At 30.4% G+C, this 66,184-nt stretch overlaps 1 protein-coding gene across 1 annotated transcript; it reads left to right on the forward strand.

The window, feature by feature from the left end:
* Nucleotides 1-4,307: 4,307 nt before the first annotated feature.
* Nucleotides 4,308-58,841, forward strand: LOC122525737 (the record flags this gene model as incomplete). The annotated part of the gene is given in 3 exon segments (XM_043648664.1): nt 4,308-4,311; nt 7,422-7,555; nt 58,580-58,841. Coding segments are annotated over 3 exon segments (400 nt in total), but the record flags the coding sequence as incomplete, so codon positions are not given.
* Between the last annotated feature and the right edge of the window lie 7,343 nt (nt 58,842-66,184).

Consider the following 66,184-nt stretch of genomic DNA (forward strand, 5'->3'; position numbering starts at 1 on the left):
GTCGAGTGAATTTTCTTTTACATAATTTCCGAACGTGCGACAAGAAGTTGGGGGACACTTTTCGAGAATGTAATCAGACTTTTGAATAAATAAAAGTTCTATATATATATACATACAGAATAACGCAAAGTAGATAATACAATGAAAATGATAAATATTCATGAATTTCGCATAAAAAGGAAGAAAAAAAAACAAAAAACCAATGAAATTTCATGATTATTTTCATCCAATGCGAAATAATACATTTACGTTTTCATATAATAAACGTTGATAATTGTTAATAGAATTGAATGAATAAAAATTAGTCATTAGATGAGTGAACAAAAAGTCATAGTCGTTCGAATGTTGCATAAGCAAAACTAGGAATTATTTCAATTAAAAATAGAATTGATCGAAGAGATGCTGCGGATTGACTGGTTACGGATCGAACAATAAAATCATTGAAATAACCCTGGAAAATTTTCACGCGAGTGGTGATGGGTGGTGGGTGGTGGTGGGGGGTGACTTTTGCATGTATGTGTTGGTTCGGTGCCTATTTAAATTTGCGGATAGAGTTGGGTGGGTCACGCTCTTGCATCCGACCAATAATACGTCGTTCAACAAGAACGAATTTGTTCGGGCTGAAAATACTTTTAAAGCGGTGCAAATTAGCTGTGCCGTAAAAACGTCGCAATCGAATCGTACGTAAAATTCGGGTAAATTCGTTTATGCGAGTTAAAGCGAATTGCCATTCTAAAACGCGCGTTTCCCCCATTGGTTAAAATACATTCACGTACTATCGACGATCTATAAATATTTTTTTGCCGACCTATTATCTATTTCAAATGTTACCAAATGTCACGGTATTAGTGAAATACTGATAAAACGATATTTATATATATATATATATTTATTATACTAATGATTGTTAGCTTGAAATATTTTCGTATCAATGCACACACGTATTTTATTATCCCTCCAATTCCTTTTTTTTTTATTATTATTATTTTATAAATATAGATTTGTATATATATTTTCGTACACATTGTTTCGGGTTAAAAAACAGGTCACCTAAATATTTGCGTTAATACGAATAATGTTTTTTCTCTCTGTTTCGTTTCATTTGAAAATTATTTTCAAACACGAGGAATCCTCCGATGATATCGATATTTATTTTATAAATTAAAAAGTATTTTTTTTAATATATTTTATCTAAATTATAATATTAAGTTGTTTCGGAAAGTAATTCTCTTTTTTCTTTCTTTTTCTTTTTAAATGGCAAATAAAAGAATATTTTTGTTATAATTAGTATCCAGATTTTTCTCTCAGCTATTTCTCGCATTGTTATACGACGATTAACATTCATCAGTGTTCTTTTCTTTTTCTTTTTTTTTGTCGTTATCGTTTCAACTGTACGATCTGATCCTGGTGCATCTTTTAAATTGAAATTATCAGAATGAGATATCGAAAACCAATTTCGACACCGGTTTTCACTTAACGTATCCTCCCCATAAACGGCACATAATTTTCTTCTATCTGCATTATATTACCCATACGGTAATAAAAAAAAAGAAAAAAAAAGTAAAAATACGACGAAAATGCTGATTTTGATTTTCCCCATTTCTGATGTTATGACAAAAAAAGAAAGAAGAAACATCATTAGGTTTAAAATCACGTAGAAAATATCTATTACTTAAAACGTAAAATGATTTTCTAAAATTTTTAACAGAAATAATTAGGTGATATCGATAAATGTGATTAAACTTTGCTGAAAAATAAAATGTGAAATAAAATCTTCCAACGAAAAATTGGAATTACTTTTCACTATAACGTAAACAATAATAATAAATGATATTTTTATATAAGAATGAAAACATTCCGATGTATTTTTAATGAAAATATTCGACCCTCGTATATAAAAAAAGCAATCGAACGGATAAAATTGCATTGATGAATTTCGAATAACATAAATAGAAAAAATTTTCAATGAATGGCAGGAATCGTAGTATATCCATTTGGATGATTTTTTTATTAGCGTTTTTGAATTGAAGCGAAAAGAATCTTTCGTGGCACGGTCTCTGAAACGTTCTTCTACGCTAGCTGGAGATATGAATTTCATATTTTACGATAATACCGTCGAATGTTCTCAAGGTAAACGAATCTCTTCTCGGAGAAGTTTTCTCAGAGTTACGAGAAAAATCGTAGCTGCATGTCAATTTTCTTCGAATACTGTCCTTCTCCTCTCTCTCTCCCTCTCTCTTTCTCTCTTTTTCTTTTTCTCTTTTTCTCTGTGATATCGACTTTCCAACGATCCCAATGGATAAAGGATACCCGAGAGATACGAAAGAACGAGTGTGCATGGGTGCGAAATCAAATTTTTAATCAAATTGGAATCCCGATTAACAGGGGCGTGAACTAAAAGGAGAGAAAAAGTGAATGAAAAAGAGACAAAGAATCCGTTCGATTTCTTAGAAAAAAAAGAAGAAAGAAAAAAGATGAAATGAAAGAAAAGGAAAGCAAATTATTGTATAAAAGAAACAAGAACAAATTTGATACAAGGATAGATCAATACTGTTTCATTTCCTGACAGTGTTTATATTATTGAAGTTATATTGAAGTTATACTTCTTTTGGCGCATTGGGGAAAATGTAATGGGGAGTGATTTTGTTCCGAGCGTCTGAAAAAACGACACCATGAAGTTTGTCGGTATTTACAACGCGCGGCAAAGAGATTTCAAGTATACGGCATAAAGTTGTCTTCTCTTCTTTTCCCCTTTTTCTCAAGCGGGTCACCCATCCAAATACTAATCGTACTCAGCGCTGCTTTACTTAAATGATCGAGCGAAAACTAATGCTGTAACCGCGCCATGGCTGTTGACGCGTGAAGTAATTCGATATATCTCTCTTATATTTAGTGTGGACTGATATCTATATTTTGATATTTTCTTTTTCTTTTTTTATTCTTTTATATATATAAAATAATAATTATTTTTTTTTTAAGTTATTTTTTTTCTTTGAAGTTTTTTTTGAAGTTATTTTTGAGGTTATTGAGGTTATATTCGTTTTGGTACGGCAAAGAAGTATAACTTCTTACGTGCGTACATAAGTATTATTATTATTTATTTAATTAATTTAATTAATTTGTCATTATTCATCCTTTCGATTACATTGAAATCAATATTTTTTGATTCGCATATATAGTTCAATTAGAACAAACATAATTGAAATTATATATTTTATATTAATATTAAAACAATAGTTATTAATTATAAGAATTAATTTTATTCGACAGTCAAGGTATAACTCGTTACATTTTCATTTCGTCATATAATCATTGTTTCATTTATTTTTCATTAAACAATTTATTTGATATTATCATTAAATATTTCATTATTCATTAAACAAAAATTATGCAACAATTTAAAATCTTGGAAACGTATATTATAATTTGTCTTCAATATTTCTTACGATTTTAATATAAAGATGAATAATAGAAAATAATAGAATAAATAAGTAAAATAAATTAAATAATATAATCAAAAATATACACAAAATATATGTGACATCTTAATAGAAATATTTACTTTTAATGAAATAGTACAAGGTATCATCATTTTCACTTTAGACGATTTTTTTCCCCATTAGAAAAAAGTTTCTCTATTCGATTGTACGGGAGACTTAAATTTTCCAGAAAAAATAATAGAACATTGATGTTCTCTTGTACTCGAATCTGCAATAAAAAAAAAAAAAGAAAAGTACTCTCAAACTTTCCAACAATTCGTTCTCGATAATAAAACCTTTCGAGAAACGTGGGTGGACCGTTACCAAATCGAACGACCGATTATCTTTGCTGCGAATCAATTTTTATTCGCACTTTATCTATTCTTTTTTTACGTAGGACTTATTCATTCGTGTTGTAATAATAAAAAATAAAGTACAGTAGAAAAAAGAAAAAGAAAAAACTTGTTAAAATAGAATTTTTTTCTAAAAATAAGATAAGATAGATATAAATAGAGAAAAAATAGATAGATAGAAAGAAAGATAGATAGAATAAACGAATGAATAGAAAGGAAGAAAGAGAAAAAGTGAGAAAAGTGCATAACGTTTGTTGAACCGACTTTAAAACGATTTCACTTGGTATATTTCGATGCATGTGAAAATAGTAGATGTACGATGGGGTTAGGTGGGGAGGGTGGGGTGGGAGAGGTAGGGAGAGAGGAGGGGTGGTGGGGGGGGAAGGGTTTCCATTAGCTCGGCGAATCGCACGCTATTCTTTGATATCGAAAAATGTATGGGCATCGGGTCCTTTCTGGCATATGAAGGGGGAAGATGGGTGAGTAGAGTGAGAGAGGAGAGGGGGAAGGAAAGTAGGGGAGAAAAAAAAATTCCATTTCCATCGTTCGAAATGGATCGTCGTCGTAGTCGTCGTCGTTGTCCGTGTGCTCTTTCGTGCGAGAAGTAGCATATCGTAGATACGATCGATCCTAAGCTCGACTCAAACTCGATTCCGATGGAACCTATCCGATGTAACTGGTATTCGATTAATCGTACTATCGTAAAGCGAATCAGCTCTTTATCGTATCCCTAGGCCAAATCTATGGGAGTTTGCAATCATATCCTTTAGTTTGCATATCTTCTAATATCGTATCTAATAGCAAGTAGAGAGAGAGGGGGGCGGAGAGAGAGAGAGAGAGAGAGAAAGGCGTAATACGAAATGATCGTTAGGGTAATTAATGATAATATAGATAGCAATAATGTTTCATTAAACTCTAATAGAACTTGGTTTATTATAGATACTTTATATTAACAATAAATTTATTCACAACGTGTCCTCTTTCTATTTTTATTGTATAATAATAATAATGTGTAATATATTCAATACATATTTTATATTATATAATATTATTATAGATACTTTTATATTAACAATAAATTTATTCAATGTGTTCTCTTTCTATTTTTATTGTATAATAATATATGTGTAATATATATCAATACATATTTTATATAATATTATATAATATTATTGTAGATACTTTATATTTAAAGAAAATTTATTCAACGTTTTCTCTCTCTATTTTTATTGTATAATATAATAATATATATATAATATATATAATAGATATATATAGATATATATATATATATATATATATATATATATATATATATATTCAATACATATATTTTATATAATATTAGATAATATTATTATAGATATTTTTATATTTAAAAAAAATTTATTCAACGTATTCTTTTTCTATTTTCATTGTATAATAATATAATATATAATAGTATTTTAGAAAATAATGAATTTTGATTGTTGTCATTATTACTTTTCATTTTATCGATTCAAATCAATTTTCTATGAAAAGTTTTTCACTCATAGCTCACATTTTTTAAGAGATCGGCGTTGCACGACTTTGATGATCTGATTGAAATTACTTTTTCTAACGTGACTTTGTCATTGATTAATTAGTTTTTAATGTATTTTAATTGAAAAGAAATTTAGGAAAAATAATAATTAAATTAATTGTTAAATAAAACAAGGTCATGGTATTCCCCTCTTTGTCTCTCTTCAGGATTCTCTTTCTTTCAGAATTTATTTTCATTCTTACATGTCAACAGAGAACATATTAAATTGAAAAATCTTTCTCATAAAATATAAACATTTAATTTATTATAAAAAAAATAAATAAGAAAAATAAAACGCGTATTGATTAATGCACTTTGATTATTTCTCGATATAATATTCATATAATTCTGAATAGATCGTTTAAATTTCCAAATAAATCGCTTTGCATGACTTTAATAATCTGATTGGAATTAGTTTTTTCAACGTGACTTTGTCATTGACTAATTATTAACTGTTGGAATTAATTCGTATCGTTTTACGAGAAATGACGTGGGTGTTACAGTATTCTTTTTTTATCTTCAAAAACAAATTTATCGTAAATCTTTTATTATTAGGTGTTACTTTTACGACACATCTTATTCTTCAATTGTTAATAACAAGTTTCAATTATTTAAATATGTCAAAATTTGTGCCTTATAAAGTGTCTTTACGTGGAATTTTACTCCATCATTTTAATATGGATTTAATGTATTTTAATTAAAAAGAAATTTAAGAAAAATAATAATTAAATTAATTGTTAAATAAAACAAGGTCATGGTATTCCCCTCTTTGTCTATTTCTAGGATTCTTTTTCTTTCAGAATTTATTTTCATCCTTACATGTCAACAGAGAACATATTAAATAGAAAAATCTTTCTCACAAAATATAAATATTTAATTTATTATAAAAAAAATAAATAAGAAAAATAAAACGCGTATTGATTATTGCAATTTGATTATTTCTCAATATAATATTCATATAATTCTGAATAGATCGTTGTATCATAGAGAGAAGAGGATCCACTTAACATTGTTTGCCTATTACATTCGAGTACACACACACTTAAACCTTCACATATACATATACATCTAGATAGATATATACATGTAGGTAATTCACGTGCCACCGCAAACGAGAAGAGGTAGAAGTGATGTTAGGTGGGACTTGCTTTTTCCATCATCTTCTAAGAGTGCCGATGGTGCTACGTACGCATAAGTTAGCACACGGTAGGGGTACCTTATACGAAACAGCTAACCTAACAGGTTTCTTAGTGCCACCCGAATATTGGATAAGTTCTCCTAGCAAGGTGGAAAGTGCCATGGGGATTACAGTGTTTGCTACCCTAACCGAGAAGACTCTCTGCAACCGGCGGGATATTCTAAGCGACAATAAGTGCGAGATTTAAGAGCACGTGTGCCTGAGAATGAAACAGACAAAATGATACAGATATTTAATAGTATAATAACATACTACAACGATTTTACTATGGAAAATTTTAAATCTTAAATATTTAATTTGCATTTCTTTCCAATATTGTTTCTAATATTTAATTAAACAGTTATATATAATGTAACAGTATATATAATGTAACTTTATAATATATATATTTTAAATATATAATAATTATATTATAAAGTTAATAAAAATAACATTAATGCTTAATACAGTCTAATGAAAATAAATTTATTATTATTAATAATAAATATATCGAAGATTTATTATAAACGTTTCATACTTCTTGTAATATAATAATACAATTTTAAGAATATATGTGTACATGAAAGAGGAAAATACAAACACAGAGAGAAAGAAAGAAATAAAGATATTAAATTTATGTACCGATGAAACGTACAAATAATTTGGAACATGAATGCAATTGATAATAATTTTGAGCATGAATGTGATGAGATAATAATTTTGAGCATGAATGTGATTAGATAATAATTTTGAGCATGAATGTGATTAGATAATAATTTTGAGCATGAATGTGATTGGATAATAATTTTGAGCATGAATGTGATTGATAATAATTTTGATTATCATTTCAGCTTTACCAGAAGGCAAACCCTTTATCGTATCCGATCGTGAACGTTACGATCCTGGTGATACTCTACGAGCAAATTGTACTTTACCAGCATCAAGACCAACGGCACTTCTGTCATTCACTCTTAATAACAGTCCGGTGAGTAATAACTTATTTTCCATGATCTACATAAGAAAAAGTTTCTTCTTGCTTGATTTAAGTTACATGATTATATAAGTTATCGGTGTAGCTTTGGAAAAGTATGATTGGTTTTATCTTTCTGATGAAAGTTTTTCTACTTGTTCAGAGGTTCAAGTAGAACGGGAAACTATATATAAGAAAATAATATAACGATGTTGTGTCATAATTTATAAGACATTTAATAAAAGATACCTTAATATAAGTTAAGAAAATTACAAACGGAAAACAAAACTTTCCTTTTTGCTAAAATAACAGTTGAATGTGTACACAGTGTGTCCTAAAAAAATTCGGACAACGCGATATATGATTTAACTTATGATTTCATATTTCGGTTGTTTGCAAAGAAATCATTCTGGTTATTGTTTTTACCGATGGATCTTTTATTAATTTTGATAACCGTAAAAAAAAGAATATATTTTAAACATTTATTTTCTATATTGCATATTTAAAATTATTCAATGAAATAATGTCATAAATTATTTGTCATCAAAATATTCGAATTACGTTTCATTTGTCAGAGATATTTAATGTAATTTAATAAACAATAATATTAATATTTTGTTTTTAAAACAAAATAAAATTCTAAAAATCTTTACATCCCATTTACATTTATTTATATAATCTTTCTTTTTTTTTAATTTTATTTCGTCACACATAGTCTCCAAATATTTTCATTACCCTAAAATTAACAATTATATTTTAAATTTCATTAAACAATCAAAAAACAAACAAAATAACTAATAAATAACAAACTTTTTTTTCGCATGACGAGTTATACTCGTATAATCACAGCTGACTGATTATATAAAATTTAATATATTTATACCTAAAATTTTTAAATAAATTATAAGATTACTATAAATAAATTATATTAATCTTTATACCAAGATTAATAAATAACCTAATTCTAAAAGAAATATAACTAGCAATAGTTGCATCATAAACAAACAAAATACGAAACTAAAAAATTCATCATATTTTAGTATTGAAATATTTTTAGAAGTTACACACAGTATAAACCCAAGTGGTTCGAGGGGAAAAAATGTAGTTCATATATTTCGTTCTCTATTGGCTGAAATGAAGTATGAAAATCATCTCTTTCCTTTTTTTCTTTTTTTTTTCGAAATTCGGTTAATAGGGCAAACGAATATGGAAGGGAGGCGGGGAAGGGGTAGAGGAATGGGTAGAAGAAGGGATAGGGCAGGGGGTGGGGGAGGGGGAATAGGAAAAAAAAATAGATGGAGGAAATTCCACGGAGATTGATTCGTTCGCAGATGAATGCTTTCGCGTGAGTCTCTCGTTCTATCTGCTTCGAACGGAAACGTTGAGATCTTCTTCTTCTTCTTCTTCTTCTTCTTCTTCTTCTTCGTTACCATTCGATTATCGATTTTCGATAAGCGAGAGTGTAATATTTCGAAAGCGAAAGAACATTAATCTTGATCGTTCTTGTATGAAACGTCCAGTTTACGTTTTACTTAAATTTCGAACTTTTTCACGAAAATACTATTTTCCTATGTAGAAATAATAATAATGATAATAAAAAAAAACGACATTTTCTTAAGTTTTACGTTACGAAAAATTAGTGAAACTTAAAATTGAAGTTGATTTTATCGTGAAAATGATATCTAATCAAATTAATTGTAACATTGATGTTATTGAAGTTTTGATATTGTTTATCTAAATGATGAAGCTTTTAATTATGTGTAACACACACAAAGTGTCTTTTTTTAAATGATATGATTTAATATCTACGATCGTATTGATATTTTATAATAATTGTTTCAAATATAAATTTCTATGTTTTTTGAGAAGAAAAGTTAATTTTAATTGCAATTATTGGAGATGCTATTGTGAAAGATTAACTGAACATTTAATTTAATGTGTGTAATATGTGATTAATAATAAATTGATCAATCAATTTTTTGTAGAATACTCGTTTATAGTTTGTACATCTTTAAAATTGCACACACAATCATTCCTATTTTTAATTTTATTAATTAAAGATTTTGTTCATAGATATACAACATTGTATTGTAATATTGTTTAGCTTCGAGCTACTAAAAAAAAAAAGTTTATTAAATATTAATACAAAGTTAGATTGTAAATACTCGTTAGATTCGAATAAATAAAATTAAACTTAAAATATCGATTCCCATATAAAAAAAAAAGTTATATAATTTTTATATCTTAATAATTGAGCATTTATTAAAATTATAATACAAATTAAATTACCCTCTTCTCGAAAGCTAGCAAATTCATTTTGAACAATATTATTTGCGAAATTAATAGGATGAAAAATGTCGGACCGTATTATTTAAAATGAGTTACTCTTTATTTTTTTTTTTCCTTTGCATAATGAACCTATAAAAATTCTGCTTTATGACGTAACAATGTTCATAAAGGGAAAAGTCTTCGAAGAAAGTAGAATGACATCCGCTCAAAAACACTCTTACGTAAGTTTTACTGTTTCCTGAGTGGGATGAGGATGTGTTGCCGGTGGCAATGCATTATCCATAATCCTATAGGATGATGCCATAGGATCTCATTATCCGATACGACCAAACGGCGAGCGTAATTCCCCTCCAGTGTTTGCTCGTTCTCGCGAAACCGAAATCCTTTTTTTATCCTCTTCCTTCTCCCCCTCCTCCTTTTCCTTCTCCTCCTCTTGCTTTTCCTCTTCCTCTTCCTTTTCCTCCTCCTCCTCCTCCTTTCCTCCTCCTCCTCCTTTCCTCCTCCTCCTCCTTTCCTCCTCCTCCTCCTCCTCCTCCTCCTCCTCCTGCTTCTTCTTTATCTTCGTCGATGTTGGGAAGTTCGTTTAATAGGAATTACATCGAAATTTACTTTCCGAAGACGATTGAACGGGAAATCGTTGCTGACATTCGACAAAACTTTTTAATGATTCTCAATAAAATCAGGTATCATTGAGAAAATTTTACTTACGATACAAAACTAATAACAACAACAATAATAATAATAAATATTAAAAAATAGAAATAAAAGAGAGATGACAGGAAACATTTTTGATCTTTTCTTGTGATAAGAAAAAAAGAATGACAATGAAAGAAGATAAAAAGGAAGAGAAAAAATGTATTGAAGGGATCATTTTTATAATTGAGAAATTAAGAAAAAGAAAACAAAAAAGAAGAGGGAAGAAAACGGAGATAAAAAATAAAGGGGGGGAGACATCGGGCAGATCTTTCTTTCCTTTTTTGTGTGATAAAAAAAAATAATGAAAAAAAGAGAAGAAATTGAAAAAAAAGAAAAAAAAAGAAGGAAAAAAAAAACGTTCTTCGTTGCAGTTTCATTATACTTCTTTGACCGAATGCTGGAAAATGAGGGCGTACCTACCACGCGTCTCACGTTATAGAGAACTCAAGAGGGAATTGAGAAAAAAGTACGAAATGCTGGCAACTGGGATTGGGGGATGGGTATGGGGAAGGGGGATGGGAAAGAGAAAGGGGGAGAAAAAAGGAGGAAGGGGTAAAAAGATCCACCCTAGATCCACCCCTGACATTCTTTCGTGGTTTGCCGACGGCTGACGGAGAAAATTAGAGCCCCGTCTCTCGTTTTCTGTTCCTGTTCCTGTTCGTGTGTTCGTGTTTGTGTTTGTGTTTGTGTTCGTGTTCGTGTTCATACTTTGCGCTTGCGCATGTTTCTCTCTCTCTCTCTCTCTGTTTCTGTCTATCTATCCGTCTCTCTTACTCTTATTCTTTTCCGTAAGGTTTATGTAGGACGAAAGAGAGTAGTAGGGAAAATTGTGGGGTTGGAAAACGTCTGAAAAGTCCCTAAGCGAAATCCGTCGAATTTGTAACGTACCTTTTTCTCGTTGGAAAACGAAACGATGAGTATGTGTGTGTCTGTGTGTGTGTCCTATCTATCGGTCGCATCGCGTTTTCTTACGCCTTCAAAACGATTCGAAATCAAATTTCTTTCCTTCTTCTTCTTCTTTTTCTTCTTCTTTTTTTCTTTTTCATTTTCTTATTCTTTTTCTATTTTCTCTTTTTTTTTTTCTTGTTTTTTTTCTGTTCCATCCCTCCTTAGTTTTGCTGTTCCTTTCCCAATCCCACGGGTCGAATTCACTTCGAAGATGTTCACTTATCTTTCGTGTATTCGAACATTATCATGTCGAACTAAGTTTTTGTATTTTCCTCACGATTTTCGAATATTTACATAATTATTGAGTACATAGATAATCCTTGTTTTCTCGTGTTTGTTTTTTTTTTCTTATTTTTATCAAGTGAATTTTATCAAAAATATAATATTGATAGATATAGATATATTTATTTATTATATTGAATCGAGGATAAAATTTTTTTGGATTTTTAAGGTAAAAGAGTTTTTCTTTTTTTTTATTATTATTTTATTCGTTTTCTGCTTAACAATTTGTCCGTGACATTAGGTAAATTTTGTTGTTGTTGTTGTTCAGTTTAAATAACATGTTGGTGGTAATTTATTACCTTTAGGGTTATCGTTTTCTTTTTATATTATTATATTATATTTATATATATCATATTTCTATTATCATATATTATTATATTATCATATTTATTTATTATTTATTTATCATTTTATCATTATTTATGTATCAAAACAGATGTTTACTTTTAAATATTTTTCTAATGTGAGTAGTTGTACGCTAATTGTTAATTGGTTGATGCATACTGCAGTTTTCACTTTATATTTTGTCGTGAAATTTTGTATCTCGTCAATTACTATGGTTATTCTTAAATTCTTTCGTATATCTTCATCCATGGTATAAATTATGGTGCATCGATATGAATTATGGTTCTTACAAGGATCGATTAAACGATACTCTTCTCTTGTTTTCGTAATAAAATCTAAAAATGTATCGAATTTCATCTTGACTCGACCCTCGTTTTCTCGACACAATAACTTTCGACTGATTATATAAATATCAAAATTCTTTTTTAATTATTCTACGATATTTTAGATTTCAAACTCGGCCAAGTTTTTGCCAGATCCAATTAATGTTACCAAAGTTATACGATCCTAAAGTTATCTATCAGAAAAATTCTAAAAATTCTTCTTCTATTTTTACAGTTATACAGTTATATATAATGTATTTATTTCTGCAATTTTCTTCATCCTGAATACACACTATTTCAATAATTTGTAAGAAAAAAATTAATAATCGTAACGTTGTACGATTTTGGAGGAAATTTTCTGTATGTACGAATAAATTCATTATTTTTCACGTGATAATAGAAGATTCACTTCTATCACGTATGAAAACACACTACACACTTTTTTTTATATTATTGCAACCCAATTAAATTTGTTGTCAAGTTATTGCCAGATCCAATTAATGTTACCAAAGTTATACGATCCTAAAGTTATCTATCAGAAAAATTCTAAAAATTCTTCTTCTATTTTTACAGTTATACAGTTACATTATTATTTCTACTTCTATTCTACTTCTATTCTACTATTTCTAATATTACAGTATTTATTTCTCCAATTTTCTTCATCCTGAATACACACTATTTCAATAATTTGTAAGAAAAAAATTAATAATCGTAACGTTGTACGATTTTTGGAGGAAATTTTCTGTATGTACGAATAAATTCATTATTTTTCACGTGATAATAGAAGATTCACTTCTATCACGTATGAAAACACACTACACACTTTTTTTTATATTATTGCAACCCAATTAAATTTGTTGTCAAGTTATTGCCAGATCCAATTAATGTTACCAAAGTTATACGATCCTAAAGTTATCTATCAGAAAAATTCTAAAAATTCTTCTTCTATTTTTACAGTTATACAGTTACATTATTATTTCTACTTCTATTCTACTTCTATTCTACTATTTCTAATATTACAGTATTTATTTCTCCAATTTTCTTCATCCTGAATACACACTATTTCAATAATTTGTAAGAAAAAATTAATAATCGTAACGTTGTACGATTTTGGAGGAAATTTTCTGTATGTACGAATAAATTCATTATTTTTCACGTGATAATAGAAGATTCACTTCTATCACGTATGAAAACACACTACACACTTTTTTTTTATATTATTGCAACCCAATTAAATTTGTTGTCAAGTTATTGCCAGATCCAATTAATGTTACCAAAGTTATACGATCCTAAAGTTATCTATCAGAAAAATTCTAAAAATTCTTCTTCTATTTTTACAGTTATACAGTTACATTATTATTTCTACTTCTATTCTACTTCTATTCTACTATTTCTAATATTACAGTATTTATTTCTCCAATTTTCTTCATCCTGAATACACACTATTTCAATAATTTGTAAGAAAAAATTAGTAATCGTAACGTTGTACGATTTTTTGGGGAAATTTTTGTATGTACGAATCAATTCATTATTTTTCACGTGATAATAGAAGATACACTTCTATCACGTATGAAAACACACTACACACTTTTTTTATATTATTGCAACCCAATTAAATGTGTTGTCAAGTTGTCAGATCCAATTAATGTTACCAAAGTTATACGATCCTAAAGTTATCTATCAGAAAAATTCTAAAAATTCTTCTTCTATTTTACAGTTATACAGTTACATATAAATGTATTTATTTCTCCAATTTTCTTCATCCTGAATACACACTATTTCAATAATTTGTAAGAAAAAAATTAGTAATCGTAACATTGTATGATTTTTGGAGGAAATTTTCTGTATGTACGAATCAATTCATTATTTTTCACATAATAATAGAGGATTCACTTCTATCACGTATGAAAACACACTACACACATTTTTTTTTATATTATAGCAACCCAATTAAATGTGTTGTACGTGTGTTCGTAGTATAGACATAAATATCAGTTTTAAATAAAAGTAAACGATTGTATCAAATTTTCTATTCAAATGAACCCATCTCATGAATAAAAACATATAAACATTGAGAAATAAATACATTAATATAGAATTTAGTAAATTACGTAACTGTAATTAATGATTACTTTCTATCGACGTTAAAATAGCATCATCGACATGTTTATTCTCATATTTGTAATCTTATTATTTTGAATTATAAAATATATATGATAAACAAATAAAAGTATTATATTATTTAGGAAATACACGAAAGATTCAAAATACGATTAAACATGATTAAATTAATTCTATTATATATAAATATTTAATAACAATTAAATAGAATATAATCGATGAACAAAGAGGAATATTCAGATATACATTTATATATACAGATCATGCTTGTTAAAATGAAAATTCATTGGAGATGTGTTAACGATAGAGGAAGAGTATGCTTTTCGGTTGCAGTGGTTTACTGTTTGATCAGCTATACACGTACACTTAATTGAGAAACAATACTGATCCCAAATTCTACATGAATTACGTGAACACAGGGGTATATCGTTTAATTGCATTTAACAATAACAATTACCACGTTGGATAACCGAACCCATTTGTTATCCATTAATATAACTTATAAAATAATAAACATTTGTTTATACGGAATTTAATTGACAAAATATTATCCTCGAGTATTTATTATACCTGGTGTACTTTTTTTCTTCTTTCTTTCTTTTGTCTTCTTCTTTAAACGTACCAAAGAGAAGAGAAAAGATTTCCTTTTTATCCTTCACGTGGAAACATCTGAAAATGTTCTTTGTTTCTTCGAGTCTTCTTTCTCTTCTTTCTTCTTCTCATAAAAAGATTTGGAATAAAAAGTACGAAAGGATCAAATCCAAAGGTAAAATTTGAGAGAATGGAGAATCATTTCATGCTAGAATAAATGTCAAACGAGGCGTGATGAGATCTTCAAGTCGAATCGAATTGACATATTTACGATACGTTAATAAATTTCGAGCTGATCTGATCGATGCTTTTTATATTTATGTTTGTGTGTACAGTTTGTTTGTACAGATATTGCACGAATGTTTGAAAAAAAAAACAAAAACAGAAGGGGGTTCTTCAGCTTTCATCGTTATTACATCATCGTACGAAAATCGAACGGTGGGGGGAGAGGGAAGACGTATGTGTAACTACACAAACACACAACTATGTGCACAAGACGTCATTTTTCTTGTCTTGATGTGTAAAACTCGTGGAAAGTATCGGACGACGATAGGAAAGAAGAATGAAAAGAAGAAAGAAAAACGACGTTTCTTTTTGAAAAAGAAAACGAGTTATAGTATTTCGATACGATAGACGACATCTTCTACTTGCCAGTAGCGTTTCTTATTTTCTATTGGTAACCACTTGAATCATACTTTTATATATATGTGTGTGTGTGTATGTGTGTTTATGTAATGTTTATGTACAGTAGGATTCTTTATAACAGGAGATATACGTACAGCGTTATACGAATGAAAGATAATACAAGAAACTATAACTAAATAAATAATTAATAACCAAAAAATAGTGTAGACTAAAGAAATTCATGATTTCCTAATTGAACGAATTGTTGATTTATTTTTTAATTTATTTTTTTTTTTAATTTCTTGTAAAGAGATGTTAAATTTGTCAGATTTCAATCGAACAATAATTTTCTAATTTTTCTTCTAATGATAGAAATAATTAATAAGCAAAATGTTGTAGACTAAAGAAATTAATGATTTCCTGATTGTGTACGAATTGTTGATTTATTTTATATTTAATTTCTTACAAAGAGATATTAAATTTATCAGATTTCAATCGAACAAGAATTCTCTAATTTTTCTTCTAATAATAGAAATAATTTTTTAGGAACATGTTACAGCCTAAAAAAAAATCATATTTTCCTAATTGTATAAATTATTGATTTATTTAATATTAAAATTCTTGCAAAGGAATGTTAAATTTATCAGATATCAATCGAACAATAATTTTCTAATTTTTCATTTAATGATAGAAATAATTTTTAAGGAACATGTTACAGCCTAAGAAAAATCATGTCTTCCTAATTGTATAAATTATTGATTATTTTATATTTAATTTCTTACAAATAGATGTTAAATTTATCAGATATCAATCGAACAATAATTTTCTAATTTTTCTTTTACTGATATAAATATTCTTTTTATTGTAAGTTTATCTTTTCTAAAAATCTTTGGAGTCATAACTGGAAAATATTATTTCTTATTTTTGACATTAAATATGGTGAAAAAGAATTATCTTATCTTATAATCGATCATTATATATCATATTAATATCTATTAATTATGTATTAATATACATGAAACAATAATATACATAATACATATATATATATAAATTTCTTTTTTAAAATAATACAACTAATTCTGCAGGGAAATAACTGTTCCATAACACGAACACAACCCTTCCTTATCACAAGAGAATTAACAACCCAACCCTGACGCACGTATTTTCAAGTCAGAAATGAGAATGAATATTTGTCAGTAACTTTTGAATCGCATTACACGAAATCAGGGACGCAATTTTTATTCCGTATTATAAATAATCCTACTGTATATGTATATAAATACATATATGTGTGTGAGCGTGTATGTGTTTTTCATAAACAAAAAAACTATAAGGCAAACAAAATAGATAATACGAAATACGGTAGATGAAATTTCTTGATCTTTTATTTCCGTACTCTCTCAAAACCAGTCAAAAAAAAGAAAACCCCTTTCCCTCAACCCCCTTCTTCAATCCACTGTTCTCTCTTTCCTTCGATCATCTATATTCTCAGTCCATCCATCTGTGTCTTGCATAAAGTATTGTACTAGAAGAGTGCTTCTTCTGCTGGTGAAGAAGGTACGGAAATATGTGCGTTTTTCAATAATGGACGGAAGAAAGGGATTTATTGTCCAGCATGAGAAGATTTATTGCGGTTAACGTTCTTCCGCCTTTTCCGAAATCCATTCCGCGAGTATATCTAACTTATATATTTTTTTTTTTGGGCTGATACTCTCTTTCGACAGTATCTAAAAAATAATCTAAACTTTTCCTTCTCTTACATTCGTAGTTTTTTTTTTTTTCACCTTTTCTCAGTTGGTCATCATTCTTTTTTATTCTATCATATTATTATAAAAGTGAAGTTAAATTTGTGACTATATTTTGATCGTTCAAATTTTTCTATCCAAGTATTCCTATCTTATTTTATATAAATGTGGGTTGCGAGCGCCTCCAAGCCAAACTTAAATAGGCGTTCGTGAGGAGATTGGACGGTGGGCCCTGGATAGCTCAATGGTTAAAGAGCAGTCGCCCGGAAAGCGGAAAATGAAGATCCGGGTTCGAGTCCCGGTCCAGTCAGTCCAACGGCCCAATTTTTTCACGAATCCTAAGTTAACGATATAAAATGTCGAATGTCTTGTAAAGTAACTTTCATTCTTACGACTTTTGGATTACTATAAAAAAGAAGTAGTATAAAAAATAATAAAAGGAAGAATAATAAAAAAGATCAATTGGTTAAAATAAAAATTTATGATTGCATTAAGGAAAATGTGCAATTTCATTTGACAGAAGTATCAATGTGCATCCCTACACACACACATACACACAGACACAAAAATATGATTTCAAGAAGTTAAAACACATTATGCTATATGATTTGTTTATTTATTTGTATTTAAAAAGTAACACTAAACGCCCCCCCCCCTTTGCCAGTTTACAAAATCAGTTTTTAAGTAACACCGTTATTATTCTTACAAGTTATTCTCCTATAATTTTCGAGTTTACGATTAGACGTTAAAAAAGTTTGCGTTTTTAAGGGACAAATACGATAAAGGAAAAGGAAAAAGGGGATTGGGAATAGAAAACGGTGAGAAAGTTATAACGCGCGAGGTTGTAACTTCGTTCGCTCGATTAACTCGCGAATTCTTGATTCGACTTCAAACGTGAAAGCCAAATCGAAATTGCATAAGCGAAAAGGAAAAACGTAAAAAGTTTATTGGATCGTAAGGTGGTCCCGCAGTCTTTTCGTTTTTGTAAGCTGCAGCTGGGTAATGTAATGTTGTAACTGACCGTAGTGTCGATGATGTTGGTGTTAGTTGTTCTTCTATACGTACTTGCAACTTTCCTTCTAGTATTACTGTCGACCCTCGCGTATTATTTTCTTTCCTTTGTTGGCCGTGTGGACCACCGTGTGCTTGCACCTTTGGTATTGTTCTTGGACTCCTGTGAAATATTGCACTCGTTCCGTAACCGTAGAAGCAAAATTCACGAGAGAGGAAGAGGGAGGAACAGGGAGGGGCTGTGGGAAGGGGAAGGAAAACGTATACGATACTACGTTTCAACACAATCGTTTTACACACTCGTTTAAAACGACTTTCTTACCACATTACATACTTTCTTGAAGGGTTGTGATATGTGTTACCAAGAAAAAACATTGAATTTAAACGCTAAGAAATAGGCTAGTTCATAAAGTTCATTTGATTTTATTTACAGTAAGAATTATACGTGCAATTTTATATACGAATCCATTTGCAGAAAGATTATAATAGAATTTCTTGTAACTTTTAATTCTATTTTTAAACGATTCAATGAATATATTTCTAACTAAAACAAAAAAATTACACTTTTATTAATAATAATAATAATAGTAATAATATATTTAATCCCTTATTATTCCAATTAGCAATAATGCTGTATTATTCGAGCAAAATATTTTTATTAATAAATAACTATTTATAATAATATTTATATACAACACCTTCCATATATTCGTGCAGTTTAAATTTATTCAATTTATTCAGAGTCGGCTTGCAAACATGGTATTATATTCCTAGCGTGATAAAGGTTAAGCTGGTCTAATTAGATGGGACATTTGTATACAGTGTTATACAAGACCCTTTTTTTTTTCAACCAATTTAAACGAAAACAGGAGTCAAGAGTTGTTCCTGTTGTTTGAAATTAGAATTACTGTATATTATAGCGAAGAATATAATAATATACTAAATCACTAGATGTAAAATCTTCACTTGGTGGTGGTAATTGGCGAAAATAATTGAAAATTTGCAAGCAATAGAAGAAAGAGAGAATGAGATAGATAGATTCAACAAACGTTTGCACTTGTGCAAGTATTGAACCGATGAGATTCGAAAAGAGGAGGAGGGGAAATCCGGAAGGAGGAAGGATAATGATTCAATTCGGGTTGCTATTCACATTGAATAGCGAACGGGTTACAAACGCATGTTTATCTCTCGCAAAGTACAATGACGATACGTTGCGAAACGTTTCTGCAAATCAATTGCCGCATCACAACGGGGTGCACGATTTGTTGCAACGTGCTCTGCACCCCGTTGATGAAGCGATTTTCTAATTAATAATACACAAGACACTACCCAGTGTAATATTAGTACTTGTCATTATTTATTCATTTTATTTTTCACGACAATGAATACGTTTTTTTTTTATAAAGTTTTACTTCTTTTAGCGCGTTGGGAAAAATGTAATGGGGAGTGATTTTGTTCCGAGCGTCTGGAAAAACGACACCATGAAGTTGTCTTCTCTTCTTTTTCCCCTTTTTTTTCTCAAGCGGGTCACCCATCCAAATAATAATCGTACTCAGCGCTGCTTTACTTAAATGATCGAACGAGAACTAATGCTGTAACCGCGCCATGGCTGTTGACGCGTGAAGTAATTCGATATATCTCTCTTATACTTAGTGTGGACTGATATCTATATTTTGATATTTTCTTTTCCTCTTTTTTATTCTTTCTTATATATATATAATAATAATAATAATTTTTTTTTTAAGTTATTTTTTCTTTGAAGTTTTTTTTGAAGTTATTTTTGAGGTTATTGAGGTTATATTCGTTTTGGTACGGTAAAGAAGTATAACTTCTTATGTGCGTACATAAGTACACACACCAGTTTTTTTCGTACTTTGAATAATATTGTTAGACGAATAAATGTTGTTTTACAAAGTCGTATATTTAATTTTCTTTTATTTTTTTTTTTTCTCTCTCTTTTTGTTTCATTTGAAATAGGAACTTTGAGAATGTTAGTATTCGTAACTAGCGTAAAAAGCTTTTATGCTTACAATTTCGTATTACGAATAATTATTCAAAAAATAGTTTGCGTTTATATTTATTTGAATATCAACGAATATCGGATTTGAAAAGGTAATAAAATGATGGTGTGTTCGAATTAATACGTGGAATTTGTAATAAGTATTTGACTTATTCTAGGAAAATAAATAATATACTAGTTTGGATAGTACATCTACGAGAATAATAACTTTTGTTAAAGTCATTTATTCTCTCATTCTCTATTCTCTCGCTTTCTTTGTTTCATTAGAAGTAGGAATTTGGAGAATGTGTTAGTTAGCATATGTATAAAATGCTTTTCTGCATCCAATTCCGTTTGTAGGAATAAATTACTTAGAAACAACTAGAGCGAATCACAATTTACGTGTTAATGATATCGATTTGTTATAAATTAATTGTAATAATTATAAATAATATTAAAAACACTCTGTGTGTGTGTGTGTTTGTGTATATGTGTGCACGTGAAGTCTAATGAATATTTTTCATTGCTAATTCCTTTTAATAACGCGATCAAATATTTTCACTTTTGTTTCATGAAAGTGTGATTCATACGATCTGTACATTTCAAAGCTTTCCATTCTGAATAACTCCTCCTCAATTAAGGCAATATTAAAAACGTGGATTCAAGCGAATTTTTATTACTTTTACTATGATGTATTATATACACAGTGAATGGCATTTAAAAAAAAAAAAATTTCCAAACAGATATAACTGTAGGATCTGACAAAGAGTGAAATACAAAATTTTATTAGCTTTCAAACTACCTCTTTTAATGTCTAAATTGACGCCAAATTTTTCTTCTATTTTTTAAATCAGTTATTATTATTATTATTATTCTTTTAATATCGATACTCTCATAAAGCGTTTGCAATATTTTTTTTCTTATTATAAAAAGAACGTATTGTAAAAGTTTAACGCGTGTCAAAAAAATTCTCAGTTTAACGAGAAGAAACTTCGCGAAGAATGCATTTCACAAATAAGGCAACGTATAATTTTTTGCTTCTTCTTTTTTTTTTTTTTTTACAGACATTTCCACAAGTTAAAGTTAATAAAGTCAATAGATTTTCTTTTTTAATATTATATCGAAAGCGTATGGTTATTTTTATTATGTCTACCAAAGTTTTATAATGATTTTTTTTCTCCAATGTCTGCATAATACGTAAATAATAACTTTCGAGTCTCGAAAACTCGAGTTAAACGTTCGAAAATATTCGAGAATACTTTTTTTTTTCTTCTTTATCTGTTTGACTTGAAATTATACGTATACGTGCTGTTTACTTTGAAAGTATTAATGAAAGTAAGAAAGTTAGTTTTCTGCTTTCAATTACGTTTATACGAATAATAGCATATAATTCGAAGTATTAAATTCCAAGTCGAGTAATCAAATCGTATAGGAATCAACGATATGTGATTTATAATACGATTATATGATGTTTCAATTCAAATCAAACGCGATTGAAATATAATTGAAATATATATTTATAATAAATAGAATTAAGGATTATAGAACGTTCTGATTTTCGAATATTTTAATTTTTACGTAATTGTTTAAACGAATATATATTTGTTTTTATGTTCCTGCGCAGTGATGACTTCGGGTTGTAAACTTTTTATTTAATAGAATATTATATCAAAATTCTATCAAAATTATTTATTATTTAAAGTACGTTAATAAGTATGTAGTGTATAAATCAATTCATACATGTTTAATAAACCTAAAATATAAAGAGAATTCATTAGAGTATAAAAATAATTGTTACTTAATCGAAGGAAATGAATACATTTTAATATATTTTTCACTATATAGATTTTCAATAATTTTTATTTGTTTATTATTTAATAAAATAAAAATCAATTGTTTTTACAAATTAAATAACATATCAATAATAAATATAAAATGAATAATTCCATCAATTATATTTAATTTATTAATTAATATATTAATTAAATTAATATATAATATAATAATAATTATTAAATTAATTAAATAATTAATTAGGTTGGTGCAAAATAATAATCGTTTGCAAAACGGATTTCATATTTGGAAACGGCCATTATTTTTGTACCAACCTAATATTTATTAAATACCCTTTCTTTATAAATTATTAATATAAGTGTTGGATTTATGAACTGTATCCATCCTTAAAAATTATTAGAAGTTGTATATTGATCAGTTGTAATTTTTTTTATTTCCTAATTTGTCAAACAATAAGAACAAATAAAAAGAGATTAATAAATATAGGAATGAAAGTATACTAATTGATCATAATCTTAATTACTTCTTATGCGGGAAAAATCAAAATTATTTACACAAATATTTACAACATAGCACTTCCACAAATAGTGTTTACCAGACGCACGCTAATTTGAAAAACGTTGAATTCTTAATTATGCAATCAGTATATTAAGCTTAAAACGGAAATGACTTCTAGCTTTTATTTTTATTTCATCTTCCCTTTTTTCCTAGTTTACTTATTTATTTAAAGAAACCCACTGAGACTCTGTTAATTATAAAAAACAGCTACCGAGAAAAAATTATAAGAAGTTGGAAGTGAAAATGTAGAATTTAATTTATTTTTTTTATTCATTTCTTTATATTACCAACAGGATTATATTTTTTCAAATTTATTTATAACGCTTGCTTCAACGAAATATATATATATAAGAAAACAATTTTTAATTATATTTTTGCATCAAAAATTATTTATTATTAATATTTCAATTACAACGACGTATAACACCAATTAAATTTCAAACTTTCAAATTATACTGATTTATGAAACAAAAAAATAAAAAAAATATTAATATTTAATCATACTTTGTAAGAAACTTATCGTTTTATAAAAATGTTTGATAAAAAAACGTGTCCAATGTGTGTGTGTGTGTATGTGTGAAAAATAATGACAGCCATTTTACAAAGTAATTTATAGATAAAACTTTTCATTAGATCGTATCTGTGTGTGTGTGTATATGTGTATGTATGTATGTGCATTCATTATCGATATTGGAGTGCAGTATTTAGAATGTAAATAGGTGTGTCCCTGAATTAGGATAACCTGGTGCCCATAATTGGCAACTTTCCTCAACGTGACAAATAACTTTTGTTACGAGTTTCTCATTCCTCTAATATTATTGCACCCATCTCCCTTCAACCAATCCTCTTTTTTTTTTAGGGGTGGGATGGGGTGAGTTTCTTCTTTTTTTAATAGAAGAAGTGCCTTTGAGAGTGTTAATGAAATCGAAAAGCTTTTCTGCTTACAATTTCGTCCTAGAAACATCAACTGCCGTTCTGACGTGAAGGAGGAAACAGGATGAGAATGGTGGTGGATGGGGAGGGGTGGAAATGTTTGAAAGGGGGTGAGTGTGGGGGGTGGGAAGAGGAAGCAGTGAACGTAGTTTATCGCGCGGCTTCGACGTAACGAGATGCATCGTCCTTTGATGGTATAATCCGATGCAGATTAAAATCCCCGTTCACTCGGTGCTCTCGACGTTACTTTGCCTTATTATAATAAAAAATGACGACGGGTTTGTTGAAGCATTGAAAAGAGAAAGAGAGAGAGAGAAGAATGAGTGGCCCGAGGATAAATGAATGAATGGATGGATGGATGGATAGATGGGTTGAGTGGGTGGGTAGGTGTTTGGATGGATAGATAGATGGATGGATGGAAAGGATGCTGGACAAAAGAAAAAGATGGAACAAAAAGAGAAAGAAAGAAAACAAGAGAGTGAGAGAGTGAGAGGAAAAAGTTAGGGGATTTTGTTTGCTGCGAAATCACCCGATCGTAATTACCTTAATCAATATCTCGAACAGCTCTCGAGTTCAACGCGTTAAGAGTGTTCCGGAGTAGCCGTTGTATTCGGTTAATTGAACGAAAAACAAAATTAAAAAAAAAGGAAAAAGAAATGATATAAAAGATGAAGTAGAAAATGTGACGACCATATATTTTTTTGTGAGAAGACGGACCTATTTTTTTCTTTTTTTTTTTTTTTTTTTAAATTACAGATTTAATCTGTGATATTCGTACTTTGACATTTTTTTTTTTTAAATTACCAATTTAATTTGTGATATTCGTACTTTGACATTTTTTTTGCTTTTTTTTTTTTTTTTCTCTTCAAATATTCCTCTCATTGATTTGGTACTACCCCATTACTTCTGACTTTTTCTATTGTTTCATTTTTTTTTTCTTTTTCTTTTTTATTTTCTATTTTTCAATAGCCACTTTGAAAAACGGAAATTCAATTGAACGAATATATTTTATGTATTATTAGTCAAATATATTCCGATTTGCGATACGAATTTCAAGTTCAATTTATCCGGCCATTTAAACGGCAAAGTGTATTTCACATACGCAAATACACACACAGACACACACATATACACATTTATATTTTAATACGAAGCGTAAAAGATACGTAAAGAAGAAACTTCTTCCTCTAGTGGTATTTAAAGAAGGGTAAAACAAACCCAGAAAAAGAAAAGAGAGAAAGAGGAAAATAAGATCGTTAAAGTAGAGATAACAATTAAAAAGAAAAAGAAAATAAAACCTAAATAAGCAAAGAAAGAGAGAGAGAGAGAGAAAGCTACGTAAAGATTCGAATCTGTCCGACGTTTTAACGACCCTTAAACACCACAGTTTGGTCAGTCGCGAAAGGTTTACATCTTTGAAACTAGACTCGTCACGAGAAACGTTTTAGCTTGAAAATGAGAGAGACAGAGATAGAAACAGAGAAAGAGAGAGAGGGGAATAGAAAAGGAATCCAGGTCAACCGTGGTTGCTTTTTAAAGTCCAAGACGGAGGCCAGTTACGTACGTGCCTTTGCGGTGTCATCGAATCTCGCGAGATGGTTCCTAGAATACCGACGAAGTAAGAGGAAATCGAATAACGAGTCAACCCAACCAACCAACCAACCAACCAACCAACCAACCAGCCAGCCAGTCAGCCAGTCTTTGAGTTCTGCCCATTGGATTCTCTCTTTCTCATTCTATATTTCTATCTTCTCATCTCTTTCTCTCTTTCTCTATTCACTCTCCTTGTTCCTCTTTAGCTCTGGTATCCTCCACCAACTCTATACCAACCCTATCCCATTCATTAACTCTCAAGAACCGACTTGCAGTTTCTATAGGGTTGTCAGTAGACGTGTACACGACGTGCCGTTTGTTCTACTCTCTGAAACTTGAGATGTCCTCCTCGGATAACACGCTATGGGATGAGGGAAAGTCCCGTTTACATTTACGCGCGCATCTTACCTAAACGATCTTTCTAAGATTCCCACTGCAAAACCATCAGTCCCCTCGTGTTCTTCTTCTTCTACTTCTTCTTCTTCTTCTTCCTCGTGTCTCATTGCATTGCCATTGCATTGCATTGCATCGTATCGCATAGTGACGCTTTCTGCTTTATAACATCGAAACGCACAGTTACTTACTTACTTACTTACTTACTTACTTACTTACTTACTTACTTATTTACTTACTTACTTACTTTCTTCTTGATATATATCTATATATTTGATGACTAAACCTACCGAGCAAGCAACTAACGTTGATGCACACCAATGCACGACGTATTAGATCAGAGTAAAGACGGTGGGATGTGCCGAACGTGCTGAACATAGTCATTAGCTGCTCTTATTGGAAGATGGATTTGTGGTTAGATCATCGTTCCTTTTCTATCTATCTGGGAAGTGAGTGAGTGAGTGAGTGAGTGAGGGAGAGGGAGAGGGAGAGATTGAGTCCAGTCACAAGTCCTTCTGGATTTCGGATGACGTAATCATCTTGTCCTTTCTAACTGTGGATAAATGTGTCCGGGTAACGAAGATTTATCGACTAAAGTATGTCAGTTTTGTTTTCTTCTTCTTCTTCTTTTTCTTTTTCTTCTTCTTCTTCTCGTTTTTTGTACATTTAGGGATTTTGATCTACATTTGTTAGGAGGTAGTCATGTACGGATATATTTTACGAGTATATATTTAGTTATATGTAGGAAATTTGACGGGTAAATCGTACAATAATTTATTGGGTGAGTTATCTACGATTGGATGTCTGAATATCTCGGCTATTTTTATTTGGTTTAATTGAATAGAAAATTATTATCGAGTTTTATTTAAAAAGTATGTTTGTTTCTAAAAATACTAGTATTAAAAGAATCAATATTCCTAATTTCATTCTAATCTTATGTGATACATATATAAAATAATAAATACATAAAATGAATATTTTTTATGAATAAATATATTACAAATATTTCTGTATTTTTTACTTCTGTATTTTTTAAATACTAATATTAAAAGAATTAATATTCTTATTTTTCATTCTAATCTTATCTCATACATATATAAAATAATAAATACATAAAATGAATATTTTGTAAATAAATATATTACAAATATTTCTGTATTTTTTATTTCTGTATTTTTTAAATACTAATATTAAAAGAATTAATATTCTTATTTTTCATTCTAATCTTATCTCATACATATATAAAATAATAAATACATAAAATGAATATTTTGTGAATAAATATATTACAAATATTTCTGTATTTTTTATTTCTGTATTTTTTAAATACTAATATTAAAAGAATCAATATTCTTATTTTTCATTCTAATCTTATATCATACGTATAAAATAATAAATATATAAAATGAATATTTTATGAATATTACAAATATTTCTGTATTTTTTAAATACTAGTATTAAAAGAATCAATATATTCGTATTTTTAATTCTAATCTTATCTCATACGTATATAAAATAATAAATATATAAAATGAATACTTTGTGAATAAATATATATTACAAATATTAATTCTGTATTTTTTAATGCTGCATTACTTTGTTCTTTTTCTTTTGTTGTTTTTTATTATTTTAAATGCAAGCCAAGCACAAAAGACGATAATCTAATAAATGATGAAAATAAAAGGATTTCAGTCGCAGTCTATGCGCCGGCATAGCACTTATCCGGATAATCTTTGAATGAACAGAAACATTTTCTATTTCATTATTCGACGTTATTTAATTGTTCGCTTTTTACTGATCGTCGTTATTTGAAACGTCGGGTATAAAACAATATGAGCCAGGGGGGGGATTGCAATTAATATTCGGTGAAAATCTACGAAATACGTATGCGCGGGTAGGGGGTTGGAGGGGGTGGGGTGGGGGTGGGTTTGACGTAACACACACCCGCGGATATCGCGCAGAAGTTATTGCCTTGGATTTTGGATAACACGGCGGAAATTGGATATCCGATGGATATACTAATACTCGTGCTAGCTCGAAAGTCGTAAATATTTCACGGATTCTCTGCTCTTAGGGAAATTTTGAATATCCTATAAATATCTAGGTGTTACTAGTAAAAAAAAAAAACTGGTGTGTGTACTTATGTACGCACGTAAGAAGTTATACTTCTTTGCCGTACCAAAACGAATATAACCTCAATAACCTCAAAAATAACTTCAAAAAAACTTCAAAAAAAAAATAACCTAAAGAAAAAAATAATTATTATATATATATATAAGAAAGAATAAAAAAAACTGGTGTTTGTACTTATATACGCACGTAAGAAGTTATACTTCTTTGCCGTACCAAAACGAATATAACCTCAATAACCTCAAAAATAACTTAAAAAAAAAACTTCAAAGAAAAAGAATAACTTAAAAAAAAGAATAATTATTATTATATATATAAGAAAGAATAAAAAAAAGAAAAGAAAATATCAAAATATAGATATCAGTCCACACTAAATATAAGAGATATATATCGAATTACTTCACACGTCAACAGCCATGGCGCGGTTACAGCATTAGTTCTCGTTCGATCATTTAAGTAAAGCAGCGCTGAGTACGATTAGTATTTGGATGGGTGACCCGCTTGAGAAAAAAAGGGGAAGAAGAAGAGAAGACAACTTCATGCCGTATACTTGAAATCGCTTTGCCGCGCGTCGTAAATACTGACAAACTTCATGGTGTCGTTTTTCCAGACGCTCGGAACAAAATCACTCCCCATTACATTTTCCCCAACGCGCCAAAAGAAGTATAACTTCAAAAATATACTTAAATAAGATAACGCGCGATTTAAGATTTTTTTCCTTGTTGATCGAAGATCAACTGATTGAGAAAGAACAAAAATTCAGGTCGACCTGAATCGAGGACGAACGTTATTATTAGTAGCCTAGGGGTACAAAAAATAAGAAGGAAACAAAAAGAAAAAATAGATAGATAGAGTCTAGTTTCGTTTCGAGTCTGATAATACTCGATCGTGTTGGAGCATCAACGAATTGGCTTCTTCTCATTACGCGACACACCACTCTAATCTCTTCAAGCTAACGCCGTTCCTACTTGTTGTCATCATCGTCGTTGGACATTATTAAAAAGAGTTCTGATAACCAACCAAGCCGAACCAGTTCTCCAAGCTATCTCATCATCATCATCATCCCAGTTGACTCTTTTTGTACACTCATCGTAGCTAGTTGCATTGCACACAGGCCATTTTGATGAACGGCTTTCACTTCAGGGTGAACCCCAATGACCGTGCAAAATCGATCGGATCGCAATCATCTGATCTTGTATTCAACGTTCGCGATCGGATAGACATACATTCTCTCTCTCTCTCTCTCTCTCTCTCTCTATCTATCTCTTTCTCTCTCATATGGAAACATAGCATCGATCTCATCGTGCTTATATAAACTGGAGTTGCTGTTTCACCTATATACATACGTGTATATCTACACAAAATCATATATATATAATAAAATATATTTAATTATTATTATTTATTAATATTAATTTATTATAAAATTATTTATTAATATTAATTTATTATAATAATTATATAAAATTATTTTTATAATATTATTTATTTAATATATATAAAATATATAATAAAATATATAATATATATTATATAAGGTATATTTTATAGAGTTTTTATAAGGATTATATCTTGGAAATATAACTGCCTTGAGTTTCTGCAAATAAGAGTCTCTCTCGATTATTTTATTAATATTATTTACACTAAACTACATTATCTGCATTGCTTTACATTGTACAAATACAAATTACACTTAAAACTACACTATGTACATTAGTTGCATTACCTGCAAATAAGAGAAACAACATTTACAGCTAATATTCACTCTTATTTTATTGTCTTATTACTGGCTTCGCAATTTGAACTCTAATCGTCTCTGTTTAACAAACTCCTAAACGTTTCTATATCTTTTGTCCCGTTATTAGCGTTCCCGAATCTTTCTAAGCCTAATACGCCTGCGCGTCATAACTGTAAGACAGCAGCCAATTTAAATCATTAGTAAAGGTGACGAAATATAAATAGTAATATTTCGTTACATATATATATGTTCCCGTATGTTATATTAAAAAAAAAAAAAAAAAAATGATATATAAAGATAATAAACCAAAGTCAGGGAAGAGAAAGGATGCTGTGACAAACGTCGTTGTTCGTCGAGTGTCCATTGCAATTTGGAGACAGTTGCGTATTGGTTAGACGAATACTGCGAGCTAGCTAGCCAGCTAGCTCGCCAATTGTGGTTAAGTTTAATTGGCGTCGACGTGTCTGAGTGAGGTACCACCAGGTATTTCTCGTAGGGAACGCGACCGAAATGTTTCGTTTGACGTTACGCAGTCACGGTAAGAGAGACAGAGAAAGAGAGAACGAGAGAGAGCGAGAGAGAGAGAGATGGTACTGGACACTGATGTCGACGTCAACGTAACTGTTATATACGTGTACACGTATGTACACAGAGGATAGATAGACACCACGTAGAGAATACCATGTATGTTCTCCGATACCACAGGATTATCGGCCATTAACACGAAGGAGATGCAACGAAGTATAGCCAAAATGTCCGTAAGCCGTTAGTATGCCTCTACCGACTTACACATTCATTATTCTCCTGAGAATAATACCAAGTAGAGTGAAACTACTCGTATAAACGGATGTGTGTAAAAAAGAAAGATTAGAAAGATACCACCAATGATAGCAAAATGTTTCTATATCCCCCCTCCTCTCTCCTCTTCATCTTTCTCATTCTCTCTCTCCTTCATCTTTTTCTTTCTCTCTCTCAGCTTCATCTTTCTCCTTCTCTTTCTATTTCTCTCTCTCTCTTCTTCATCTTTCTCCTTCTCTTTCTCTTTTCTCTCTCTCTCTCTTCTTCATCTTTCTCCTTCTCTTTCTCTTTTCTCTCTCTCTCTCTTCTTCATCTTTCTCCTTCTCTTTCTATTTCTCTCTCTCTCTTCTTCATTTTTCTCTTTCTCTTTCTATTTCTCTCTCTCTTCTTCATCTTTCTCTTTCTCTCTCTCTCTCTCTTTTCTTTCTCCTTTTCTTTCTCTCTTATTCTTTATCTTTCTCTTTCTGGTACCCATCGAATCATTCGAGACGATAAACGAGCACGATTTCTCAGCGTCAAGTCCTTCCAACCGGCATGGTTAGCTACCGTTGGGAGTGGAGGGTTGGGCAGGGGGAGGGCTCATCGTCGTAATGGAAACCCATGGATGCAGATGGATCCCATTGTTTTCTCAGGTAAGGTCCTTTTTAAGCGACATCTCGCACCAACTAAAGAGAACGGACGTTTCTCGATGTCGTAGTTTCTACAGGCTCTCCTCGAAAACCACCACCACTCTCTTTTCCCTATGTCCTCAGCTTCATCAATTCCACTCTGCCTCCCCTTCCCCCCCTCAAGCTCTCCAACCTGCTCCTACAAACCTTCCTCATTCCCTCTTTCCTCTCTTCTTCTTCTTTCCTTTTCTATCTATCCTATTCCTACTTCTTCTTTTCCACTTGCTTTCGTTCCACCTTTTCAATTTCTCTCTCTCTCTCTCTCTCTCTCTCTTTTTTCCTCTTTCATTGAATTATTTCTCTATTCTTCCCTTACGTGTGTTTTCACGTCCACTTCTTGTCGTTCGTCCTCAACCTCGTATACCCAACTACTATGGGGATCTCGAAGGTAATAAAGCATTTCTCTCTCTCACTCTCTCTCTCTCTCTCTTACTATCACACTTGTTCTCAGTCTACCTAAACTTTGTGTATAGGAATGAGGGTATAGCGTCGAACACGTTTCCTACCTACGTGTCCTTCGTTATACAGAAAGCTAGCAAGCAAGCAAGCTTGCTAGCTTGCTAGGTTGCTAGGTAGATAGTAAGCTTGCTAGCAAGCTAGAAAGCAAGCAAGCGGATATAGAACTGGGACTAGTCAATACGTAGTCCACCTTTGCTAGTGAAAGAGAGGAAACGTAGAACCGTGGATAGTGGTAAATTGAAGCTGATACCACTAGCAGTTGATTCAAACGCTTGATGAGTTTATCGAAAAGCTTAGTCGATCCACTTATCTTTCTCTCTCTCTCTCTCTCTCTCTCTCTCTCTCTCTCTCTGTCCATCTATCTATCTATCTATCTCTCTGTTTCTGTTTCTGAATATTTCTCTAACTCGCATCAGCTGAAATGTAGGAAATATGCTACATGAACTTTGAGAAACTCCTAGTTGTACCGTGTACCAAATTCTACTCGTATTGGTCATTAAAATCTTGGCAACGAAATCAAATTCGATTGAATTTCTTTCGTAAATCAATTGGAATTGGTCATTATACGAGAATAATGTATTTTAATTTCTATCTTTTTATTTATTTGTTTTTTATTATTTTAATTAACAGGAATAATTTTCTTTGTTTTTTTTGGGGGGTTTTTTTTTCGTCTCCCTCTAATGTTATCCAAGAAAAGGCAGAGGAGTAACAACGTGAAATGCACAATACGATTAACACGTCTCTTGGAGTTATGTAAGTAAGCTCATGCTGCGAATATGCGAAACGCGTTAGCCGAGTAATTATGGAATGTCACAGTTTCGGAGATACAGTAGGCTCGCCAGAAGCAGAGAGAGGGTTTGGATATACAGAGGGTTAGAAACGCGAGACTAATACCATAGCGTTAGCCTTGCTATAACGCAATCGCAGTATACTATCCGTAGTAAACAAGGAATTCTGTTAACTGTTACTCGCGAAATATGCGATGCGATGCGATGCTGTGTCTGCGTTATCATTATAATGCCAACAACTTGGCTCGAATTAATATTAAAATCATTCGTACAAATGTAATTTTACGTTATTATCTTTGGTATTGCGATTAATTATTCACAAGAACATCTTATATATATAATATATAATTATTAAATTATTATTATTATTCATCTCACGATACCTCTTACGTGTGTAAGTTTACATCGATGATTCGAAATCCAATTTATATTTGATATAAACTATTTAATTGTTAATAATTCGCATTTATTTAGAAAACAATTAATCAATTTCTAATAAACTCCACAAAAAAATCAGATATTATATTAAAAAGAAATACTGATAGAGAGAAAAATGATGCATAGATTTAATTATTTATTCCAAACAACTATTCTTCTAGCAAGAGAAAAAGTTTATTAATCGTACGAAAATATGAATACAACCCCCCCTTGTTAGAGTATGATTGATATAATAAGAAAATAACATAACATATATGGTGTTAGGAAAGGTTTATAAAGGTATTTCGAACGGTCAAGCTCATCTCGTTCGATCATGAAACTTAATCTGACAGTAGGCACATAGAGTAATTTTGGAAGCCACCGATTATCGTACTCTGCTCTCGGATCGGTTAACGCGGTACGGTGTATTCATCTCCATTAACTACAGACTGCGCCATTTGATGTAGTTCTGCTTCCACCCAAAATAGTCTATTACAATATACTGATATTACCGTAGTACACGTAGTGCATGCAAATTGCACCAAGTAGCACATGTGCTGCGGTCACATGGCTTGCTTAACTTTGGGATAACATTTTACTTCATTTTAACGCGTCGTACATCGTAAAACATTATATGTGTATTCCGTGAGATAATAAAATCTTTAGAGAGAGAAAGATAAATGGATCAAAATAAATAGAAAAAGATAAGATATAAAAGATTTCTCGTTGTATTATTTTTTTATTATTTAGTGGACGCATCCCTGACGCATTTGTTCGTTCGAAGAACTCTCCCAATAAATTCGAGCTTCAGTTGCTTAAAAACAAATCGAGAGACCCGGGGGGATTCGAACCCAGGATCTTTCGCATACCGAAAGAACGCTCTACCACTTGAGCCACGAAGACATGTCGTTGTATTATACTGTACCATTTCATAAAAGCATTCCCATTAGTATACGATCGAACTATCGAATCAACGCTTGGTAAGAATTCGTATACAGAGAGAAAGAGAGAGAGAGAGAGAGTAAGATAGATAAATAGATAGATAGATAGAGTGAGAGAGAGAGAGAGAGAGAAGCATTAATTACTACCATAAATCCTAGGCGTTAATGCACGACCGCGTTGCTAATTGCGCGAAAGACCGAACTCCAGTGGGATCGCGTTGCTTTAGACTGCGTTTCTCGAGCAACCCTGGAATTCGACCTCATCCTGTGCTGCTGCTGTTCTATACACAAGAATCTAGGATAGAGAGTAGACGTGCGAGAAAGAGGAAGGAAGGATGAGAGAGTGAGTGAGAGAGAGAGAGAGAGAAAGGTAGAGTTAGAGGAATGGCAAAAGCTCGTCTATGTTAGACAAGCTATACTAGCTTCTCTCTCTCTCTGTCTCTCTGTCTTTCTGTCTCTCTTTCACTCACTCTCTTTCAGTCCGTTAGCAGCCGGAGGGTGAGCGTCCTCGGTGCTTTTCGAAACGACTGGCTTGTCCTTCCTTCCTTCCTTCCTTCCTTCCTTCACTCGCAAACATCAACACCTTGACACTGTCGAGGAGCATCGAATTGGAGAAAGAAAGAGAGAAGTAAATATATGTGTGTGTGTGTGTGTATTTATATATAGTGGGAACATCGAAACGTAGAAAGAGAAAGACGGTGTATATATATGTGTTTGTGCATATGTGTGTGTAGGTATATATATATGGATGTATGTGTTTGGTATATATATATGGGTGTATGTGTGTTTGGGTATATATATATATATATATATATATATCTATATATGGGTGTATGTGTGTTTGCGTATATATATGGGTGTGTGTGTGTATTTGTATATAGTAAGAACATCGAAACGTAGAAAGAGAAAGACAGAGAAAGTCGTCTTTGTTGCAGAGAACCTTCCGCAAACAGACGACGTCTTATTGCGAGGAAGAGAGGAAAAGAGTGAGTGAGAGAGAGAGAGAGAGAAAGAGAGAGAGAGAGTGTTGAAGAAGCTTTGAAGTCACGTCTAAAGTGAGAATGACGGAGAAAGAAAATCATAAAAAGAGAGAGAGAGATAGAGTAAGAACGATAATGAGCGTGAATCGATAGTTAGAGAAAGAGAAATAGAAATAGAAATAGAAGTAGAAGTAGAAAAAGGGAAATAGGAATCGAGCAATAAAGAGAAGTGTAGAGGAAAGAGAGAAAGAGAGAAAGTTTCTACGGAAACTGTGGAGGTTCTTCCAACGACGACTGGAAGAAAGGGATGATACAACGAGAAAGGGTCGAGTATGAGAGAGAATCTAGTGGGAGGGGGGAGGAATGGGGAAGAAAAGAGAAGAGAAGAGCCTGCAGGGTTCACTCGCATTCTAAGAAGCATAAAGCCCCTCTCGACGAAAGATAGAATGTCGCTTAAGCGCTACTGTAACCAATGGCCCGGAATCCTTTTCCGGTATCGGAGCAACGACGCGTTATACTTCGTCGACTAGGAAGTTACACATACTCGTAATTTTTCTAAGGACACGGTAAAGGGCATATAAGGATAGTAGAAAAGTAGGGAATAAAATAGAAGAAGAAGAAGAAGAAAGAAGCAAAGAGAAAGGTTTACTACTTTCTTTTATCTATCTTCTTCTTTTCATTCTCTTTCTCATTCTCATTCTCATTCACCCCTTCACCCCTTCGTTCGTAAATGTTCTTACCATTATCACAAAAGGATTCCTGTTTCCATTTGCTTTTCTGGATCAACGTCGTTCTATCACGCATCGAGAAGACGTTCTTACGCCTCGTTGGTTAATGCCTTCGCGAACATTTCCCGTTCCCTTCCGCCTGTCCCCTCTCCCTGTCCCAACCCAGCTCTCCTCATGCTCACCCTTTTCCCTCAACGTTTTCTTCAATTCCACTCTCTTACCTCAGAATGATATATCGGTGCTAATGTAAGTCCTATCTTTGTCACGAGACGAATTGTTTCTCTCACTCTCTTCTCCTCCTCTTTCCCCCTCCCTCCTCCTTACGCATTCTACATGCCATCGAAAGTTACCTTTGGAATTTGTTACTTAAAACCCCGTATGTGTAACCTGAGTTCACGTTTAATGAGTTTGAAGGATGTTTTAGGACATAACTCTTGTCAAGAATTTGGTGACATTATTAATATTTTATCATCATCGTCTTATGTTCATTCATATGTCACTAACTATACTTTTGGAACATAGTGACTTATGACTTATTACACAAATAATTTGAATTTTCTAACAATTATTCCATAGAAAGGATCATTAATAATGTGTGAAAGTAATTAACGATGATTATACTTTTCTCAAACCTAATTTTTTCCTTCCAAAATTTGCCCGACGAGCCAAATATGATCATTCAAATCAGCATAAATATTAATTAATGATTTTTAATTGAATATAAACGATATTAAATATTGTTTATTAAGTTTTTAGTATTATTTTCTATCGAATGGCATATTTGGAATTTGTTCTTTTAATCGTGTGTGTATGTGTGTGTGTGAGTGTAATCTGAAATAAAGTAAATCTAGGTGTAATAAATTGGAAGGATGTTAGAATATAACTCAAACCAAAAGTTATGTTATAATTTGTCATAGGGAAACGTATTACATATTATCAATGAATATTTTGAGTAATATTTGCATATCATAAAAGTTAGGCTTGGAATTGGTCATTCATCGTATTTGTTTAAAGAAATTAGTAGGATTTTAAAGCATAGATCAAATATGAATGTATACAACATATGTTTAATATCCTCGAGAGAAGTGAACATGTTTAATATTAACGGTTAATATTTACGTAGAATTTAGCATGGAAAGTTATATTTGGGATATATACCCTAAACCCGTTTGTATAACCCAAAACGAACTTTGTAATTTAGTGATTATGGTTTTATACGTGTACTTAAGATACAGATCAATATATGTGTGTTTTAGTATTATTCGTGCAATATTGTATTAAAAATTATAGGAATTTAAATGTAAATATAAATAAACGTGAATAAATCTATTTCGGTATTCGTTGACTGATAATTACGCTGATTTAAAATCAGATATATTAAATACAGTAATAGTAATCTCTTATTTTGTGTATAAACGTATAAAAAAATTAATATCTACGATTATTTAAAACATATCTGATAATTTATAATAAACACGTTAAATATTGTTTATTAATATTAAAACAAAATGAGGAGGCAAGTTTTATTCTAAATCATCCAACTTTAAAATGAAACGACGATGATTAAATAAACACGTAAACGTTATGTTAAAAACAACATGAATACATAAAATACGCTTATATAATGGATATATCTTGTTTCCCGTAAATGTATTAAAACGATACAAGGCATGGAACTACATAAAACATATTTGGTACGTTATAATAAACATGTTAAATATTATCGATTAATATTTAAAGAGAATTTGCACGGTCGAGTGAATATCATTCACCTCTAAAATTTGACGACGATGATTAAAATAATGTTCATTCGTGTATTAATATCTACACGAGCTAAAATTCAAATATATATTAAATACACACATCTAATTGTAATATTTAATTTTATATCTATAAACGTGTTACACACAACACACACAAAAATACAAATCAATGGATTAAACATTTGTAACACTATAAAAATAAAAAAAAACTGGTGTGTGTACTTATGTACGCACGTAAGAAGTTATACTTCTTTGCCGTACTAAAACGAATATAACCTCAATAACCTCAAAAATAACTTCAAAAAAAACTTCAAAGAAAAAAAATCATGAAAAAAAAATAATTATTTTTATATATAAGAAAGAATAAAAAAAAGAAAAAGAAAATATCAAAATATAGATATCAGTCCACACTAAATATAAGAGAGATATATTGAATTACTTTACGCGTCAACAGCCATGGCGCGGTTACAGCATTAGTTCTCGCTTCGATCATTTAAGTAAAGCAGCGCTGAGTACGATTAGTATTTGGATGGGTGACCCGCTTGAGAAAAAAAGGGGAAGAAGAAGAGAAGACAACTTCATGCCGTATACTTGAAATCGCTTTGCCGCGCGTCGTAAATACTGATCAACTTCATGGTGTCGTTTTTCCAGACGCTCGGAACAAAATCACTCCCCATTACATTTTCCCCAACGCGCCAAAAGAAGTATAACTTCAAAAAAAAAAAAATGTTAAATACCATCGATCAAAACTCTATAATAAAATGTGTGTAACATTTAATCCTATTTCATTGTACTTCTAAATTAATAATTACAAGAACCCACATTCTACCCAACACACGTTGTAATAATATAAATTTCTATATTCCATATAAACATTTCATAGAAAAATAGAAATCAATAGGCACGAATATTTGTAACCTAATAATAAACATGTTAAATAATATCGATTGAATATATAATATTTAAACAGAATTTGTACGCGTTTGACTGTATGCTATTCACATTCGAAATTTGATGTGTCGTTCCAATCGATGATCCATACGAATGCTCGACACGGATGCTTTGCTACCAGGTTGAGTAATCTGCCTGCCCATGGTGCATCACACGTGCATACGTATGCACCTTGCGTATGAATTGCGTGCTCTGACGTTTGCTATTCCTACGCAAATACATGCATCCTCACATCTACGAGTTAAAGAGAGAGAGAGATAGAAATAGATGGATGGATAGAGAAATAGAGAGAGAAAGAAAGAGAGAGAAACACAGAGTGAGAGAGAGAGAGAGAGAAATAGAGAGGGAAACAAAGAGAGAAAGAGAGAGAGAAAAAGAGAGAAAAAAACAAAGAGAGAGAGAAAAAACAAAGAGAGAGAGAGTTAAAAAACAAAGAGAGAAATAAAAAGAGAAAGAGAGAAATGGGGGGAAGGGAGAGAGAGAGAGAGAGAGAAACCTATGAAGAAGAACCGAAACGATTCACGACGTAAAACGATCAGATCACTCGGGACACATACGGTCTCGCAATCAGCAACGGATTCTCTGATTTTGCTGGCGACGAGCTATCTGTGGAAAACGTTCGTCCCTGGAAATGGCTCCGAGTCTATAAACTTTAATCGTTGCTATATCACCATCGTAAAATCACCATCGTGTACTATGCTATGTATTGTACATAACTTCTACCCACAGGTGTGGTTTGACATAAAAATATAAGCAAAATCGTATATTAAAATAAAATGAGATTAAGGATACAATTATTGTTATTTGTTGATGTTAACGTGAGTTTTAGAAATATTCAGGAATAAATGAATTTGTTTAAGAATATGATAAATAATTTAGGAATTTAGAGAAGTGGTTTTCAGAATTATTTGATACAAATTGATGTGTTTGAGATTTAGCAATTAATTGTTTAGTATTAATGAATACATTCTTTTTTTGTTTATTTTAATTATTAAATGAAATTTAAAAATAAATAAAGAAAATATTTGAATTTTCAATACATGATGCATCATCTGCAAATACATAAAAGTTATCAAAAAACATTATAAAGTAATTAGTTTCTGTATATTAGATGGATAAATGGGACCAAGGAAAGGGGAAGTAAAGGAATATGATATTAATTAAGGCTTTAAAAGAAACTAATTACAATTATAATGTTTATGGTAAGCGGTCTTTGGCTAGATTTTACTTGCAATGGAATGTATAACATATAAAATATGTTAAACATTATACTGAAAGTAAAATACCATTGCCCAGGTCTAACCACGAGGAGGTAACCGCTTCTGAAGACCCGGGATGTGCATCCTGAAGATGTCCCCATCCGAATTGAATTGAAACCATAGAATATGAAAGTCCTGAGAAAAAAATCCTTGAAATTATTAACGAGGATGAAAAGAAAAGTAGAAAACCAAATAACAAAATGATAAAAGAGGAGTAAATCATGAATGGAATCGAAGTAACATGGAACCTGTGAACAAGTAAAATACATTAAATATAAATGTCACACGCGTGTAATGTGCTAAGGGGAGAAGAATAAATAGAGTAAAATTATACATGTAATTATTAATTTAATTATACATTTAATTATACAAATAATTATCTTACACTATCCTTTATTATAACTAAGTCCTCGTGCTGTCCTGGTGTGGTCCTCCTCCTATGTAACCTGCAACAAAAAAAAGAAAGGGATAGGGAAGAAGTTGAAAAGTAGGCTTTTTAAAGTGAAACTTTTTAAGTTTTTTTTTTAAGTGGTATCCCACCGGTTGGACTAATCCACTGACTCTAATCTATATTACGAGGAACTTACGCTGCACGTACAGTTTGCCCACCAGCACTATATTTACTGCAAGCTTGAGGAACTGAATCCCTGGGCCCGTCTTACTAATAGCGGTGGTAGACATCCCTTCTAATGCAGTTTCAGTTCCTATGCTACGTGCACATCTATGCTTGCAAAATCGCGAGTTAAAAAAAGCAAAGTAAAATAAAAAAAAATAAAAAAAAAGGATAGGGCGTTTCACTTTAAAAAGCTGAGGGAAGGACATGATTCTATCCTTGGGAGAAAGATAGAATCAAGGCTCGCGTGGGCAGGGTCGCATCCCTGAAGTAAATTCCTTCTTAACAAATGGCGCCCTTTGCGAAGAAGAAATCCACCCGCTACCCATTGAATTGTTTCTAAAAAAAATAATAAAATTTTAATAAACGTTTGATATTAAATTTTATGTAACAATGATTGAAAAACAATCTAAGTAATTGGAGAAGTTTATAATTATGTTACAATCCAAGAACGCAACCAAACTGAAGACACAGTCATCTAAAATCATAAAAATAAATTCATATTAAAATTATTTTCTATATTCAAAATACGTTAATAGGAGAGTATGTAATATTTAAAATAATGTATGTATATGTTTAAGCAATTATATATATAAGTATTAGTAGAGAATAATACTATAGGATTCGTGAAAAAATTGGGCCGTTGGACCGACTGGACCGGGACTCGAACCCGGATCTTCCGCTTTCCGGGCGACTGCTCTTTAACCAATTGAGCTATCCAGGGCCCACCGTCCAATCTCCTCACGAATGCCTATTTAAGTGCCTGGCTTGGAGGTGCTCGCATCCCACAATACTTTGTTCAATACACCTTAAATAATTGTTAATTAAACGATAGAAATGTATATTGTAATCTAAAAATAAAGATGTACCTTTTGATGAACCTTCCTCTTCGAAATCTACTGTAAGACTGAAACATTGTCATATAAAAAAGTTTTTTTTCTAATGAATGTTATATACATGGCTTTCCGAAAGTATCTTATGTATGTAACGAGAAAATTAATTGTAATAAATAGAAATAAAAATTATATAAAGTTCTGATTTTAACATTTTTTCAATTTTTATGTAATTGTTTAAACAAATGTACATTTGTTGTAATGTTCTTGCGCAGTGATGACTTCGGAAGGGAGGGGTAAAATTTTCATCTATTATAACATAAAATAGAAATTAATTAATATTCAAAGTACGTCAAAAGTTAGGTAATATTTAAATAAATATATATGCGTTTAAACAATCTTAATTATAATAAGAATTCATTAAAATATTAAAATAATTATTAATTATTCAATGCAAGTGTCTATTGTTGTCTAAAAGTTCGGTGTATATGTTCTGTGATCCCTCCTCCTCGAAATCTACCGTTGATCTGAGTCATTGTCCTCTGTTAAAGTTCTTTTGGTGAAAGTTGTTTACAGGACCTTCCGAACGTTAAGCATGCGTATAAAAGAAAATAATCTACTTATTAAATAAAATTTAATATTATAACGTTCCTATTTTAATATTCTTTTAATTTGTATGTAATTGTTTAAACTTATGTACATTTTTTGTAACGTTCCTGCGTAGTGGTGACTTCAGAGGGGGAAATTTTTATCGAAAAGAATATCACATCGAAATTATTTAATATTTAAAATATGTTAATAAATATGTAATGTTTAAACTAATACATATATGTTTAAATAATCTGAAACATTAAGAGAGTGTATTAAAATATTAAAATAATTGTTTATTAATCGATAGAAATTTATAATGTTGTTAAAAAGCTCGGAGTAAATGTTCTGTCAACCGTTTTCCTCGAAATTCACCTTGAAACTGGCACTTTCTCTTTTATGAAAATTCTTTTATTAAAAGTTGTTTATATGACTTTCCGAACGTTACGCATGTGTATAAAAGGAATAATCCACCTAATCAATAAAATTTAAGATTATAACGTTCTCATTTTAGTATTCAATTAATTTTTATGCAATTTTTTAAATTAATGTACATTTTTTTTAACGTTCCTGCGTAGTGATTACTTCGGAGGGGTAAATTTTCATTGAAATTATTTAATATTCGAAGTATGTTAATAAGAGTGTAATACTTATACTAGTACATATATGTTTAAACAATCTAAAATATAAAGAGAATTCATTAGAGTATAAGAATAACTGTTACTTAATCGATGGAAATGTATTTTGTTGGTTGCAAAATAATGGCAGTTTCCAAAACGGATTCCATATTTGAAAACGGTCATTACTTTTGCTCCAATCCAATATATACAATAATTATCCTAATAATACTAAAATATAATAATAATAATGATTATAATAAAAGTATCAAATTTTTTAATTGTATGAAATAAAATGATCTGATATATCGTCAACGAAATCATTAATTAGTACGAAAAATCGAAATATAACTTAATCAAAAATATATTATCATTATTATTATTATTTATAGATAACATACGAAGATTGGATTTATTTTACTTTAGGAGTATCCTTCGCAACGTTCGTATACTTCCGTTATCTGAAAGTATTATATATCTATGTACGTTAGAAAATAAAGAAGAAGAAAAAGAAGAAGAAGAAGAGAAAAGATCGTTCGAGTTTTTAATAGTAGCCAATATATTGTGGAAAGTCGTAAACAAAATCGATGGCCGGTAGTAGGAGAAAAATATTCGTTATTTCCGGCTAACACTTTTATTCCGTATATACATACATTCAGTCAGCCCCCTCTACTTTTCTGGATACCAGTATGAGAAGAGGTTTTTCAAAGTGTGTATTATTTATCACAACTGTACTATGCCATAACCGTCCCCCATGTTATAAACGACTGTATGTAACGTGAGAGTTCCATGACGTATCGGGAGATATATTTACCGAGGTGATTCGCATTCGGACTATTTACCTTCCGACTCATGACAAAGACAGAGATACCAGTAATGTTGGTATACGTACATATATTATACACATATATATAAAAAGAGAGAGAGAGGGTATAAAATCATCTTTACAAATGTTTGAGCATACACTGCAATGGAAAGGAATATTAATTAGAAATCTTTATTCAGTCAACTGCGTGCTTATATTTACTTACCCCTTTGCAAAACCTTTCCCTATTTTGCATTTATTTCTATTTTAATTCGAAAGCTGCTTAATCGCGATCTTGTCGTAAATAAATGCAATATACGTGTGTATATATGTATGTATATGTAAGATGGATATATGTGCCTATAATTATGAAAGTGGTCTAAGTCAAAATAAAAAAAAAAAACTGGTGTGTGTACTTATGTACGCACGTAAGAACTTATACTTCTTTGCCGTACCAAAATGAATATAACCTCAATAACCTCAAAAATAACTTCAAAAAAAATCAAAGAAAAAATAACTTAAAAAAAAAATATTATTATTATTATTATATATATATAAGAAAGAATAAAAAAAAGAAAAAGAAAATATCAAAATACAGATATCAGTCCACACTAAATATAAGAGAGATACATATCGAATTACTTCACGCGTCAACAGCCATGGCGCGGTTACAGCATTAGTTCTCGTTCGATCATTTAAGTAAAGCAGCGCTGAGTACGAGTAGTATTTGGATGGGTGACCCGCTTGAGAAAAAAAGGGGAAGAAGAAGAGAAGACAATTTCATGCCGTATACTTGAAATCGCTTTGCCGCGCGTCGTAAATACTGACCAACTTCATGGTGTCGCTCGGAACAAAATCACTCCCCATTACATTTTCCCCAACGCGCCAAAAGAAGTATAACTTCAAAAAAATATGTTTATTAGTTATTTCACAGCACATTATTTGAAACTAAATGAATTCAATGTAATTTTCACGATATTGTTCAAAATGAACCGTCAGATAGTGTTTGTTATTTCAATATTATATAGAATTTATTCAATGTTCAAATGTAATTCTTGAAATATCTCGAAACAAAAAATATATGACTTACAATTAGACCACTTTCATAATTATGGGCACATATGTATATGTTTATATATGTATGATGTATGTATGTATGTATACGTGGATATGAGAGTGTTGCATCTTCTTGGTTTAGTAGTTGGTTTCACGAAAAACGAGGAAGGTGGTTAAGAAAATAGAAAATAAAACGGATTGACGTCTCGTAGCAAGTTTTAAGAGTACTCCGAGCACTACTATTGTCGTTTTCTATCGACTATCTGAACTCTCGTATAACGATTGTACCCAACTCTCTATATAAATATATATATATACTTGCATAGATACATATTGGATTTTAGTAAAGAACATGGTGGTGGTTTTGACATTTTTACTCGGTAAGCAATATCTTTCTCAACCCTCTCGTTTCAACCTATCTAAACCAGTTAATTTTATGAACAGCCCGTTGACGTGGAGAAATATAAAAATATGAAAAAGATGACAAAAATAAAAGTTCAAGAAGTAGAAGAAGAAGAAGAAGGAGAATTGTGGAGGCATTGAAAATGCTTTTCAAAGAATTTCCTTCGCGCCTTAAAATGCATCGTCGAGGTAAACGTTTGCCTGGGGGTAGGGGGAGGGGGAGGGGGTAAGGGGTGGGGGTAGGATCGTAGCCAAGGAATATCTTGATTCGAATAAATCTCTCGTAAGTCGCAAGGATTCAACGTTGCTATGTTGCTGTTGCTGCTATGCCAGTTTCAAAGAGTCAGTGAGTGAGTGAGAGAAAGAGAGAGAGAGAGAGAGAGAGAGAGAATGAGAGAGAAGTCTCTTTCCGTGACGAGTGCACGCGTAATAGGAAAAGCTTTACAGTGGATGTTCTAAATACATTGCACGACCTGATGTCGCCTATGAATTCTAAACAACCATGAGAGATCCTAGCAATGCTTCTCTGGTAAACATAATTACGCGTACTCGTATTCACGTAGGTGCTTTATAACTACCTACATCATTTGCAACTCGGCAATTGAAATCTAAGTGTAGGTGGCTACGGATGTTATTTTATATCTGTACGTGTAACAAACTCTTTATCTATTACATTGATAGAGGCTTTTTTTCCATTCCAAATCATTCCCGTTGTATTATCGATTAATGAGAATTTAAAGAAGAAAAAAAAAGTGTATAAAAATCATGAAATATCATCTTTTCTAAGCACAAATTTTTATTCTTGTTTTTGTTTTGCTTTTTGATACGCGAGTCCCGTTTAATTTTGAAAAAGAATCGATCGACTGATAGGTGTCACGAAAAAATTCGATTAGTTTATTATGCATCAATTGATAATAGTTTCATTAACAAAATTTCTAATCTATTGATTTATATTTTGTTAAATTGGTGATGAGATAAAATACTCCTTCAATTATTCGTATTACAATAAAATTTGTTACATAGTTTCTTTTAATTATAATATCGGATTTTTCATACACTTCAAATATGTCGAGGCAAAGTCGATTTGCATTGGCAGTTAGAAAAGAGGAGGGGAGTGTGTGGTTGGGGTGGGGAGGGGGAAAGGTACTCTGAGAAATTTCGAGATAGAGAGGAGTTTAGGAGAAGGCTAAATAAACTCGCGAGGTAAATCTTTCCGCAATAGGAGAGTATATATTCGTATTTACGAAAACCTTCCAGGGCAGAAGAGAAAATCTACGACAAAATCCGCGTAAGTTTACGTTATCGTCTTCTAGGGACGATAAGATTCAACAAAATTGGATAGGTAAGCGTGTGTATATATGTGTGTGTGTGTTTACTATTATGTATACTTGTGTTACCTGTCGATAAAACGGAATCGAGATTTTATCTCGAAAGATATTCGACAAGGTAAAACGATATTTAACGTATTTAACATGAAAACCGTGAAAATCACAAGGTATCACTTGAAATTCAATTAAATCGTTCGCGTGTCATAATACGAATATAACAGACATAAATTAAAATAGGAACAGGGGGGTTAGTAAATCGTATTACCTCTCTTTATCATATTTGTTCGAAAATGAATTTTCCCCTAGAAATGGGGGAAAACTGTACCATCATATAATACTATATTGCATTATACTGCATTGTAACTGTAATGTTGTACTATACTGTATTGTACTGTACTCGACAGGTTCTCACGTGAAAGCTCGAAACGTCACGCATTTTGCGGTAACTCGAAAGAAAGTCGATCCGCGTTTGGTGATGTTACCGAAACCTATCCCCCTTTTCGAATACGCATCTCACTGCTTCAAATGTAGCCGTTCTCATGATACGATACCTACGATTTAAATTCACCCTCTCTTTTACTCGTGTATTCAGATTTTTATGGGGGAAAAAAAATTGACAAAGAATAGAGCTTTGAATAGAAATAAATAAAAAAAAAAGAAATAATATATCTTTTTATTTCCATTTTCACGTATCCTCTTTCTCTATCATCATCACTCTTTACAAATTTTTCATATAATATTATTATATTAATATATAATATTATTATATATAATATATATAATAATTATTATTACATTATTATATTAATTGTATTATATATTAATATATAATATTATTATATTTAATATTATATTTATTATCTTTACAAATTTTTCATATAATATATATCATAATTATTATTATATTATTATATTAATCAAATTAAAATTAAATCTTGCAAAAGAAGTTCGCATTAAAATATAATTAAGTGTATTATTGTGGGATGCGAGCGCCACCAAGCCAAACACTTAAATAGACATTCGTGAGGAGATTGGACGGTGGGCCCTGGATAGCTCAATGGTTAAAGAGCAGTCGCCCGGAAATAGAAAGCGGAAGATCCAGGTTCGAGTCCCGGTCCAGTCAGTCCAACGGCCCAATTTTTTCACGAATCCTACATTATTATTCTTGATTATTTGAACAATCCTTTAATACGTTAGGATAATAACGTCTATGATACACAGAGATAAATCCTTTGTGTTGTGTGTGTATTATCCTCAATTAATGGGGAAACGTATCGTTGTATAATGGATTTGCCTTTAACAGACGGATTAATTTTCCTCGTTGAAATATGTTTATGGTTGTAGCTCTTAATTTAGAAAGTGTCATGTGACACCATGTCCGTTAGATGCAAGAACATCTGCCATTAGAGAATCATCGATCAGTTACATGGAGTATGGAGAGAATACTAGCAGCTTGAAGGAGGGAAGGGGGGTAGAAGGAGGTTGGGTGGTTAAATACAAGAGAGAGAGAGAGAGAACGGGTGCTTGGATGCATCAGAAGAGAAACTGCAAACGCTTGCCATGGACGTTGGAGCTGTTTCGAATGGTGAGGTGTGTTGTGGTGTGGTGTTGTGACCCCCCTTACTCTCACCTCATCCGTGCTTCGGTTTCGACCTCATATTCACTGTGATTTATCGTATTCGCATGTGCAACCGCATGTAGACGCGTCATTCCGTGCAGTAGGTGGATCAGATCAAGCTCGTAGATCATCAGACTCGAACGTCTATGGGGAACGAACTGAATATAATACCACGAAACCTGCCGAATAAACTCTGTTTTGAGCAGTGGATATCTTTCTATAGAAAAGAATAGAAAGGAAAGGAAAGGAACGGAAAATAAAATAAAATAAAATAAAATGAGATAATGGAGAAGAAAATTGTAAGGAAGTAGTAGTAGTAGAAGAAAAAGAGTAGGAATTCTGTACTTTCGATTGATTTCAAAGACTTTCTATCTAGATAGATAGATAGATAGATAGATAGATAGATAGAATAAATAGATAGATAGGAAGGTAGCTAGATATCTAGTTCTTATTCTATCTTTATTTTCTTTCTCTCTCTCTCTCTCTGTGGACAAGTAAACCCTCATTGAAAGACTCGAAGTAGAAAGAAAGAATCGTTAGGATCGATCTGATGATCTGTCTTTTATTGTCTTTCATTCGGTTGAAACTTACAAGTCGTCGTTTTCATTCCCATCGTGTTCGTAGTCGTCTATTCTCTATCACTTGGAGATTTCAACAAACGTTAACTTTCTTATATATTTTCTCTTTCTTTTGATTCTTATTCGTTCCAAAATCAGATCACCCAGACTATTTTTCTTTTATTTATGTTAGGAAAAGTTGTCGGATATTTATCTTGTCGATTATTCGAATCGTAACAAGCATCGATGTTCTTTTATCGTTAAGTATATGAGTTTTAGTAGTTTTATTGTTAATTTATGAAGTAATCAAAATAACGTTGATATATGGGCCGTTTATTTTGAAAGTGGTATGTAAATCCATTTTTAAAGTAATTTATAATTTAATTCATTTATTTCATATATAATTTAATTCATTTATAAAGTAATTTATAATTTATATTTGTTTAATGTAAACTTTCTATTTATACTGGTTAGTAAAAAACATTTAATTAGTTTAAAAAATGTCAATGCTTTGTACAATTTAAAATTGGCCGGTAAAAGAAATGATTGCGTAACCATTGATTATGAAAGTGGTGTAAGTTCAATTTTCATAGAAAAAAAGAAAAAAAAAATAGAAAAAAGTTTTTCCTGTATACATCACAGAATAATAAATTCATTTTACTTTTAATCTAAAAGTAATGTATATAATTAAATTACATATCGATAAATTAATAAAAACATTGTCAAACTTGATATACAATTAATGAATATTTTTGAATTAACCAATATGCAATTCTTTAATTTTCTTGAAACAAAGAAAAAAGTGTACTTACACCACTTTCAAAATAATCCATATTTTCATAAAATCTATGGGAGAGTTATCCGAGATCAAAAAAATTTATTATCAGAAGAATATCCTTGCAATTAAATAATATTACTGAACCAAAAAGTTAAATAGAAATTTACTTCTTTCTTATATCATATAAAAAAAAAGAAAAAAAAAATTAAAATAAAAAATAAATACAAATGTAGAGAAATGAAATTAAATAAACGTAAAAATATCCAATTACGATTTTTATCTGCCAAAGTTAACAAAAAAAAAGGAATAAAAAAATAAAATAAAAATCCAATTTATTCCGAACAATGAACAATAAATCGAATGAACAATGGATAATTAAATTCGATCGTATGATTATTTTGTTAGAAAATAAAAAACGAATGAAAAAGAGAGAGAGAGAGAGAGAGACAAATCTATTTAAAAATAAAAATTCAATCAAATGTTCGTAAACGTTCGTGATCCCGTACCGTGATTTAATAATAAACGAAATACAAATTCTCGAATCGGCCGCAATACATTCATTGCTTTCACAAAGTAAGTCAAAGTCTAGACGCATCCTCGGAAAGGTTTAAGGGATAGTGAAAGGGATAGAAGAGTGGTACTTTAGCACGGACAAGTAACCCTATAAAAGGACATAGGATCGATTCAACGAGCCAATGGCTTTTCCTTTAGACCCTTAACATTGCATAGTAACCATGAGAAACACACAGAAAAAAATAGAAAAGGGAGAAAGAAAAAAAAGGAATGGGTTGGAGAATCGTATTTTTTCGCTGGTTACTTTTCTTTTTCTTTTGTTTCTATCTCTCTTTCTCTCATCAATAGTGAACCGTAAAAAAGAAAAGAGAAGAAAAAAAAAGAGAAAGAAAGGAAGAGAAAGAATATCGTATTTTCTTTACAAGCTAGTTACTTTCTTTCCTTTTCTATTTTTTTTCTTTATCTTTCTCATCTCGATCGTTTGATAGAAACGATCTTTTATTTTCTCGTTGCGTATACAACGCACCAACCAAAGAGAATCTTACTTACGTTAGTAAACCTATTCCTAGAAATTTTCTACAAGTGGCAAAGGGAAAATGTGTGTGTGTGTGTTGTATGTGTGAGAGAGAGAGAGAGAGAGAGAGAGAGAGAGAGAGAGAGAGAGAGAGAGAGAGAGAGAGAGAGAATAGACAGAAGTGGAGAAGGGTTTAATTTACTCAGTCTTTCTCTTTCTCAGAGACACGGTAAAGTATATAACTTTAACTACATATATATATGTATACAGATAGATATATATTTATGTATGTATATAAAATACGAAATATATTCTCTTTTTCTCTTTCTCTCTTACACGGTAACTCTATTTCTATCTCTCTTTCTCTTGCACTTTCTATCGTGGCTTCGGAATTTGCAAGCGTTCTCACAGTCGCGGTGGAATCCCTCGAAGGGAATTCGGGAACATTGGGGATTCCCCTGCGTTTGCCTTTTACGCAAACGGAAGAAGAAGATACTTGTAGTAGTTGTAGTAGTGGTATGGTGATAGTCGTGTCGTGGTGTTGGTTGGTTGGTTGGTTCCTCCTGCTTCTGCTTCTGCTTCTGCTTCTACTTCTGCTTCTGGTGGTGGTGGTGGTGGTTGTTGTCCGTGGGTTACCGATGAAAATTTTCCAGATAGAAACGTAAGGAAAGATCGTGGATTGCCTTTCGAATTCTATCCTGTGCTTCCCATGGAATGTCAACAATCGCGGTTGATATCTCGCGGAAACGTCAGAGATGTTTTGACAAAGAATGAAAATGCAACTCGCATCAAGATCGCCAATTCTTTCCTTTTCTTGTCTTTCCTTTTTTTTTATTTTTACCCTCTACTTCATCTCTCGTTTTCTTTTCCTTTTCTCATTCCTTCTCTTTTCATCTCTTTTCATCTCTTTCTTTCTTATTGGTTTATATACCTATTTATTTCCTTGCTAGGTTCTCGCATGTCTCTTTCGTATAAAATGCGAACGAACGTATATTTATATTCTGAAAAAATAAAACCATTCGACGGTTAGTTTTCATTCGGAAGAATTCTATTAAAAAAGAAAGAAGGAAAAACTTAAAACTTTTCCTTCCATTCCAGATATTTTATATATTTATTTTCTTTTTAAACGTTTTAACTGATGATGTAAATAACAGTAGTATGTGAACATAACTAGCGATGTCAGATTCCAAAGAATAAAACCCTGTCAACAAAATCTTATTTAATTTTTGTTTTATATATTCGGTTGGTAACTAAGTATTTGCAGATTAAATAAATAATTAAAATAAGTATATAATAAATAAAATAAGAATGCAAATTAAATAAATAATTTAAATAATTTAAATAAGGAGAAAAATTCAAAATTTTCACTGAAAGATATAATTTTATTCAATTAGGTGTAGTTACTGTTCGTTTTTTTATCAATGACCTTTTATCATCGTTCAGGCACAGTTTCATAATTCCACGTTCATCAAATTTCTGATTTTTGCTATCAATAAACTGAATTAAATGTGATTTGTCTATCAACAAAATTCGCAATTATTTATTGTTAGTTGCCAATCCGATATATAAAAATCCCTATATATAATTGTAAAGATTTTAAAATATATTAATAAATATTTTCTATGTTTTTCTCTCTCTCAAAAATAATGATATTTGTTTTTAAAATCGTTGGAAAATAAGATTTGAAGTTAAGTATTGTCAGCTTAGGTTAAATCTGAGTTAAGGATTAAAACTATTTGTTCATTGTCTTTTAAAATAAATGTAAAATTAAAAATTGACTTGTAAATCTTTCAAAAATAATTCGAAACGACTCGACGTCATACTCGATGTATAAAATTTTGTCACTCGTTTTAAGATAAAAACAAAAAGTAAAAGAAAAATCGTGTCGTAGATGTGATAAACAGGATCGGCCTTCTTATTATATTTCCTCTTTTTTCCTCGTCTTAATTTTTCATTTATTTTGTCGTAACTTAAAAAATAATACGATGGAAAATATAAAAATGTTAATAACAACGCGATAATAATCTAGAAAAAAACCGAGTAGAAATTTTGCATAGAAATGAAATTTGATTGGAAATTTTATTTGCGTAAAATTTTTAGATTATATATATATATATATATCTTATATTTATAAATAAATATGAAAAGAATTACGATGAGGTATAAACATGCAAGGATGCATTAAAAAATTACACGCTTGCGGTACGCACGTATGTAAATATATATATTTATTTATGTATCATATTAACATAAATAAATTGTCAATAATAATATCGCGAAAAATTGTGCATAATAATACGACTAATTTATAAAAAAAAAAAAGTAATAAAAAAATCGGTTTTTTTTTTAAATACACTGAGTATATAATAAATAAATAGTTTTTGTGTTTAAACTAATTGTGGAAATAAAAACGTGTGACTGACGAATATCGAATGAAAATAAATGAACAATTTTTCTCTTTCTTTCTTTGATTATAATTTCGACTTTAAAATAAGTAATGAACGAAAGTCTACAAACTAAATATTTCATAAATAAAAATTTAAAAATACACGTTGTGTTACTCGTGTGATGTTCTACACAGGAAAGGGGGTTAGTTTTTTTAAAGTTTAATCCGATTATCATATTCTACAAATGAATGTGGATTCATCATTGTCACTTTCAATTGAAACATTTGAATATTGTACACACTTTTTCTACTACATACGTTTATACATATTTAAAAAGTTGAATATTATATTGATTGCTATTATAAATATGTCATATTTTTATCTGTCTCGGAAATTTCCTATATTTAATTTTTCTTTCCGAAAATAAAAACAAAAATGATACGTAAACGTAATTAATTTTGGTTTAAAAAGAAAACTTTTTTTAAAAATTTATACTTTTATTTTTTTTTCAAAAAGAGAAAAATTAATATTATAATATTCATAAGAATTAAATAAATAATTTATGAAAAAAATCTAATTTTTGATAAACCATATATCTAGATTATATCTTCGTTCCACAAGAAGTCGTTTCTGACATAAATTCTGGGAATAAACTGACGTTGCAGGGGTTTCGCACTACAAGGCCCTCAGGTGCAATTCACAACATGGCTGATAGGGAAAGAAAGAGAGAGAGAGAGAGAGAGGGAGAATGAGGGAGTGAACAGAGAAATGACGAGAGAAATGCCACAGTAGATTTAGAGGGATGGGAACCCTCTTCCGTGTTATAAGAGTCTCTTTCAGTCTAAAACGCAATTTGCTGTCATTGCTATTTTCGTAACACATTGAGAATATGTGTGGGTGTACATATCTGATAATGGACCGTTCGCAGGTGTAAAACTTACCATCTACGAATTGTATCTTCTCTTCTCATAAATTGCATATCGTTTGTTAATTAAATCAACTGTAGACGAACTGTGACTGTTGCACCGTTTATATTGGATTTAATTTTTTTTTTTGTATATTTTTATTTTAACATATTTTTGATTGGATATTAATATAAATGATATCCCTAAAAAAATATGTCAAACTAAATAATTTTACTGTAATTAAATTAAAACTTGCTGAAGGCAAAAAAAAAATAAATTTGTGTGATTAATATAAATTTCAAAATGCAACTTTTAATAACAACTATATTAATTTTGTATTAATTTTAACTTAATCCTATAAATATTAGAACCAAATTATATTTAAATTGCAATCCTTGATATTATATCAATCTTATGTTGAATATTACCTACAATAGTTGTATTTTTATATAATTAAATTCTAAATTATTATTTAAAAATAATACTTCCTACGTTTTTCTCTCGATCACATACAACTATTATATATGTAAATAATATTATATATTTAATTGATTTTTTATCTTGTCAAGAAAATAAAACTATTAAAATAAGTATCTTAGGAAATTTGGACGGGGTTAGAAATTCTTTTTGAACGTTATTTTGATCTAGTTGTATCAATATAATAGTGTAGATCAAAATAACGTTCAAAAAGAATTTCTAACCCGTCCAAATTTCCTAAGGATACCTATTTTAATATTATATATTACTTTAAAATTAATGTATATTATATTATAATTAATATATTAATTATATATTATAATATAAAATTAATGTAATATTATATATTACATTAAAGAAAACATTAAACACAAACAATATCATTTTTCTAGTCTCGTCTTAGATCATTTTGTGACAAAATTTCATCAACTACCTAGATCTTCTGTCTATTTTATTATCTATCCAACAATTTACTTTATTTTTTCCCCCACCAACTAAACCATACTTTTTCTCAAACTCTACGTTCGTTCACACAGAGTTCCTCTTTCCTTAGAAAAATCTGTTCTACACTCTAACCTCCCGTCGTGACTAAACTTGAATTCAACTGCACCTTCTTTTCGAACTTCGAAATCGTATTGAAACCGTGCACGCACCACCACCACCACCAACCAGCTCGTGTACCAACGACGGTTCAACCGTTTTCTTGGTTTTCTCTAATTGAACAGGTACACATCGGATTTAACCTTCGACGGCATAGCTCGTTTGCGTTTAACCCATTGTTCGAGACCTCCTGCATTCCTAAGTGGTCTTCTTTGTTTCCTATCCTACTCTCTTTCTCTCTCATTCTCTCTCATTCTCTCTCATTCTCTTTCTTTCTTCATCTCTTCTAATTACAAATCTCTTTAATTCTCCCCATGACATTCCCCCATTCGTGTGGTGGAAAATATTGAGAGCTTTATACAGCTCATAAACGTGTGTTCACGGTTGTTTTAATGTATTAACAAAGAAGTGTACACCTCTTTGAAAAATTAAAAGCGTATTTATGAATGCATTTCAATTCGATAAAATACACTCTGGAGGGGGGAAGGGAGGGGTAATCATATTTTTCGTATAATTTTTCTATTGCTGGATGACAAAATGAATGAATGGTGTTTAGAATGTTTATTAAGATATATTATTTATTATTAATTTAAGATATATATTTATTATTAATTTATGATTTGATTGATTAAAGTAATTCATTTTCGTTTGAAATGTAATTGACATTTTTTTGTGAATAATATATTTAATTAATTACGAATGTAATTATTATTACATTTGTATGCATTTTATATATATATATTACATTCGAATTGTGCAATTTGGTAGAGAACACTCTGAAATTGATTAGAAATTGATTAGGTTTCAGGATGTTTTAAGAAATGTTTGAATGATTTAATTCATTTGAAAAATAATCCAATGTTTGTTTTTTTTTTTAAATAATACATTATAAAAATTCTGTTGAGTTATATTCATTATTTTGTATTATACAGTCACCACAAAAATTTAATTAATAAAACAAATGAACAAAAAATAATTTCATTAGAATTGCTCAGAAACATTTCTACACGCGAATAATCAAATACGAAATAGCGATCGAAATGTTAATTAAAATCAAAAATAAATATCAAATCAAAGTATTGATAAAAAAAAACTACAATAATTGCCATTTATAATAAAGAAAAAAAATTAATGAAATAACACTCATGAATTATATAAAAAAAAAAATCAATTACTCTTTTCCAAAATTATTGTATTATTTTTGTTTTTAATTATTAAACTAACGAACCCAACACAACTTATTTATCAAAAAAAAAAAATCTATAATAATTGCCATTTATAATAAAGAAAAAAAAGTAATGAAATAAAAAACTCACGAATTATATAAAAAAAAAAAAAATCAAATACTCTTTTCCGAAATTATTGTATTATTTTTGTTTTTAATTGTTAAACTAACGAACCCAACAACTTATTTACCTTTCGAAGAAAAGAAAAGAAAAGAAAAATAAGAGAAATTAGCTTAAAAAGTCTAGAGAAAAGATAGTGACTTTTAAGAATAAGCTAGTAACTTTCATACCCAACCCCAATACAATCTTCGTTCCTAGTTTAGTCTTATTCTCTTCTCGAATTGTATTTAAACTTACCAGAAGGGGGATAAAGTATTGGTCGTTACTCGGTCCTTAGTATGAACTCGCTTTTGTCAGTGAGTGACTTTAGCAGTTTTGAACTCCAGTCAGTCTTCGTTTTGTTGCTGCATCCCCCTGTCGTCTTTGTGTTCGCACCTCACCAACAGTTTCACACCCATTTTCTTTCTCTCTCTCTCTCTCTTTCTATCTCTCTCTCTCTCTCTCTCTCTCTCTCTCTCTTTCAATTCTCGTCGTCGTCGTCGTCGTCGTTGTCGTCGTCTCGCCTAATCTCTCACGAGGGAAACATTTTCTTGATTTTCCGCGGTGCTTTCCCGAGGATATTTGAGAAGAAAGGCCACGTCACTTAGAAACACGGTGAACCCTTTCCCACTTTTCCTCGTAAACTGTATTCAAGACGAGTATAATCGTTTTCATCCGCTTTACTCTTGAGATTAAATTTTATGCACCCCGGCGTGTTCCGTTTTCGAATTTTCTCTCATTCCTTTCGTTCGTTCGTTCGTTCATTTTATGAAATAATCACCTGCCAGGACGAACAATCTTTTTGTTTTGTTTTTCATTTTATCTCTTGCGGTATATCGAATGTTAAAATTATTTATTTAATACGTAACATTTGTTTGTTCGTTTTAAAAAAGTTACTTATATAAATAAAATTAGATAAAATCATTAATAATTTTTATTTTTTTTTTTAGGATTTGATTGGATGAAGTAATTTTATAAAATGTTAATATATTATATGAGGTACTGCAGTTAAATGTAAATGATGAATTCAAATGTAAATGATTAATGAACTATTTAAATTATGCTCGTTTAAATAGAAGATCATTATTTTTTAGATTTTATTCTGAACATTTATAAGCGTATATATATTATATTATATATAGTATATATAAAGAACATATATATATATATACATAAAAGTGTACATATAAGAATATATAAGTATATATACAGTATAGAAAGTAGAAAGTAGAAAGTATATATTATATAATATATAAAAGTATTATATTATATTATATTATAAATTAAAAAAATTTTTAAATATTAATATATAATTATATAATTAATAAATAATTAAATAAATTAAAAATATTAAAAAATAAATATTATATTATATATATAAAAGAACAAAAATATATTATTAATAATTAATAAAGAAGACTAAAAAAAAAAGAATAAATGAAGAATCAGTGACGGATATTCCAGTTGACAAATCGTAGGTTTGCTCGTAACATGAATTTGTCGTAAAGCAAGAAAAAGCAAACTGTCTCGAAAAATCAGACTCTTGTTAGAGAAACTGCATCCCTTAAAAGACGACGTGTCCTACCTCTTTCTCAGAATAGAGAAAAAAAAAATAAAATTATTTCAAACTATACCGTGGCTTGAACGTGGCTTCTTTTGATTGTCGGAAATGAAATTGGATTGTGTTACTAGAAAGGATCGTTTTATCCATCATTCTCTTAACTTTTACAACGTAGAATAGTCATTTTCTAAAATAAGAATAAAAAGTTGAACGCGAACAACTGTTTGAAAAGTAAAATGAATTATCTTCGAGAAATTTTCTCAACGTTTTATAATAAATAACTCGCTTACAAATGTACTCGACTATTATTTATCATTTCAATAACAACAACAAACAATCAAAGTTGAAAATGCAGACAAGATATCTACATTAAGAAACTTGACTCGTTCCAATTCGTACAAGGATTGTTTTTGTCGATAGTATAGTCCAATTTCGTAACGAACATGAGAAGATTATTGCACGTGGATGAGAACAGAACCGTAAAGCTTGAAAACGAAAATTCCTAAAGTCTAAAAAGAGACAGAATAAAAGTAATAGTAGTGGTAATATAATATATTATATTATATTACAAATTAAAACAATTTAAAAATATTATTATATAATTATATAATTAATAAATAATTAAATAAATTAGAAATATTAAAAAATAAATATTATATTAGAGACAGAATAAAAGTAATAGTAGTGGTAATACTAATAGTAGTAGTGTGGGATGCGAGCACCTCTAAGCCAAACTTAAATAGGCGTTCGTTAGGAGATTGAACGGTGGGCCCTGTATAGCTCAATGGTTAAAGAGCAGTTGCCCGGAAAGCGGAAAATCCGGGTTCGAATCCCGGTGGTCCAGTCAGTCCAACGGCCCAATTTTTTCATGAATCCTACAGTAGTAGTAGTAATAGTAGTAGTAATGGTAGCTAGCATATAAAACGAAACTGACATGAAAATTTTCTCAACGTTTTATAATAAATAACTCGCTTAAAACTATACTCGACTATTATTTATCATTTCAATAACAACACCAACAAAAAAGATAGAAAATGCAGACAAGATATCTACATTAAGAAACTTAACTCGTTCCAATTCGTACAAGAATTGTTTTTGTCGATAGTAAAGTCCAATTTCGTAATGAACATGAGAACATTATTGCACGTGGATGAGAACAGAACCGTAAAGCTTGAAAACGAAAATTCCTAAAGTCTAGAAAGAGACAGAATAAAAGTAATAGTAGTGGTAATACTAATAGTAGTAGTAGTAGTAGTAGCTAGCATATAAAGCGAAACTGGTATGAAAGACTCTTATTCGTCGGAGTAAGATGGCGTTGGCTTTGTGCTTGAAAGTAAGGAGAGAATAGCCGACGAGGGAGTCGATTCCAGATGAAAGGATTTCGTTAAAAGCAGATTTACATTTCCTTGACTTCTCAGCGTCGCCTTTTTTGCCTACTTCTTCTTCTTCTTCTTCTTCTTTCTACGTTCGCATAAACGTTCCCTCTCGTCGTGGTTATATTCGCAAACGCAAAACGTTCGCTTCTCTTTCTTTCTTTCTCCCCCCTCCTTTCTCCTCCCCTTTTCTCCTCCTCTTCCTCCCAATTCTCCCGTTCAGTTTGAAATGACGTTCTCCTCCTACCTTAGCATTGGTTTGCATTCGAAAATATTCGAGTTACGAAATTCACGCTTGATTTCCATCTTGATTTCCCGCAGGTGGCAGCTACCTCGACGAATCAGGAAGAACCCGAACAGCAGAAACGAGAACATCGCAGAGAAGGCACCGGAGTTTCGAGCAGCGAATATCAACATCAGTATCAGCAACAACAGTGGATCGGCCTCAGTCTACTATTGCAACCATTTCACTATATAAACGGCCAGTTGAATCTACGTTGCACCGCACAAATCCCTGGAATATATTCGTCCATGAACGAGATACAACTGGGAGCTGGTTTAAGCGAGCCCGTACCCGAAAGAGGTAAATATTCTCAATATTTTTCTTTATTTTATTTTAATCAAGAAAAGATAAAATTATATATAAAAACAAACGAAGAAATACTTTGGATGAAACTAATATTTACCGCACTAATTTCTTCATTTTATTATTACAAATTTATAATAATTACGCTTAATCAAATATTTTTCATATAACGCAAATAATTAATTAATTGTTATAAAGTGTAAATTAGTTTAATTATATTAATCGTTTCTATTTTATTTTCAAAATAAAACGATTTATAAACTGTCAGTATAAAACACATGTAGCTTCTTTTTTTTTATTTAAAAATTAACAAACGTAATAACATTTTAGATAAATAACATTTTTACAAGATGTTATTACTCTTTTCCACATGCAATTGGATATCATTTTTATATACAAAGTTCGATACTTTTATCTAATAGATCGTCCATTCTAATCAAGTATACAACGCACATCAGTATTTCATCATTACGTATTCATAACAATCAAAATTCTAGCACACACAGGCACCGCGATGCAAAATATACAAAATTCAAATGAACTCGTTGGAAAACAAAATAGTAAAACAGTATAAAAAAAAAAAAAAAAGAAAAAAATATAAAAATGCATATGTAAAACCATCCTGTTTAGAAAAACCACAGAAATATCCGATGGTAAAAATACTAATCGAAATAATCGCAAGGTTAATCCGTTGAGCGTAAGTTATCGTTCGATTGGGTGCAAAGAAAAAAAAGAAAAAAAAAAGGAAAAAAAAAAAAGAATATAGTGTAGCCATTCGAGCCGTAAATTATGATAAATCTCGTTGATAAGGAAATCGTTCGATATATCGTGAGAGGGAGGTGGGCGGGGGTGGGAAGAGTAGGAGGAGGAGGAGGTGAATTTCGTTCGGCCGTTAAACTCGTGTCTCCAAAACCAATTATCTTTTCATGCCGTTGGCTATACATTTTCGATTGTCCAATACCGGTTTTAATATGTGTAGGATTTTTTTATTTTTGTTCTATACAGATGGAAACACACATGGAATTATTATATTAGATAAATAAATAAATAAATAAAGAAAAATTCTAACGGAATAATAAAAGTACGTTTCGATAAAAATGTACTTGACGTATGATTTTCACAAAAAACGATACGTCAATTTATATTTTCGTGAATTTATATCAAAGGTTGGGTATCCGATAATAGATATATACGTATGCACACACGTTGTCAAATCCACACACACACACACACATATCCTAAAGCACAAATGGGTTAAATGTTTTGTTAACGTCGAACGTTATAGTATTAAACAGGAAACTATGATAGTTGAAGCGTAAAAGGTGGGGGTGTGAGGAAGTGTGGGGGGTGTGGGGAGTGTGGTGGTTCACTGGGGAATGAATTTTGCAATGGTGTCGATAGAAATGAGCTAATTATTGACGTAACTGACCTTTTATATATAGGAATCCTGATTCAGAAGTGACTACTACTACTATTATTACTACTATTACTAATACTACTACTATTCTGTTACAAACTGAATATAATCGAGATTATATACGTGCGATGCAACCAACCGTTTTCTCATTCAGGTATTAAACATTTACCGTAGCTTTGCCGTTTCTATCTTTGTCCAATAAGGATGAAGAGAACAAAAAGAGGAAGAGGAAGAGGAGAGGAGTGGAAAGCAAAGAGAAAGAGGGAAGTAGAGGTAGAGGTAGAGGTAGATTTAGAGAGAAAGATAGAAAGAGAAAGAGAGAAGGCTATCTCGGCTACATGAGTGCCGCGACGAGTGCAGGTAATAGTTGCACGCTCGGGCTGGCTATTCGAGGATTAGACGGTCGAGCGCACGAGCTAATAAATTTCGAGAGGGTCCACCCACTGGAAATCGAAAAGGAAGCCTCCGGTACAAGCTGAACTCGCTTCCTGCACGCGACGTCGACGAGATTTAATTGAGCGGCCACGGGTATAACCTCTGGTCCTATTACCTTTCGAATACCCCCTACCCTTTTCCGTCCTTCTTCCCTTTTTCCCCTTTCTCCCTTTTCTTTTTTTTTTTTTTTTTATTCCCTTTTTTTCGTAACTTTTTTGTTTTCTATCTTATTTCCTTTTTATTTTTTTTTTTGTTATTTTTTCTTATCCTTTTCATATCGATCTGAATTTTTGTTTAATTTTTGGTTTGTTTAATTTTGTTTGGTTTTGTTTTTCTTTTTAATCATTTTCATATCGATCTGAATGTTTGTTTAATTTTGTTTGGTTTTGTTTTTTCTTTTCAATCATTTTCATATCGATCTGAATTTTTGTTTAATTTTTTTGTTTGTTTGGTTTGTTTTTTTCTTTTCAATCATTTTCTTATCGATCTAAATTTACATTTGATTTCTTTTCTATCGATCCTCACCACTTTTAAATATTTTTTTTCTTCTTCGTGTAAGTATGTAATTCTTCTTTCATCGACCCTTTTCTCTTTTTCTTGGTTTCTTTACTCTTTATTTTTCGCGTACTTTTGTTTTCGACTACTACTACTACTACTTTTTTTTTTTTTTTTCTTTTTCTCGAGTGTTCATATCGATCGATACTTTAATTCGACTATTTTTATTATCGATCTTATTACTAATACCCTTCTTGAGTATTTCTGTTCTCGCACGAATTTTCTTTTTAATATTTTTTTCCTTTCTCTTTGTTTTTTTTTTCTTTTCTTTTCTTTTTTCTTTTACTCTTCATTTTTCTATGCCTCTTGATTTTTTACCCTATTCTTTTGACGTGTTCGCGTCGATCGAAATTTTAATGCGATTCTCTTTATCGATCCACCGTTTTTTTTGTTTTTTATACTAATACTGCTCTTGGGTATTCCTTCCTTTGCGTGAGTTCTATTTTCAAACCTTCTACTTTTTTCTTTTCTATCTCTATTTTTTACTTTTCATTTTTTTGAAATCTCCTGTTTTCTACCCGTTTTTTTTTTAATCATTTTCATATCGATCAATATTTTAAGTTAATTTCATTTATAGATCCTGCATTTTCACCATACAAATTTTTTTTTTAATATAGTAATAAATTATAAAAAAAAAATGTCTTCTAATTTTATATTTATTACTAAAATCTTACTCATAATTAAAAATGACTTAAATTCTTGTTTCTAACTGAGAAAAACTAATAAAGAAGAGTGATTAAAGAAAAGAGATTAATTAGAATATAAAATGTATCGTGAATAAATTAAAATTAAAAAATTAAAACAAACAAATATTAAATATAAAATATTTTTAAATATATTAAACATATTATTGAATTGGATAAAATTTAGAAGTATAAACAAACTTTACAAAACTTTGAAATATTAACGGAGTATCATAGGAAATAAGTTTAATTAATTTGCTATCATCAAATGTACCCAATAATGCATTTTTATGATTTCTTTACAATATCTTCATGCATACGTTTCTTATTCCAAATTTTATTGTTTCTTAACAAAAAACAACTCGTGATTGTGCAGTCCGTGTTTCGTAGCGAAAAGGTTAAAAAACCACTCATAACTTTATAAATTTATAGTTTTATTATTATACGTAATACGAATTTTTTGTTTCTCAATTTTATTTAATTATTTCACTCTTAGTTCATTAATAAAACTTCATAAATAAACTTCATAAATTGTTTGAACTACATTTAATATTCCTATATATTTATATATATAATATAAAATATTTAAATTAATTTATTTTTATTATTTTATTTTTTTATTTATGATATATAAATTAAAAATAAATTTATATATTATATATATATAATATTCTATAAATGTTGTTCTTTTTATTATAAAAATATTACAATTAGGTTTATAAACGATAAGTAACGAAATATGATATAAATTTATGATAGAATAAAAATAGTATAATAAAAAAAAAGTGACATATTAAAATTGTAAAAGTATGCTATTTCAGAATACGCGATAATCGAACTATGATTGCTTAAAACTATGACGTGCTTAATCCGTAGGTCTTTTGTTTTATTCGAGCAATGCCTGGCACAATTCTTTTATCGTATTCTAATGACCGTAGGTGGCATTGTTGGCGTGGAGCATAATTTTTCACTTTAATTACATTTTCGACAATGCGTGTTATTATCGCGAAACGCACTGTTCCTATACATTCATGGGGAGGAAGGGAAGGAGGGTGGGGGGGAAACACCATTCTGTCGCGAAATCGAATAAATTTTTGGAAAAAAGAATAATCCTGCTTACTTTTCCAAATGAAATATTATTTCTTCTATAATCCCTGCTACCGATGAAATTATATTCAAAGATTATTCAAAAAAAGCAAAAAAAAAAAAAAAAAAGATAATATTTTTCGATGGATGTTTTTTTTTTCCTTATTTTTTTTTGTAGGAGTTTACACTCTACTGTTGCAAAAATTATATCTTTGAAATGGTTCCATACAAATTTATTTATTCTTTTATATATTTTTTAGTTTTATATTGTTTCTCTTTTTTTTTTATATTTTTTTTTCTTTCTCTTTAGTGTTTTAGTACTGAAGTATCACATTCTTGAATAAACCATACCAAATTCAACGAATATTATTATTCTTTTATAGTCTCATTCGATGTCTCGAATAAACAATAGTATGCAGTGTGCATATAACAATTTAAAAAAAAAAAAAAGAAAAAATAAAAAAAAACTAGAAGTATAGAAACAACTCAAATGCATACGATATAGAAATAACTCATTTCTAATCATACTTATCGATATTATATTTCTATCTAATCAATCTTTTTCGTAATTATACAAGTGTTATAATAGGTAACATGTTATAATTAGAAACCCACGTAGCAATAGATAGAACGGATTTCACTAATTGAGAGATTTGTTACCAGAATATCTAAATGTAACAATTATATCGCACGGGTAAATTAACCAATAATAATAATAATAATAATAATCAATCGAATTTACATTTCATAAATCTTCTCTGTTAGCGATAATTATTATTTATTAAATTCGATTCTAAATATGAATTCATTTTCTTTAAATACGAATTGAAAATATGTTAGAATATTTGTAATTTAAATGGATTATATTATACCTTTACAATAGTTTCGAATTTTTAAAAGATTAATTTAAAAAAAACTAACTGATCACACAGATATTATACCGTAATTTATTTCATAATAATTTTCAAACTTCTTTGCATATAAATTGACATTCGTAACATTTGTCTCTCTTTTCTCTCAGCTAATCAAATTCTTTGGATTTTATGTATCGTTATTTTTATTCCTTAACCGAATAAAAAGCTTTTTGTTAGAAGAAAGCTCAATGTTGACTTTATAAATGAATTATAGGAACTGCTCTTTCTCTTTTTTTTTCCTTTTTTTTTTATTGCATAAAAGTTTTCTGAAAAAGAATTAAAATAATGGTAATTTTATATAAAATATTATATAGGAGACGTAATAAAAAAGGGGATTTCAAATATAGCGAAGAATAATTGCAAGGTTCTGCATCTAAAAGTAGGTCAAGTATTATTTTAATTAATATAATTTTGAACGGTCTTTAATCTTAAAGAACTTTTAAATATTTTCAAACGTCATTTGAATTGCTAAATGAATTTCACAGTAGGATTTACACGCGACTCGTAATAATTATTATTTAAAAATAAGTTATTTATATGTCTGGACCAATTATGAAAGATTAACTGTTGCCACTTAATCTTATCAAGGAGTTACACACTCCACTTTGGTGCTCGGAAAAATTAGCATGAAAAGAGAATCTTACTTTCTTTTTTAAACAACTTTCAGGTATACAAAATTATTTTTAATATCACTATAAACACATTATACACAAATGAATATCTTTATATGCAAATAATTAAAAAATACTGAAATATAACGTAGATATATAAACTGCGTTCTGTATCAAAATAATATTCAATAATACAATTAACGCACACTAACACTATACACATTAGTATATATGTTTATATATAATATAATAATAATTATATATAATATATACTAATCTAATATACCAAATATATCTTAATAATAGAATATATAATAATATATCTATAATAATATATAAAAATATAAAAATATATATAATATAATTATTTATATATATATATTTTAATATATATATATATATGTGTGGGATGCGAGCGCCTCCAAGCCAAACACTTAAATAGGCATTCGTGAGGAGATTGGACGGTGGGTCCTGGATAGCTCAATGGTTAAAGAACAGACACCCGGAAAGCGGAAGATCCGGGTTCGAGTCCCGGTGGTCCAGTCAGTCCAACGACCCAATTTTTTCACGAATCCTACATATATTATATAATTATATATTATAATAACGAACAATGTTTTCAAAATATCGACTCAATAAAAAGCAAGCTAATTAATATAATATTTAAATTAAAATTCAACGAGAGAGAGAGAGAAAATTCTTTATATAGAAATATTTTCCGATTCATATCTCATGATCATCATCATCATCAGCAACAGCAGCAGCTAGTAGAATGGGTTTGTGTATACAAAGCGACAAGATCGATGACACGTTCATCAGTCATTCGTTGTGTTGTATGAAAAGAAAACAAAGGATAGAGTAATACGAATCGTCAAACTGTGTTACATATATCAACTGGACAAAAATTGACTTTTATTACAGCACAGAGAGTGTATGTCGCAATGTATGCTGAAACGAAAGTTCTCGTTCGTTCGTTCGATGCTGACGCGAGCATACTCGTTGAATTAGAAAACACTAATCGATCCTACATATATACAACAAGCTCGTTCCATACGTTTGATTCTGGAAAATCTTGCAAATTGCTTGGAATTCATGCCTGTGTCAGAGCAACGGCCGGAATGTTTTGTCGACTCATTGTTGGTCGGTTGATTGATTCAATGCGTGTGCACTGTGGTGTTCTATGGTTATTTTTATTTTTTACTTCTTTCTTTCTTTCTTTTTTATCCTCGGTCACGCGTGTGTTTTTTTTCTTTTCCTTTTGCGTATTTCTATTTTTTCAATTGGCCAATCGAATTTTCCTCAAAACGCATTACGCATAGTTAATTCGGGTATTCGTTGTTGGGGTTTGGAAAATGGTCGCTTGAAAATGTGATTTCGATAATGAAATGAAATTCCTAATGTGTAATATAAACTAAACCCGATACATTGTCATTTCTTCAACGTGTTGAATTACAATAGAACCACAATTGTATTAATCTATTATTTAAACGTTCTATCACTTGAAACCTTCTATTATCCAAACAATCTGTTACTATAGTATATGTATTGTATATTCTTTTAACATTTAAATCAACGTAGAAATACGTTCTATTTATTCTATCCTATTAACATATCATTAATCTGTCACGAGTATAATCAT

The sequence above is a fragment of the Polistes fuscatus genome, unplaced genomic scaffold (genome assembly GCF_010416935.1).
Source record: "Polistes fuscatus isolate 324 unplaced genomic scaffold, CU_Pfus_HIC Scaffold9, whole genome shotgun sequence".
NCBI classification, from domain to species: Eukaryota; Metazoa; Arthropoda; class Insecta; order Hymenoptera; family Vespidae; genus Polistes; species Polistes fuscatus.